The sequence below is a fragment of the Pleurodeles waltl genome, chromosome 7 (assembly GCF_031143425.1).
Source record: "Pleurodeles waltl isolate 20211129_DDA chromosome 7, aPleWal1.hap1.20221129, whole genome shotgun sequence".
Classification (NCBI taxonomy): domain Eukaryota; kingdom Metazoa; phylum Chordata; class Amphibia; order Caudata; family Salamandridae; genus Pleurodeles; species Pleurodeles waltl.
The window spans coordinates 26,140,376-26,212,464 of record NC_090446.1 but is presented as its reverse complement, the minus strand read 5'-3'; the positions used below and the strand labels follow the sequence as shown (position 1 = coordinate 26,212,464).

The following is a 72,089-nucleotide window of genomic DNA, read 5'->3' as shown; positions in this document are numbered from 1 at the left end:
AGGCTGTGTCCAGCTCTGTGGGTGAGTACATTGACAAGTTGTTTGAGGCCGAGTGTTGCAAGGTTGTCCAAGAGGTTTCTGGTGTTGAGGTCATCGTGGATATCAATGGGGAAGTTGAAGTTGGCTAGTAGGATGTAGTCAGAGGAGGCGAATGCTTGGGGGGCAACCAGGTTGGCGATGTCTCCGCAGAATTGAGGTCGGGTCCAGCTTCCCTGTAGATGAGTGTGCCATGGAGGGAGGAGTTGGCGTTTGTCTGAATCTGGAAGTGCAGATGTTCATGGGTTGGCTGAAACTGTGATTCATTGGTGGTTGTCAAGCAGAGGTTGTTCTTGTAGAATATGGAGATGCTTTCTCCTGGAGGGTTGGCTCTGACCTCGTGGTTGATTCTGTAGTTTTCTGGGATTGCTGTGATGATGTCCAGGGCCGAGTTGGTGGTGATCTACATCTCTATGAGGAAAGCAAGACTTCTACTTCATGCTTGACGAGGGAGCGTGTGTTAAGGAGAATGCACATGGTACGGCATTGTGTGGTGGTTGTTGGAGGGTGTGGGAGCATGCACTGCACAAAAAAGGTCCATGAGTGTTCCTCAGGTTGGTTAGGTGGCAGGCTGAGAATCTTTCCAGGTTGAGGACGCATAGTATGTTGAAGTTGAACCAGCAGATTGAGCGAGGACAAGGATCCATGGTGCGGGACACGGCCCAGGCAAGGGCAGGTGCAGATGAGCACCAATGGGCTTACCTGTGGCGTGCCTTTGGCAGGCCAGCAGCACAGCCGCACCACAGTGACATTAAAGAAGGGTAGGGAGGTGGGAGGGTCTGGACATCTGGGAGGCGGGAGGAAGGAAAAGTGCTTTGTGGGTGGGGTGGGGCCACATCGGCAGCAATGGCGGGGGGAGCATGGGAAGGGGGAGAGGCACAAATGTGAAAAAGCGGTAGAAAGCTGCAAGGAAAGGGTGAAAAACAGCGATAGCTGAAAGCAAAAAGTAGAAAATAAAAAGGGAGAAAAACAAAGAAAGGCAGAAGCAGATAGCCATTAGGCCTCCAGGGATGAGGTGCAAGTGGGTGCCTGCAGGTGGAGGCAATCCCCTATCTCAGAGCCAGCAGGCACTTGAGGAGATCGGTTGTGTTGTCAGCAGCAGGTGGAGCCACGCAGGAGGGAGCAACAAACGCTGCCCAGTGGAGTCACTCCTCACTGTTCAGCGTCCACCCTTAAACCGGGAAAGGAGTTGGGAGGGTCTGGACAGCTGGAAGGGTGGGAAAAACAACTTTGAGGGCAGAGGCAGGGCTGCAGGGGCAGCAGCAGTGGGGAGGGTGGCACGGAAAGGGGAGAGGAGCAAAAGTGAAAAAGTGGTAGAAAAACACAAGGAAAGGGTGAAAAACAGAGAAAGTTGAAAGCAAAAAGTAGAAAAAGAAAAGGGAGAAAAACAGAGAAAGACAGAAAGCAGACATAAGCAGATGGCCACTAAGCCATCAGGGATGAGGCACAGATGGGCGCCAGCTGATGGAGGTGGGCCTTCTTCTCAGAGTAGGCAGGCTCTAGAGGAGATCAGTTGCAGTGGCAGCAGCAGGTGGAGCCACGCAGGAGGGATTGACAAACGCTGACTAGAAAGGTCAGTGGAGTGGCACCTCAGTGCTCAGTGGTCACCCTTAAGATGTGAAGGGAGTTCGGAGGGTCTGGACAGCTGGGAGGCAGGAGGGTGGGAAAAGCTATTCATAGGCCGGGGCTGCAGGGGCAGCAGCGGCAGGGAGTGGAGCGCGGGAAAGGGCAGAAGTGCAACAGTAAAAAAGCAGTTGAAAAATGCAAGGAATGGGTGAAAAGCAGAGAAAGCTGAAACAAAAAGCAGAAAAAGAAAAGGGAGAAAAAGAGAGAAAGACAGAAAGCAGACAGAAGCACATGGCCACTAAGCCATCAGAGATGAGGCGCAGGCAGGTGCCAGCGGATGGAGGCAGGCGATCTCAGGGCTGGCAGGCTCTTGAGGAGATCGGTTGGGGTGGTAGCAGCAAGTGGAGCCACGCAAGAGGGAGTGACAAATGCTGCCCAGAAAGGTCAGTGGAGTCGGCCCTCACTGTGCAGCGGCCACCCTTAAGAAGAGGAGGGAGGTGGGAGGGTCTAGATAGCAGGAAGGTGGGAAAAGCACTTCCCGGGGAAAGAGGGTCTGCAGGGGCAGCAACAGTGGCGAGGGGAGCACGAGAAAGGGGAGAGACGCAAAAACGAAAAAGTGGTAGAAAAATGCAAGGAAAGGGTGGGAAGCAGAGAGAGCTGAAAGCAAAAAGTAGAAAAGGAAAAGGGAGAAAAACAGAAAGCAAACAGAAGCAGATGGCCACAAGAAATGAGTTGCAAGCGGGTGCCAGCAGGTAGAGGCAGGCCTCAATCTCAGGGTCAGCAGGCTCTTGAGGAGATGGGTTGCGGTGGCAGCAGCAGGTGAAGCCACGCAGTAGGGAGCGACAAACGCTGATCAGAAAGGCTAGTGTAGTTGCCCCTCAATGCGCAGCAACCCCCCTTAAAAAGGGAATGGAGGTTGGAGGGTCTGAACTGCTGGGAGGTGGGAGGGCAGAAAAGTGCTTCACAGGTGCAAGTGGGCCGCAGGGGCAGCAACGGAGGGGAGCATGTGAAAGGGGAGACACGCAAAAGCGAAAAAGCAGTAGAAAAATGCAAGGAAAGGGTGAAAACCAGAGAAAGCTAAAAAGTGAAAAAGAAAATGGAGAAAACAGAAAGCAGACAGAAGCCACACAGGAGTGAGCAACAAGCGCTGACCAGAAAGTCATAATATATGGTCTATATTGAAAACAATAGCTCTGCCTAGAGTCTGCTAATGCTGTCTGCAGCCTAGACCTAAACACTTACTGGATTGGTGATACATTGCCTGTACTTAATGTAGTTGTGGCAGTAATCAGAAGCCTGGTTATGAGTGTGGCAGTCGTCAGACTGCCACACTGGTGGTGGCCGTCTGTCCGCCACATTATGAGGTTGGTGGGTAGCCCCGCCAACCTACTACTGTATATACCGAGATCTTCAATTCCGAAAGGCTGACGGTGGTGGAGGTCAGAATCAGCTAAGGCAGCGCTGAAGTCACTGCCACCATGCTGATTATGACCATGTTCTCCATCATGAAAAGGCTGGCAAAGAACAGTTGCAGGGAGGCACGGGGGCCCGTGAACTCACTCTCTGCTCAATTACGAGCCCGTGACAATGCTGCCTCCACTTACCCGCTGGGTTGATGGGCAAAAATCTTGGTTTCCACCCGTCAGCCCAGTGGGAAAGTCATAATGGGCCCGGTGGGGAGTTAGCCAGTATGGCATCAGCCTCCCTGTTGGACGTTCGGTGGATTTGTCATCCCTCCCCCTGATTTCAAAATCAGGCAGGCCCAAAATCTCTATTCTCACACATTTATATATTTATTGCATTTATATAGTTCTATTGGAAGGATACTGATGGCTTCTGAAACTTGTCAGCACAAATGTGTGGCAGCCAAAGGTTGAAATTAGTATCTAGCACAGCACTACAAACACTAACAACCTACTGAGTAGGACCATCTGAGAGAAATAGCTCTCACACACAGACAAATAAGCCTACACACATACATATAGATATATCTTCCTTATCTTCTTATCTCTTCTTCTTTACCTTCCTAACTCTCTCTCTCTCTACATATATATATATATATATATATGTATATATATATATATATATATATATACATATACATTTATATATCTATATATACATATACACACACACACACACATATATGTGTATATATATATATATATATATATATATATATGGACATAGATGCACATTTATATATATATATTATATATGTATGGGAGATGTATTGCATGAATATACATGTGCATGTAAGTGGAGTTCAGAAACCTATATTTACATACATATACTTGCTTTGTCGATATTTCAGTTGTCTACATTTTTGCTGTAATATTTCTGTTGCACAATATAACACAAAAACGTAATATTCCTTAATATACCTTACCATTGTTTTGTCTATTGTAGTACAGAGCCCAATGTACAAAGAGTGGGTCACAAAACAGTCATTGTTTTTGCACATAAGTGGGCATATTTAGGAGCCCATAGGGCCTCCTTGTGCCACACCAGCATCATTTTTTAATGTTAATGTGGCCCAATGAGGCCAAAATCGTTGCACTAAATTTACAAAGTGACACAATGCATGCATTACGACACTTTGTAACCCCTTGTGCCAGATTATGCCTGGACCAGGTTACTGTATGCAAGGAGGAGTTCCCACATTAGGGGGGGCCAATAAATAAATCTAAAATGTTTCTTTGCATCATTTTTCTCTGCATTTTTTACACCTGCTCAGAGCAGGTGTTGAAAGAGGACATGCCATTTTTTTAAATGGCCCCATATGTACTGTTCAAAATTTTGTCGCTAACCCTGAACAGTATACCAAGAGCCTCTGAAATTCTGATGCTATTGTCCGCCACCTTGTGCCATGGTGTGGCGTGTTTTAAATACGACGCACACATGGTGGAGGTGGGGGGGCACTAAGGAGTGCAAGGAACGTGGCGCGGCACTGGGTACAGCTCCACTTTTCTTAAATCTGCCCCTAGTTGTTTGCAATCTGCCCTTCATTTTGCAATGCTACTGATGTACTAATTATGACCACAGTAAAATGCAAACTTGCAAGAGGTCACAAAGATCATTCATCTGCATGCAATCCTCTATTAATACCTGTGAATTCGCTGATGGAGGACTGCAATAGTTAGCACAACTTCTTATACACCTTTTCAATCTCTGCCAACAGTTTGGTAAAGCTGTACATGTCTCTTACAAAAATGTTGACAGTCAAGAGAAGATAACGTAGTAGTCTCCATTGTGATCTTTCCCCAAAGAGGGCCTATTATGATTCACCAGTTGGACTTTGACACAAGAGGACAACTTCCCTTTTGAGAACGAGTATCCATTTCATGTCACTATTGGTCTTGCATCCCATTGGTACGTTTCATTGAAAATCACAGAGGGGTTGGGTTACCCTTTCTTGTCCCTCAGATCTGCATCTTGAAAAGAGCCACCAAATTATCTTTGCAAAATAGAAAGATTTATGTGAATCACAAAGCACCTGTAGTACATTGTGAGCTGTGCTTTTGTGGAAGCCAAGCCCTGCGCTCCTCTTAATTAATGTTATGCCCACACACTCCTGACCCTATTCATAAACTGACCTCTCTTTGTAGCTCCTTCCACCTGCACTGTCTTGTCATCTCTCTTTGTAGGCAGCTTGTCTCCATTCCAGCACAGCTGATGTGGGAAAGGGATGTTTTCCTCTTTTATGCCTTGAGCCACAATTTCTCAGTTCTCCGTCCTCTTTCCTTCATTCTCTACATATAACCTTCTACCATGCTCTGTTTCCTTGACTTGCTTGACTTAGGTATTAAGGATACATATACCATAAGGCACACCAAAATCACAAGACTTTTCAAGCAGGATGTCCATATTCATTAGATGGTACTTTCTGGTCTTGTGTCCAAAGACAGAGGGGAGGTGGATGGGCAGAAAAAGACCTACTACCCGGAGAGCCTGAAAACCTTGTCTTGGGTTCAGTGCAACATAAAGATGGATTAATTAGAATACCGTTTTCTTGAATGAAAATACAGTGCAGACCATTTATGAAGCATATCTAAGGATATGTCCATGAAATACAAGAAAACTGTTAAATATGGGGGAAATGTTAAATAACATTACTTGTTTTCACCGTCTGTTTGCCCAGAAGTGAAGAACTGCAACCAATGTAGTTGATTGATCAATAACATTGACTACATCTTCCCACTGATATCAGGTCTGCTCTGATGAGAGCTGTCATGATTTTATTATTTCATATAAAATATACTCTCTGCTAGAATCCATTGATAATCTACTAAAGTTTCAAAAAGATACAGACAAGCCATGAAGAAGTTCAGTCAACAGCCAGCCATGATACTGGGTAGAGTACTTTGCTTTTACATGAAAAGAAAAGATGCATTTTCTGCATTGTCTTCAAGCTGGAATTGGACCTGCTTGATGGACTTACCCCAAATCATTTCAGTTGTCGGTAACAATTAAAGATGCTGACAGTAGCAGAGTGACTATATTGATGTTATTGGCTTCTCCATTCTATTTCAGATAATGGACACCAATCATATAGTCCAGTGGTTCCCAACCTGTGGTCCGGGGACCCCTGGGGGTCCGCGAAGCCTTCTCAGGGGGTCCGCGAGAGCCTAGAAAATTAACAAATATGAACAAATATTGACAAATTAGGTCCCCAGCTTCCAGTAATGACACAGGCGGGGGTCCCTGGATTCCGATGATGATTCAGAGGGGGTCCCTGGGTTCCATCAATGTTAAAGTGGGGGTCCACAGAAGTCAAAAGGTTGGGAACCACTGATATAGTCAATTTTCTTTTGCAGATTGGGTTCTGTTACATAAAATGACAATTCATTGTCTAGTTATGAATAACATGGCCTATGAGATGCAGTAGGTGTTTCTAGGAATATCTTATTTACTAAAATATTAAATGTTTGATGAGTCACACAATTGCCAGTTCAACCTTGTCATGCCATAACACGTAGTTAAATGTATATGGCTTCTATATCTGGAAATATTCTAAAAACGGCTACGTTTTTTAAATCAGTCAGTCTGTTGGTTTACTTTTTGTGGCACAGGCTCTATGTCGGTCTGGATATTTGCTTTATATAAGATTCTGTCCTTGGATTTCTTAAAAGGATGATTTTATGTTAGTCCGCTTGCAGATATTACTTTAACTTGATTGAATCAGCTGAATCCTAGTAAACTAACAAACTACTTTTGCTTTCTGTAATGATGATAATCTTCAATAAACCCATGAAATTTAAACTGTAATCACAGATTTTGTATTCAGCCTTGAACTATGGTCCTCACGGTGGTAGTCAGGACCACTGCTGCTATGGCGGTCCGACTGCTGTTGCAGTCGATTATGAGCTGGAGACAATGCTGTAGCCTGTTTCCCTTCTAGGCCAAAGGGTGGAAATCGAGGTTTCTACCCGATGAGCTAGCGGGAAACTCCTAATATGTCTAGCGGGTGGTCGCCACAAAGGAGGCGACAACCTTGTCGGGAAGTTTGGCAGATGGGCTTTCCCATCTGTCAAACTCATAATGAGGCCCTAAGTCTTACAGAGACTCACAAGGTCTTTCTAGGACTGGACAGTCCTGAACCTGTGCATCCCCCCTCTTAACCCCTTCGCTGCCAGGCCTTTTCCCTGCCTGTGCAGAGCCTTTTTTTGGCTATTTGGGGCAGTTTGCGCTTAGGCCCTCATAACTTTTTGTTTACATAAGCTACCCACGCCAAATTTGCGTCATGTTTTTCCAACATCATAGGGATTTTAGAGGTACCCAGACTTTGTGGGTTCCCCTGAGGGAGACCAAGAAATTAGCCAAAATAGAGTGAACATTTTTTTTTTTTTTTAAATGGGAAAAAAGGGCTGCAGAAGGCGGCTCGTGTTTTTTTCCCCTGAAAATGGCATCAACAAGGGGTTTGCAGTGGCAAGGTCACCATCGTCCCAGCTTTCAGGAACAGGCAGACTTGAATTAGAAAACCCAATTTTTCAATACAATTTTGACATTTTACTTGGACATACCCCATTTTTAAAAATTTTTGTGCTTTCAGCCTCCTTCCAGTTAGTGACCGAAATGGGTGAGAAACCAATGCTGGATCCTAGAAAGCTAAACATTTCTGAAAAGTAGACAAAAATCTGAATTCATCAAGAGGTCATTTGTGTAGATCCTACAAGTGTTTCCTACAGAAAATAACAGCTGAAATAAAATAAATTTTGAAATTGAGGTGCAAAAAACAGCCATTTTTCTCCACGTTTTACTCTGTAACTTTTTCCTGCGATGTCAGATTTTTTAAAGCAATATACCGTTACGTCAGCTGGACTCTTCTGGTTGCAGGGATATATAGGGCTTGTAGGTTCATCAAGAACCCTAGGTACTCAGAGCCAATAAATGAGCTGCACCTTGCAATGGGTTTTTATTCTATACCGGGTATACAGCAATTCATTTGCTGAAATATAAAAAGTGAAAAATAGGTATCAAGAAAACCTTGGTATTTCCAAAATGGCCTCAAGATAAGGTGTTGAGAAGCAGTGGTTATTTGCACATCTCTGAATTCTGGGGTGCCCATACTAGCATGTGAATTACAGGGCATTTCTCAAATAGATGTCTTTTTTACACTCTGTCTTAAATTTGGAAGGAAAAAATGTAGAGAAAGACAAGGGGCAATAACACTTGTTTTTCTATTCTGTGTTCCCCCATACCTCCCGATAAAAATGGTACCTCACTTGCGTGGATAGGCCTAGCACCCGCAACAGGAAATGCCCAAAACACTACGTGGACACATCACATTTTCACAAAGAAAACATAGCTGTTTTTAGCAAAGTGCCTAGGTGTGGATTTTGGCCTCTAGCTCAGCTGGCACCTAGGGAAACCTAGCAAACCTGCACAATTTGGAAAATTACACACCTAGGGGAATCCAAAATGGGGTGACTTGTGGGGCTCTGACCAGGTTCTGTTACCCAGAATCCTTTGCAAACCTCAAAATTTGACCCAAAAACACTTTTTCCTCTCATTTCGGTGACAGAAAGTTCTGGAATCTGAAAGAAGCCATAAATTTCCTTCCACCCAGTGTTCCTCCAAGTCTCCCGATAAAAATGGTACCTCACATGTGTGGGTAGGCCTAGCGCCCGCGAAAGGAAATGGCCCAAAATACAACGTGGACACATCACATTTTTTTATAGAAAACAGAGGTGTTTTTTACAAAGTGCCTACCTGTGGATTTTGGCCTCTAGGTCAGCCGGCACCTGGGGAAACCTACCAAACCAGCACATTTTTGAAAACTAGACACCTAGGGGAATATAAAATCGGGTGACTTGTGGGGCTCTGACCAGGTTCTGTTACCCAGAATCCTTTGCAAACCTCAAAATGTGGCCAAAAAACACTTTTTCCTCTCATTTCGGTGACAGAAAGTTCTGGAATCTGAGAGGAGCCACAAATTTCCTTAAACCCAGCGTTCCCCCAAGTCTCCCAATAAAAATGGTACCTCTCTTGTGTGGGTAGGCATAGCACCCACGAAAGGAAATGGCCCAAAACACAACATGGACACATCACATTTTTTCACAGGAAACAGAGGTGTTTTTTACAAAGTGCCTACCTGTGGGTTTTGGCCTCTAGCTCAGCCGGCACCTGGGGAAACTTAGCAAACCGGCGCATTTTTTAAAACTAGACACCTAGGGAAATCTAAGATGGAGTGACTTGTCGGGCTCTGACCAGGTTCTGTTACCCAGAGTCCTTTGCAAACCTCAAAATTTTGCAAAAAAAAACTTTTTCCTCTCATTTCGGTGACAGAAAGTTCTGGAATCAGAGAGGAGCCACAAATTTCCTTCCACCCAGCGATCCCCCAAATCTCCTGATAAAAATGGTACCTCACTTTTGGGGGTGGGCCTACTCCCTGTGAAAGGAAATGCTCCAAAACACTATCTGGACACATCAAAATGATCAAATACAAAACAACCTGTTTTTGCCGGGGGGCACCTGCGTTTTTGGTCCTGGGCTCAGCAGCCTTCTAGGGAAACCTACCAAACCCAGACATTTCTGAAAACTAGACACCCGAGGGAGTCCAGTGAGGTGTGACTTGCGTGGATCACCCAATGTTTTCTTACCCAGAATCCACAGCAAACCACGAATTTAGCTAAAAAAATCACATTTTTCCCACATTTCTGTGTGGGATCACCACACTGGGACACATTTCATACCACCCAATGTTCCCCTCAGTCTCCCGGTAAAAATGATACCTCATTTGTGCAGGTGGACCAAGTGCTTGGGAAAGGGAAGAGCCAAAAACTTGTCGATACTGAGGGGAAACAAGGGGGTCCGAAAGGGCAGTTTGCAAAAAAACATTTTTAGGCTGACAAGTGCAGCAGAATTTTTATCGGTATAGATGAGACAATGTTGGGTGGTAGGAATTTTGTGGATTCCTGTAGATTCCGGAAGGTTCCATCACAAAAACGTGGGAAAAATGTGTGATTTCCAGCAAAGTTGGAGGTTTGCAGTGGATTGTGGGTACAAAAATGGTGCAGGGTGCATGTGAAACACACCACCCTGGAATCACGCAGATGTTTAGTTTTCAGATGTGTCTAGGTCTTGTGGATTTTTCTACATGGCAGCGTCCCAAAGTCCATAAAGTGCAGCCCTCAACATTCCAAGTGGGACGATTTTGAGAGTAAGCCAAGCTCTCATGGCCCAAATGTAAAACTAAAACCCAAAATAAACTAATGACTTCTTGCTTGATGTGGGATAAGATGTTTTAAAGTGCGGGGGAGAACTGTTACCCCCTTCAGTTGAGGTGGGGGCATAACCAGGCCCATACTGGTTGGTAGCCACCACCCCAATATATATATATATTTTTTTAATTCCCTGGCATCTAATAGACTGTCTGCCCCCCCCTGGGGTGTGGATCAGAGGTAATTGCCCCATTTGCCCACTGGTGGGCAGAACAACTTTGGCCCCATTTATTTGAGGTGGGGGTATGGCCACCCTGTTATTTTTGAAAACAAAACTTCCCTGGCCTATGGTGGGCTTTCTGCCCCCCCTTGGGGGCAGATGGGCCTTCCAAAAAAAAGGCCCATTTTCCCCCAATGGGGGGGCAGATATGGCTAACAGTAATGTGCCCCCATGGGGTGCGACCCTTACCCAAGGGGCTACCCCCTTAATGAAACACACGCATACACACACACCAATCCCTGGTGCCTAAGTGGTTTCTGCCCCCATGGGGGCAGATTGGCCTAACAGAAATCGACCGATCTGCCCCCAAGGGGGGCAAAAATGGTCTAAATACAATTTGCCCCCCAGGGGAGAAACCCTTGACTAATAAGTCGCTCCCCACCTCTAAAAAAAAAACAAAAAAAGAAAAAAAACTTTTTTTTTTATCCATGGCGCCTAGAGGTTTCTGCCACAACTGGGGGCAGATCAGCCTAATAACAATAGGCCGATCTGCCCCCGGGGGGGGGCAGAAAAGGCCTAAAATAAATTTGCCCCTCTCCACCTGGGAGCGACCCTTGCCTAAGGGGTCCCTCCCCACTTCAAAAAAACAAAACAAAAACACATTTTTTTTCTCAATAGGCCTATTTGCCCTCAGGGGGCAGAGATGGCCTAAAATATATGTGCCACCCTGCCCCCAATCCCCCAGGGAGCGACCCTTGCCTAAAGGGTCGCTCTCCTTGCATGACATTGGCGCAAAAAAAAAGATCCCCGGTGCCTAGTGGTTTCTGCCCCCCTTGGGGGAAGATTGACCTAACAAAAATCGGCTGATCTGCCCCCAAGGGGGGCAGAAATGGTCGAACTACAATTTCCCCCCCAGGGGAGCGACCCTTGTATAAAGGGTTGCTCCCCATCTCTAAAAAAACAAAAAACAAAAAAAAAAAAAAAAAAAAATTGCCCTGGCTTCTAGAGGTTTCTGCCCCCCCGGGGGCAGATCGGCCCAATAACAATAGGTCGATCTGCCTCCAGGGGGGGCAGAAATGGGCTAAAATAAATTTGCCCCCTGACCACCCGCCCCCACTCGGGGAGTGACCCTTGCCTATGGGGTCGCTCCCCTTGTGTGACATTGGCGCAAAAAAAAGATCCCCGGTGCCTAGTGGTTTCTGCCCCCCTTGGGGGCAGATTGACCTAAAATCAGACGATCTGCCCCCAAGGGGGACAGAAATGGTCTAATTACAAGTTGCCCCCCAGGGGAGCGACCCTTGCCTAATGGGTCGCTCCCCATGTCTAAAAAAACAAACAAACAAAAAAATAACCACGAAACAAAATTAGCCCTGGCGTCTAGAGGTTTTTGCCCCCACCTGGGGGCAGATTGGCCTAATAACAATGGGCCGATCTGCCCACAGGGGGGGCAGAAATGGCCTAAAATAAATTTGCCCCCCCTCACCTCCCTGGGGAGCAACCCTTGCCTACAGGGTCGCTCCCCTTGCTTGACATTGGCGCAAAAAAAAATCCCCAGTGCCTAGTGGTTTCTGCCACCATTGGGGGCAGATTGACCTAAAATCGGCCGATCTGCCCCCCAGGGGGGCAGAAATGGCCTAAATACAATTTGCCCCTCTGGGGAGCGACCCTTGCCTAAGGAAGCCCTTTTACATTTTTGGGGGAGGGGGTTGTTTTAGATTATTACATTTTATCACATTTGTACTCCAGTGGGTGATTCCATGCATTTTTGTATGTCCTCTGGTGTCTATACTATGTTCAGAGACCCGTCCCTATTTTCTAACATATGATGTATGTCTTTTGCAAATTTTGCACTGGTGTGTTTCCGCATGGATACTGGAATTCCCCACCTATTACTGCTGTGTTTTAACATGTATGGTGCTACTTTCAAATTGATTCACAATGGTTGTTTACAATTGAATGTTGTCAATGTTATGTCTATCTGTTTGCTTATGACCTTTCGATTGAAATAAAGTTGTTTTGACTGGCTGATTGACTGACTGGCATAAAGTGTGTAAAATGTCACTGCTAAAAGTGGTGTCAGCATAAAACGGGTAAAATGTTAAACTAAACTGAGGTGGAGAACCAAAGTGGGCCAAAGAAGGCCGCATGACATTGATATGCGGAAACTGGAAGCCGAATGTGGAATGGGTATTCTTGGAGAAAGGCACCTTTTACCTTCTCTTGCACTGTGACTGTCCTTTGGAAGCTTCCATCACTGAAAGCCGGCAGGAGCCTCTGCTCCTCTACCCATGCTTGCCAACACATCAGTGTTGTGATACTGACAATCAAGGACTCCAGTGTGGATGGAAATTAATGTTAAAGACCCATACCAGATAATTGCGATTTATTAGTCACAGGGCTTAAACAAAATAACTATACAGAGAACCAAATCCTGATCAATGACTTGCCAAAAAGAATGCTTAATTACTACATTAGTTATCATTCTTAGCTTCATCTTACAGGTAGGTCCATTACAAATTAGTGATTTCTGATTCTTGTCTAGCCCTAAAAGGAGAATATAGAACCCCTACACTTTCAAGATTAAGATGCAATGTAACAGAAGCAAAAATCAAAAAAGAGAAAAACTGCAAAGGAACCTAAAATGCAGCACAGACAGTAGAGATGCACTTAATGTTTCCGAATTAATGCATGCTGCAGCACATCAATGATGTCAATGAAGACTGCACCTTAAGTTCACACATCGCAACCTTGTGGTATGAATGTGTTTATAGGGATTATCCCGTTGGCTTCCCTCTGTATTTCTTTGTTAATCTGCTAATCTTCAATGTCTTGCCACGTAAAGCATCAAAACAAAATTTAACAGTTTTGGGGGGTCATTCTGACCCTGGCGGTAATTACCGCCATGGCGGAGGTCGGCGGTAGCACCGCCAACAGGCTGGCGGTGCACCGCTGGGCATTCTGACCGCGGCGGTTCAGCCGCGGCCAGAAACGGAAAGTCGGCGGTGTACCGCCGACTTCCCGCTGCCCTTGAGAATCCTCCATGGCGGCGGAGCGCGCTCCGCCGCCATGGGGATTCTGACACCCCCTACCGCCATCCGGTTCCTGGCGGTTCTCCCGCCAGGAACAGGATGGCGGTAGGGGGTGCCGCGGGGCCCCTGGGGGCCCCTGCAGTTCCCATGCCAATGGCATGGGTACTGCAGGGGCCCCCGTAAGAGGGCCCCACGAAGAATTTCAGTGTCTGCTTTGCAGGCACTGAAATTCGCGACGGGTGCAACTGCACCCGTCGCACCTTCCCACTCCGCCGGCTCCATTCTGAGCCGGCGTCCTCGTGGGAAGGGTGTTTCCCGCTGGGCTGGCGGGCGGACTTTCGGCGGTCGCCCGCCGGCCCAGTGGGAAAGCCAGAATGACGCTGCGGTCTTTTGACCGCGGAGCGGTCTTTCAGCGGGAACCGCTTGGCGGGCGGCGACCGCCGTCCGCCGCGGTCAGAATCACCCCCTTGGTGTCTTAGCCATTGCCATTTCATGAAGGTATACATTTCAAAAACGTATGAACTGTTCCATCTGTTATGAAAGACTGGTACATTTCATGAAGTATACATCAAGACTCATTAACTGTTCCATCTGTTATGAAAGACTTGTACATGTCATGATGGTATACATAATTTTCAAGAATTTGGAACTGTTCCATCTGTTATGGAAGGCTGGTAAATGTCATGATGGTATACGTAATTTTCAAGAAATCGGAAATGTTCCATCTGTTATGGAAGGCTGGTATATGTCACGAAGTATACATAATTTTAAAGAATTTTCAACTGTTATGAAAGGCTGATATATTTCATGAGGTATACATCAAGACTTATGAACCGTTCCATCTGTTATAGAAGGCTGGTACATGTCATGATGGTATACATCATTTTCAAGAATTCAGAACTGTTCCATCTGTTATGGAAGGCTAGTACATGTCATGAAGTACACATCAAGACTTATGAACTGTTCCTTCTGTTAAGAAAGGCTAATACATTTCATGAAGTATACATCAAGAGTTATGAACCGTTCCATCTGTAAGGAAAGGCTAGCATATTTCATGATGGTATACATCACTTTCAAGACTTCTGAACTGTTCCATCTGTTATGGAAGGCTGGTACATTTCATGAAGTATACATCAAGATTCATGAACTGTTCCTTCTGTTGTGAAAGGCTAGCATATTTCATGATGGTATACATCACTTTCAAGGCTCATGAACTGCTACATGTGTTACGAAAGGCTGGTACATTTCATCAAGGTATACATCATTTTCAAGGCTTTTGAACTGACCATCTGTTATGAAGGATTGTCAATGCATAGGTCAGTCTTTGCTGTAAACATGGTTTGTGCATTACACACATCTTAGAGGCATCACTAAATAACACTTATGGTATTGATCAGTCGGACATCATCAGGCTTACAGCTTAAGCAACAATTATTTCAACAGAATGTCTATGAGATGGGCATTTTTAAGGGTATTTCAAGAGTATATTTGTCTGGGTGTTTAAAGGTAAAATCATAATTAGAGCCAAGCTTGCTAACTGCTCTAATGCCATTTGTCCACACTACTCCTACACTACTGAGGGCACCTAATGACTGATCATAGTTAGGCATATGTCTGGTTTTTACTGCTTGGTCGTAATTTTGTTTAGAAGTCGATGTTTGGGATTTTGGAACCAGAAGTCGTGGCCGTTTATTGTCACTTACTCCAACAGTGTAATTGTTCTGCAGGAGGGAAATAGTTTGGTTTCCACAGGTGTCCCAAGAGAGGTGTTTGGTGCAGAGACACTTGTGGGATGTTCTCAATTTCACATCTTTCTGCAGCATTGACACCCAGTGGACAGACTATGACATTACAATTAACAGAAACTGATGCAGCAGTACATCTGTGTCTCACCATTGCAGCATTGCCAATAAGTGACGTGTCAGTATGGCATTGTCTAAGGACCTGAAGGCAGCAGCAGACAGAACTCTTGCCAATCACAGTACAGGTTTGGCTCAGGATTACAGGTTACCCTCACTCATTGGGGCTCAGTTACAGCTAATGGTTTGTCAGAGAAAGGTACTGGTCTTTGCTAGGAGGGGGAGGTGTGTGCACTAATCAGCCATGCCAGCCAGCCCTTTATAGTTTGTCGCTACTTTACAGAGTCTTCTCAATAGGATTGGGGTTCTTTTAATGTCTTTCAATAGGAGTTGGGTCAGGGTTGGGCTGACTTTTGAAGTAATGTCTGGGAAAATGGCATCATCAAAGGAAAGGGCCATTCACAGTTTTCTCAGTTTTCAGCAAAAGGCAATCACAGTCACCCACAGAATAGCAAATTAAGGTTGACGTGTGGCCACTAAGATGAAAGTGTGAAGCTCCCACTAAGATCAACTTATGCGAAGGGACAAGGTGTGTAACAGAGGCCCCCGCAGCCCTTAAAGCCACGCCAACTGAGAAACAAGGAAATGCTGGGGAAAGTTACTTTGCTTCCCTAAGAAGTCCACCTGCATCAGAGGGGGGCCTCATTGAGCCAAAGAATAATGAATATATACATGCGAGAACTGGCAGATGCCGGCCCTCATCGCATTTTGCAGTGGGCCCCATCATTGTGTGTTACGCCAATGGAATGGGCAGCACATCAATGTCGGTTTCTGTTGCAAACTCACATCGGAATGTTCCAGTTTCAATATAAAGTTTATTGGCCCGAATGATTTTCAGCTCCACAGGCACCGACTTTCTGAGCTCCTTTCTCTTGAAAATGACAGTCATTTTTGTGTGTGGTGGAGCTTTCACCGGCTTGCTCACCTCTGTCCTTATGCTCTTGGTGGATGACGTAGTACAACCTTTCTTCACTATGAAGGTGGTGGACGCCTCAGCGTCAATACTCACCAACCCTTGCAAGGCAAAGGATGTACCCACCTTGATTGATGTCTCATTGCTGAATTCAAAGCTATAGGAGATGTATTTTTCAACCGCTTTTGAAGTGGTGAGGGTGATCTCCTGCTCAAGGCCTGTGTGGTTGTTGTAAACGTACTGATCTATCTGAGTGATCCTTTCACTCTCTACCTGTGCCTTGTCCCAGAGGATTGTGGCTGTCACTGAGCATTTCCCAGCACGCAGAGGATACACATGTGAGACTTTATTATCAAAACCGACATCTCCGTAATTTTTCAAATATTCACCAGCCCTGGCTAAAATGCTACTTTTATCACTATGTTTACGATCGTAGAGAACCCATGCTCCACTTTGGACTCTGTGGGAGCTTATCTTGTTATCCAAGACTCCATACGCTAGCACGGTCTCCTGAGTCAGCACTAAATCCTCACCCCCTTCATTGGGATGCTCATACACTGTGATCTGTGGATGGCTCAGGTCATCATCGATGAGCCTGAGAGAAGATACTTGTAGCCTTGACATGAATCCATTTATCACTGAATACTCTCCCTCCTCTAAGGCTTTGAAACTTCCCTGATAGTTTGCATCCTCGTACAAGATCCAGGGCTGCCCAACAACCTTCACAGAGGAGATGCAGTCATTGAAGCTTTCCTTTATCAGATATGGAACATCTGCAGTAAAAGTCCTCTTGAGTCCTGTGAAGTTGGCCCCTTCATAGACAGTGATTGAGTCCATGGTCGTCGGCTGTGGGGGTTTCAATGTGGTCCCTTGTTTGAAGCTGTAACACAAAACAAAAGCCAGTCAGTGGTGATAAAGCAGGGTTTCATGCACATTTTTAGCAATGTTACTCTCTTCTCAAGAGAAAGCTTTTATCAGTGTGAATGATACATTCTGCTGTATGTTTTGAACAATGTTTTTCAAGAATAAGATCTTCATTTCCCGATCACTGAGAGGCACCATGGATGAAGCAGTTTGTGCTGCATTTCTTTAGGGTTCATTAGGAGTGAAGGTCCGAAGAAGCCCATAAGGACTAGTGTGTGGAAGTTACTGGATGAGCCAAAATCCTTTTCCACTGTAACAACAAAGATGCTGCCGCCTACTCACCACATATTCACAGTATCTGTTGATAGCAGTGTTCTCTGCAATAACTGCAATCTTACAAAGAAAATAAATCAAAATTAGTTCAATCATACAATGTCTCTATTTTCTCCTCTCTCACACAGCACAGAAGTAAATGTGAAGTGTTCCTAGAGCACCATCATATTAATTGTGTGTTACTTAAGAAATCTGTGTGAGATGCAAAGAGAAAAAATATTGGGGCATATTTAAGAAAAGTGGTGCTGTACACAGTGCAGTGCCACGTTTCTTGCGCCCCTTGGTGCTCCCCTAACTCCACCATGTGAAGGGGACAAAAGCATTATTTTATTTTTACATGACTGATGCCCTCTGTAGGAGTAGTGCAACATGTTGCTACTACTCCTGCAGAGTAAATAGGGGCCCACTGTAAACATAGATGTACCCCTTTTACTGCTTCCCCTAAGCAGGCGTTGAAAGTGGCAAAAAAATGATGCAAAGAAATCCCTTAGATTTTCTTGCACTATTTTGTCAGCAACCTAAAAGGACAATGCCCTCTTTGCATACATTATGCCTTGCGCCGACATAATGTAGCGCAAAGGGTTAAAAAGTGACGCAATACATGCATTGCACCACTTTGTAATTATGGTGTGCTGTTTTTGGCCTTCTAACGCCACATTACCATCAAAAAATGACGCTAATGTGGCGTTAGATACGGTAAAATATATATTAAAAGTGCAATAACAGCCTCAGTTTGGCAAAAAGAACACAACAACAATGTAAGTAAAACAATCAGCAGATCAAAGGCACATTTTGAATAGAATCTAGTGAAAGCAAGGACAAAGCCTGATTTAAGGATGTTAGTGAGATGTTACCTGGTGTTCAGTCTGACCAAAATTATTATTTCTAAACTGGAGAGATGCCAAACATCATTGGCACACAAATGTCCCCTAAGATGTGTAGGGTCTGATGTCACTGCAGCAGAGCCGATGTGCCATCCTTCTGACTGCACATATTTTTTTTCTGTTCATAGGACCAGAGACCTGGGGATGCTGCAATGTGCACTTATGTATTATAATATCTTGTTCTTAAGCAGGGTACTCATCTAGAGATGAAGGTTTAATCTAAGTTGTTCAAGGTTCAAGTTTAAGTTTATTATGATACGGACCTCTGATGGAGATCTACATAAAATAATACTTAAATATACAAAAAGAAGAAATTTTAAAGTAGCGAATGGATAAAACCCTGATAAACAAATTGATTAAGATAATACAAAGGTAAAAAACACTTAAAATAGTTAAAAACCTTAGCACAAAACATTTCATTAGGCAGAATAAATAAGGCTTGTAATAGATTAGAAGCAGATCTAAGCAAAAGAGATAGGCAAATAGGGCGCAGCCACTTACGACGATAAGGCATTAAGACCGGGCAAATTACAACAACATGCTTCAAATCTTGGACGCCATTATGGCATAGATTACAAATAGCGGAAGAGCCAAACCATTTTGCTTGTAATGTCTTCATGGGAGCTGCCCCTGTCGCAGCAGGAGCCAGAATCTTCTCAGCCCATGAGGCAAGTTCCAGATGAGGTAGGGCTGTGTGATCCTTTGCCTTACGGAATCAGAGATTGTGTGAAACTCCGTCTATGTGTGCAGGTCCACCTGTCCTCGGGGTAACTCACTGCCCAAGTTGCTTTCCTGAGTATGGATCTAATCTGTGCTGGAGTAAAAATTGCAGAGGGATCTAATTGTAAAAGATCCATGGCATATAAAAAGTTCCTGCAGATGGTATATTTTACTTTATGACCAGCTAATATTTATTTTTTTAGCAGTGACCGCAAATAGTCATCACTGCACATCATCAAATTAATCATCCAATGAATTATCGCAGCCAGGCCTTGAATAAAAGAGCTATGCAGGCCCAACTCAAGACTTAGTGACGGTACAGAAAAGGCAGAGTTTACAGTTAAAATATTTCTTAAAAAACATCCCTCGAGTTTATTGAGAAAGATCCACTTAGAAACCGCTATATGCTGAATACCGTACAGTAAAGATGGAGGTATGTCTACCCGATATACCTCTAAGAGATGTTATAAAAGGTGTTCAAACCATTGGCTTGGGATTGGGCCTTTCTTTGATTATGCTCATTATGCTCTCTATCCTTGAGGTTCCCACAGACAATTTTACCCAAAAATACGAAAGAGATTACTCTTTCAAGGTGTTGAGCTCCCAAGGTCCAGCTAAAATTGCTGTTCTTTAATCTTTTGTTCCCGTAAAAGCACAAGATTTGGCTTTTTGAGCAATTTATCCTTAAAAAGTGTGCTTCAGTGTATTGTTCGAGGGGTTTTAGGGGGTCATTCCAACTCTGACGGGCGGCGGAGGCCGCCCGCCAGAGTTCCCCCCTCCAGAACACCGCTCCGCGGTCAGAAGACCGGCGCGGTGATTCTGTGTTTCCCGCTGGGCTGGCGGGCGACCGCCAGAAGGCCGCCCGCCAGCCCAGCGGGAAACCCCTTCCCACGAGGAAGCCGGCTCCGAATGGAGCCGGCGGAGTGGGGAGGGTGCGACGGGTGCAGTTGCACCCGTCGCGAATTTCAGTGTCTGCTCAGCAGACACTGAAATTCTTTGTGGGGCCCTCTTACGGGGGCCCCTGCAGTGCCCATGCCATTGGCATGGACACTGCAGGGGCCCCCAGGGGCCCCACGACACCCCATACCGCCATCCTGTTCCTGGCGGCCGAACCGCCAGGAACAGGATGGCGGTATGGGGTGTCGGAATCCCCATGACGGCGCAGCAAGCTGCGCCGCCATGGAGGATTCCCCAGGGCGGCGGGAAACTGGCGGGAGACCGCCAGTTTCCCGTTTCTGACCGCGGCCAAACCGCCGCGGTCAGAATGCCCTGCGGAGCACCGCCAGCCTGTTGGCGGTGCTCCCGCCGACCCCTGCCCCGGCGGTCCGAGACCGCCGGGGTCAGAATCACCCCCTTAGTCTGTTAGTAAGACCCATTGGGGTACGATCTAAAATAATTATGACCTCTGCATAATTTGGAGCAAAGCCCTAAGTTAAATGAGCTGGTAAATCTGAAATATAAAGGGAAAGTAACAGTGGAGCCAACATACATCCTTGTTAAAGGCCGTTTTTGGTTGAAATAACATGAGATGGACCTTGTTCACCCACTAGCAAACCTCTGCACCAGGTGGAGGAGTAAAAAGCTACCACAAGGTCAAAGAGGATGCCTGGCATGCCTAGTCTTAGGAGATTCTTCCATGAGAGGACACAGTCTACCTTATCAAAAGCCGTGGAGAAATCTATGAAGGCTGCATAGATCACTTCCCCTTTCAGTGAGACATAATTTTCTTTAATTACTTGTAAAACAAGAAATATTGTCAATTGTGCCATGATTCCTCCTAAAGCCTGACTGCTCTAAGGGAATAATTTTGTACCTTTCTGCCCAATCATTAATCTGTGACAACAGGAATGTAGCAAATATTTTTCCGACCGCATCCATAAATGCAATCTGGCAGTAATTCCTAGGACAATTTTGATCCCCTTTTTTATACAGGGAGACAATGATGCTACCCTTCCAGGATTGTGGGACATCCCTAACTTCATAGCAATACTGGAACACCGGGAATAAAATCTTGCACCAAGAGGATATATATTTTATTAGCAATATTGGGATTTCATCCGGTCCCATTGCGGCAGAACTACGCATTCCTCTTATAGTAGCCTCAATTTCTTTTATGGTTGGATATGAGTATGAGGAATCAAATCTGGTTTGAGGGATTTCCACAGTAGTCCCATTAGAAGCTTAAAGGTCAGATACAAAAGTCGACCAGCTTAATTCACAAATGGATAATTGGAGGGGCCTGGTTCTTGTGCCACACCCCTCTGCGATCAAGGATCAAAACCACCTAGTATGGCAGGAAGAGGCTGCTTCTCTTATTGCAACCCAGGATCTATCTCTGGTGTCCTTTTTTAGACGCACTCTTAATCTCCTTCTCCTTCTTATTAAAATATCTAGCTGGGATTGCCTCATAGATGTATGAAAACTATACTGTTTACGAATAAGAGCATTCATTTCTCTATTCACTAATAAAAGGGAGCAGGGTTTTGCTATATATTTATTCTGATGCTTTTGACTGGGCATTGAAACAACCAGTTGCATGAAACTAATGAAACTCTCCATTACTTTTCCTACCCAGGGTACTTTCCAGACTTCCTTTGAGCCCCTTAAAACTATTGGGGGACCAATATGTTCTACCATTTTTAACATTTAGCTCGGGGTGCTGCCCTGCTAGACTTCATGAATCGGTGCGCCTTCAGATCAAGAGATACTACCAGAACATTGTGACCATTAAGGGTAGTCCGTACTACTATTATGTCATTTAATAGAGAGAATTACTGATAGTTTGTTACCACTTAGTCCAGGATTACAGCACCCGTAGGCGATTTATGGGTTGAATGGGCTGGGGAGTCAGACGGGAGTCTTACATAAGCAATAATACAATCATTCCCCCCCAAGAACTCTAGAAAAATCATCCTGCGCTTATCAAGCTTTGTTTTGTGGGGAAAAGTGCAAGGCGGTACTCTAAATGCTTCTTCCTTTTGTTCATCCCAGAAGGATGCAAGACCCGGGTTAGAAATCTTACAATTTAGATCTCCTACCATGATGATTTGGGTTCCTGGGTCCCTGTCACAAAGTTCCTTAATGTAAAGAAATACCCTGAATAGGAGATTATTAAAAGGGACACCAGGAGGGACATAAGAGTTAATCAAAGTAAGGGAGATTAACTTGTCTCCAACTCCAATGCATTGTAAATTTGCTGCTAAAAACAGATTACTGGGATCCCTAAAGCATTTATGCTGCCAATGCAGTTTATTCGACAGCAAACATGCAACCCCTCCCTTTGCGTGACCCCTCGTTGAGGGGGAGGCCTTACAGCAGAAGGAATAATAATTTTTAAACTGCAACTCCCCAAGAGACCAGGTTTCTTGGAGACAAATTATATCAGGATTGAGGGAATTCAGAAAATCAATTTTTTTCCCTTTGGACTTTATCCCTGCCACATTCTAAGATATGAGGGTAAGCTCATTGCTACATTGATGGTGCGGTTGCTCTAGAGGTTTTGGTAGAACCATTTAATAATGCTGGTAATCATTTCCAAGAGTGGGGATTGATGCTTAAATCTTTAGATGGACAAACAGGAGGGTCCCTAAATAATACTTCTCGGCCACAGGCCCCCAGGGACATTTTTTAATCCTGATAAGTGTCAGAGTTAGTGTCATGTTTAACCAAAGGGATGCCTGAGGAAAAAGGTTTCCACACCGCATCAGAAGATTGGAGATCCCACTCGGTTAACCTTAAACTTGTCTCAGTCAAGACAGGGACTACATCAATACCTTTACATTGTTAAGACTCTAAATTGCTTAAGATTTTGTTAACAGTCAATTTAGAGAAAACTGATACACGAGACGACGGACCAGAGTCAGCAACCTTCAAGGAGACCAAATGTATATCCTTACTTTCAATCATTCTAAGAGGTTCAATATCAGAAAAACATTTAAACAATTGAGATCTGTTAAAAAATAGATCATTGTCAAATAAAAGAATGAAATCTAAAGTTAAGGTATCCTCAGGGTAGCGGCCCTGTCCTTTTCTAATAGGTTGCAGCCAGGTCTGAGCGGGTATAAGTCCTGTGTTGGCTTCAAAGGTTTGAGCGGAGAGATTTAAGGATGACCTAATTGACTGAGAAGTAGTTGGCTCACAAGTTGAAATTGGGTTGACCATTTCAGGATTGCTGATGGGTGGATGGAGTTCAAATATTGATGAAGAGGCGGTAGGTGCAAGGCAAGACTGTAAGGCTGGAGCCTCCGGATTTAAGGAATCTTGCAGGCCAGATTGGTCTATGGAGAATGTATCTTTCTATGACGTTTTTTGGGATGTCTCTGGATTGATTTTTTTGGACCTTTTGATTTTTTTCCTTTTATGTATTGGAGGCTGCACAGGAGTACCCAAGGTGCTAGTTAAGATATTTGCCTTTGAACAAGCTTTGAAAATTGGAAACATAACCATCTCAGAGTTTTGGCAGACTGGTTCCAAGTCTGTCTCTGTTGTAAAGTCTCTTAATACGAATCTAATGGAATTGACTTGGCTGTAAAATGGCGTAGGATTTGTAGGGGATAGTCCCACCTGCGGTGCTCCAGCCTAGGAGCAAAAGTCAATACCAACGGGTGTCTCGCTGTTTATAATACTGTGATTCCGTACTAAGAGATCATTGTGATACTGCGTGTGAAATCCAGGATATACTCCATTGCCAGTTGTAAATTCGTTACAGAGTCAAGAATACAATCAGACCCACCAACCAATTTTCCTAAAAGATTCAGAATGGAAGCATAGGAGATGCTCTAAGATTGAGATCGAAGAGGACACCAAAACATTTTGATCAGGATAATTATTTAAAGGATTCATATTAAGGCTCAGGTTGGGTGTTGTTGAAAGAAGAGAGCAAAGAGAGGAGTGGTTGGCGGGCATGCTGCTGAAGAGCTGTAGTCCCTTGCATATAGGTAGAAGCGGTGGCGGGGGAGATTTTGCTTCCTGGTATGATCCATATCTTTTGATAAGTTCTAAGTCAAGATCAGGGAGAGTGAAGTTCCCAGGAAGGTTCTCCAGGTCGGTGCATGGAAAAGGAGCATCAGTGCCAGGTTCATGAGATGAGGCTTCCTTTACAGAGGCCAGACTGGTCATGTCATGATTTGATGGAGGAATTATAGCCGAGGCAGGCGAAGAAGCTTTACAAAAAGACGAAGGCTCAAGAATAAAGGAAGATGTGTGAAACAAGGCTGGACTCTTGTTTAGATCTGCTAAGGCAGGCAGAGGGGGTTCTTCTGTCAAAGGAAAACCCTTACGGTCTGAAGAACCTGGCTTTGAAGAAACAGAGGGAGCCTTCTCTTTATCCCATAGGGAAAAAATTTGATTTCTGGACTTTATGCCTAAAGTATTTGTGATTTTATTGCACAGTGGATTAGATTTTGTTTTAGAACAGGCTCTCCCCAAAACCAGACGGCCGGATCTCAATTTTTTGCAGTCATTGTGCCTTATGATACAATGCTTGATGTTTCACTTGTTTTAAGATGGGAAATGTACCATTTGGCGCCCACAGCGTCCCTGCAATCTCTCTGTGTGCCCTAAAAGATGAGGCCCTCCACGGATAATTAAGGCAGAAGTGAAATTTAAAAAGACCAACAGTACCTCATTGCTCCATCCTATGGGGGGACCACCTGTGTAGTGGCCTGTTGATATCACCAGTTCTTCTTTACAGCCACCAGTGGGTGGGTCCTGCTGCAGTAGGGAGTGGTTAGCCCCTGCATGTTGCACCCTAGTCCTTTCAGTGTTGTGCCATCAACGCCTCTCTCGTGGCCTCCACGGCTCTTAAAACTGGAGGTCTGAAGGTCTCCAATTCACCGCGCCGTGTCATCGGAATATCGCCCACAGCCTCTGTGAATTCCTGACAGTTTTCTTTAACTGTGGTAGGGCGAGGCGATGGTAGTAAATGCGGCAGTTCGCTGCACTCGTGGTCACTAGCTGTAATCCTCGCTCCTCACTCCGCGAAGCGCAATGTGTTGTGGCGAAGCTCCAAAATGCCAAAACGCCGCTCTAATCCTCCGATCTGCGGTAGGGCAGCCAGGTAGTATGATGTCTGTACGCCATCTGCGTTTCCCCTGCAACCTCCGCAGTCTCCACAGCCCCCTCCACGGGTTCCTGATGGGCTCCTTGCCCACAGTGGGACATCAATGTGGCAAGGCCGCAGGGCAGAAAGACGGCCCCTGGCAGGGAGCAGTAACTTGCCACACTTGCAGCCTCCGTAGCCCTCTTCGCAAGTTCTTAATGGGCTCCTAGCCTGCAGCAGAACAACAGGTGGCAAGGTGGAAGGGAAGGGAGACGGCCCCCAACAGGGAGCTGTAATACGTTGCCCCCGCAGCCCCCCTCCTCATCCCCCTCTGCAGGATCCTTATGGGTGCCTTGCCTGCAGTGGAAAGACGAGGTGGCAAGGTGGAAAGGTGGCAAGGCGGTCAAGGTGGCGGGGTGGAGAAACGGCCCTAGCAGAAAACAGTAACTTGCTGCACTCACTGCCTCCGCACCCCCTCTGCGGGTTCCTGTTTAGACCTGTTCCTGATGGGCTCCTTGCAATAGCATCGGCACAACAAGGCGTCAGAACTACAAGGCAGTGAGGTAGAAGGGCAGAAAGATGGCCCTCAACAGGGAGCGGCCCCTGGCAGGGAGCAGTTGCTTGCGGTAACTTGCAGTAGCTTGCTGCGCTGGCAGACTGGACCAGGCCGCAGATCTGCTCCCCTGCAATGCTGTGGCGTGATCCTGCAACATCAGGCATCCAACGTTCAGCGCTCAGTGCTTCCAATTAGTGTGAACAAGTTCACGACATCTGCAACAAAGTCACAAAACAGCATCCGATGCTGGCTGCTTTGGTTTACGTGCACAATGTCCAGTAAGTTATTTTTTTCTGCAATTTTTTCCTCTGCGATCCTGTGGCGCAATTCCTGTGGGCAGGGAGACAGCCCCCAAACAGGGAGCGGCACCCGAAAGGGAGAGGTGGCCTGCGGCAGCTTGCGGTAGCTTGCCACGCTGATGAACTGGACTTTGCCGGTAATCTGATCCCCCACTCCCGGGCGATCCCGTGGCACGATCCTGCTGGCAGAAGATGGTCCCCGACAGGTAGCAGCCCCTGGCAGGGAGTGGTGGCTTGCAGCAGCTTGCCGTGCCGGCGGACCGGACCGGACCGGGCCGCCGATCTGCTCCCGTGCGATGCTGTGCCACGGTCCATTGACATCAGGCGTACAACGTCAGGCATACAACTCCACTCCAAAAACATGCAAGTTGCATTTTGTATGATATGAATCAACAAATGCTAAGTGAGAAACTCATTGTTTGCCCCATTTGTTCCACTAAGGTGCTGCAGATCAGCCTGCTTCATCGAAGAAGCAATAACAGGACCATTGGAGATTTTCAGAACACAGCCACTTTCTCTTGTCTGGGAAAAAAATGTGGTATGCGTTCATACCCCACCTCTGCAATAAAATCTCGGGTAAGGTCAGCATGATCAGAAACTATGATCTCCCCACGTGTATTTGTTTCTGTTCACTTGCATTCATGATAACAGAACAGTACTTAATACATGTGCATTGTGTTAGACCTGTCAGTCTTAGGGTGATCTTCTCCCAAATGTTTTGCTTCCCTACGTCCATTTTCGGTGCTGAACTTTGTTTTTGTTAGGTTTAGACATTGTGCACTTTACCACTGCTAACCAGTGCTAAGGTGCTTGTGCCCACCCCCCGGAACATGGTTTGGTTGACTTACAACTGATAGGCATATTTAATTTACTTGTAAAACCCTTGTAAAGTGGTATACCATATACCTAGGCCTGTAGATTAAATGCTGCCAGTGGACCTGCAGCACTTAGTGTGCCACTCACTTAAACAGCACTTTAAAATATAACCCTGGTTTGCCACTGCAGCCTGAATGCACTTTTAAAATGTCTATTTGACTTGGCAATATAATCCTTTTGCCAAGCCTTATACTCCCCTTTTATTGCATTTAAATCACCCATTAGTTGAGACATAGGTGGCCAATAGGGCAGAGTGCATTGTAATTAAAAGGTTGTGCATGTATTTTTAGGATTTACATGTACTGGTAGTGAAAAACTAAATGCATTTTTCGCTACTGTGAGCCCAACCCTAACACTAGGGAGTCCTTATTACATTTAATACGTTATGATTTCCAATTGGGAGCAGGTAGCTTGGTCATGTTTGGAGTCTTTGGAATTGTACTGAAAAATCCTATTTGAAGGTAAGGACAGGTTTTTTATTACAATTTTCAAAATTCCACTCTTAGAAAGTTTAAATTTTTCTGCCTTTAGGATTTTGTGCCTGTTGTCTGCCTTCGGTTGCATGACTAGGTGTAAATGACAGTTAGACTTTGTGGATTCCTCATAGATAGTCATACAATAGAGGGATTAGGTGTGCCCAAATAGTCCATCAGATGGCAGGATAGAGGGGAGGAGCTGAGCACAGCCCCACTTGCAACTGAAGAGAATGTGCTCTGCCTTCTCATGAAGGACTTCTCACCTCAACATGCTCACTACAGCCAGGTTTGAACCAGGATAGGGCAGTCAAGAAACTCCATGCACTTTAAAGAACCCTTCTAGAGGGTTGTCCCACATTTCAGAGAAAGGCTCCGGCGTACAAAAATAGGACATTCAGTCCCACTCTTCAGTACACTTCTGAACCAGTGTATATTCTTCCTGGAAGTAGGACTCCTGTGCTGTGGAAAGGACTGCCACTCTGCTGGACTGCTGACCTGCTGTTGTCTTGCTGAATTGCAGCCTTTCTGCTCTGCTGCCCTCATCCCATGGGGAAGAAGGACTGAACTTGCAACTTGAACTCAGGACTACCAGAGGGTCTCCAAAGGGATAGCTTGCTCACCTCATGATCTGAGGCTCAGGGACACAAAAGGATACCTTCACCTTGGACCCACACCTGAACCCAGGCCTGAGTGAGTTCTGATCTTCCAAGAGGTGCCTAACCAGTCCTGGACCCTGAGAATTGGTACTGAAGGTATTGAAGGTGATCAGAAAGTCCAAATGCATAAATGGAGAGTAAGAACATTTTTGGCAAAAAAATGCTGTAAGAACGAGGAGGAGACCAGGACCAACCAACTTGCATATCCACTTGTGGTTCTTCGCCAGATGGATTGACTTTGCGTCTTCTCCAGCTATGTTCTTTCTCTGCAGCAGCAAATCCTGGTCAGTGGTCCTTTGTCAAAGAAATATCCTGCCCTGTGTAACTGACTTTGGCTGCAGATCTCTGTCTTGACGTTGGAGATTTCTGACTTTCATTTTGGAGACTGATAGCCTGATTTAAATATTGGGTTACTCTGTCACAACGGTGTCAGATATCCGGTCAGCCAAAATCTAAATCCCATAGGGCATAATAGTATTGAGATTTCGGCTGATGGGATATTCTTCACCATTGTGATGGAGTAACCTATTCATCAATATCTAAATTAGGCCCTGAGTCTCAATGTAGAAATTTTCATTGCGGCTTCGATGATCTCTCCTCAACAACTCCAGCAACCTTATCCCACTGACATTTGCTTTCTCAGAACACTTTTTCTTAAAATGACTTATAAGTCCGAAGGTACACGCTGACTGTGCCCAATCAATTTCTTGTATCCAAGCTGTGCTCCATTGTGGTCAGTCATATTATTTGACCTTAACCCGGTCATGTGTAATTGAATGTCCGTGGTTGGGGCTTTGATCTTTTAGGTGCTAGTTTTTACTAAAACGTTTAAAATTCCTAACTCCGGCTCTACTGAATGGATTTTTGCTGTTTCTTGCCAAATAGTTTTTTTTAAATTTGCTCTATGTAGGAAAGTGCCATCTTGCCTGGCATGTTACCCCCATTTTTACATGTATGACAGTTTGTTTTTGCCTGTCTCACTAGGATCCTGCTAGCCAGGACCCCAGTGCTCATAGTTTGTAGCCAGAATGTGTAACCCTTTGTAGTAACTAACTGTGTCACTGAGGCTCTGCTATCCAGAACCTCAGTGCGTATGCTCTTCCTGCCTTTAAAATGGTCACTGTAAGCTAATGACCACTGTACCAATTTCAATTGGCACACTGGAACACACTTATAATTCCCTAGTATATGGTACCCAGGTAGCCATGGAATTGGGGTTCCAGGAGATCCCTATGGGTGCAGCATTTCTTTTGCCACCCATAGGGAGCTCAGACAAATCTTTACACAGGCTGCCACTGCAGCCTGAGTGAAATAACGCACACATTATTTCACAGCCATTTTACACTGCACTTAAGTAACTTATAAGTCACCTATATGTCTAGCCTTCACTTAGTGAAGGTTAGGTGCAAAGTTACTTAGTGTGGGCGCACCCTGGCACTAGCCAAGGTGCCCTCACATAGTTCATGGCAATTTCCCTTGACTTTGTGAGTGCGGGGACACAATTACACGTGTGCACTACATATAGGTCAATACCTATATGTAGCTTCACAATGGTAACTCCAAATATTGCCATGTAACATGTCTAAGATCATGGAATTGTCCCCCCATGCCAAATCTGGTATTGGGGTGCCGATCCCATGCATCCCCGGGCTCCACCATGGACCCCGGGTACTGCCAAACCAGCTCTCTGGGGTTTTCTCTGCAGCTACTGCTGCTGCCAACCCACAGACAGGCATCTGCCCTCCTGGGGTCTGGGCAGCCCAGTCCCAGGAAGGCAGAACAAAGAATTTCCTCTGAGAGAGGGTGTTACACTCTCTCCCTTTGGAAATAGGTGTTAAGGGGTGGGGAGGAGTAGCCTCCCCCAGCCTCTGGAACTGCAAGTAGCAGCGTCCATCAGCAAAACACTGCCAGGCCGCATCATGGCTCATGATATGGTCGATGGCATTCTGCTGGCATGTCGCTGCTGCTGGAAGCAGCACCACCTTACCGATGACCGTTGCCATGACCGTAGCAGGAATTTCACCAGCCTTCTGGTGGAATTCCGGCTACGATCATAATCTGGTGGATGGTCGGTAGCCACGGCAACAGTATGTTGGCAGCCGTCTCCATGGCGGTAGGAGGCATTTGCCACCAATCTTATAAGAAGGGCCTAAGTGTACTACTTTTCATTACAGTTCATTATTCTTCTAACACCTTTTAGAACATTTTCCTTTTTATTATATTTTATTACACTTCATATCTGAACATTTCAAATCCATTGACCAACCTAATATTGGTTCCAGAATTAATATAATATTGACTGCTAAAATGTACTCTATGTAAAACTATAACTAACATCTGGGTCTTTGTGAAAAAGGTATTATAAGAGTGGTCTGAGTGACAACGTCTTGATGTTTTCAGGCCATAGCATGTCTAACATGTCCTTCTTGTGTTATAGAAAAATCATGTGAATATAACCTGTACATCTGTCTGGCAAATTTAATTCCCATAATACTGCCTTTTAGAATTTCTGGGTTTTCTCTTCTCTTGAATTTGAAACGAAGCGGAAGGCCTGAAAAATACACAGAACAACAAAACTCCAATTATAAGAATCAGAGACATTCAATTTTAAAGAGTGTTATCTGGATAGCTGGTCATCTGGGAATGGGACAAAGTTGTTAGTTCAGTCCAGCCACTATAAAATTTGAGCCTGTTACAGGGACCCAGTTAGGCCTACTGAAGAGAGTACCTTAAATCCTGGTTGTGGAGCATTTCCAGGCTCAGTGTCAAAGATGCATCATGTAGACAAAGGGATGAGTCAGTTTAGAGATGTGGTGAGGTTGCAATGCAAGGTACTGTGCTGTCTTTGAGGATCTCATCAACAGAGGCATGCGGTGCAAAGTTTGGCATTGAACATGCAACCCGCAGTTTGGAAGATGCGTCTGTTCCAAGGAAGTAAGAAACTGCACTGCATGTTCTCATGTGTTGTCATTGAGGCAATCGTCACAGAGAGCTTCAAAGGCCCGTATCAAGGATGCATCGCTCATTAGAGCAAAGCATTGATTCTGAAGAACTACAAGGCTGTCAAGCACCTTGAGTCTACTTCTAAGGGTCCAAGACTGTGGTGGTAATACTTGGCAGGGTAGACTCACAGATAGCAGAGTGACAAATTTGTTGGAAGCTTGTTGTGTCCCTGAGACCTCAGATCAAGAGGTCAGCCAACTAGCCATTGGAGTCACTCTTGGTTCAGGGTTTAAGAGATGCTGCTCCAGTCCTTCTCACCCAGGAAATAAAGCAACAGTCAGCTGGTGAGCAGAGCAGGGCAGCAGTTCCTTCGGAGCAGCAGTCCAGCAGAGTGGCAGCCCTTTAAGCAACAAAGCAGTCCTTCTTCCAGTCAAAGTATCCACAGGTCCAGAAGTGTGCTGAAGTGTTGGTGTCTGAGATCCAATATTTATATCAATGTGCCTTTGAAGTGGTGGAGAAGCTTCTAGAGGTTTGAATTTAAAGTACCCAAGCATCCTGCCTCTCCTTGCTCCAGACTAACTACAGGGTAAATGCAGCCCTTTCTTTGGAGGCAGAGCACGGCTATTCATCCTGTCAGTGATGGCCCACCCAGGCACACTATGCTCTCTATAATCCGTGACTGACTAGGAGGAATACACACAGATAAATTGTCAGCTACACTCAGCCATGTGACCCAGGTTCAGGCTGCAGGGATGAAATGGCTAGGACAGGAAAATGCCAACTTTCTAAAAGTGCCAAATTTCTGTGATGAAAAATCTGACTTCACCATGAATTAGGATTTTTACCTCAATTCCAAAGACAAATAAACTGATGTGAAAACCTGTTCCCATTTGGAACTTACACTTATGAACTGTAATAAGGCAACTCCAAAGGTATCCTATGGGAAAGGTAGGCTCTGCAGTAGTAAAAAACAGATTTAAGTGTTCTTCACTAGCAGGATATGTAAAGCTGAAAGAATATGTCCAACTTTAAATACTGTGCGACATGCACTCTGGGTGATACAGTGCGTGATCTAGGGTTACATATGTATTAAAAGGAAGGTCTGGGCCTGGCAAAAAGGTTTATTTGGCCAAGACAAAATGGTAGTTTAAAATGTCACTCAAAGGGTCTGCAATGGCAGGCCTGAAACGTTTATAGTGTTACAAAAGTGGGTTGCACAGCCAGTGCTGCGTGTCCACTAGTACAATTTAATTTACAGACTCTGGGTATATGTTGTACCACTTTACTAGGGATTTATAAGTAAATTAAATATGTCAATTATGTACAAGCCAATGTAACTATTTTTTAAGGAGAGAGCACACGAATCTTAGCACTGAAGTGATATTTTGCAAGCCAAGAACAAAACAAAAAGTTGACCTATATTTGCCACATTGTTGTAGTTGTTTGGGATAAATTATCTATTATTTGTACATTTATTTTTGCCTCCCTCAAAATAATAGAAGACTAAGGCCTTGAAGGATATTTGTCAAACAACTACAGAGAGCAGAATGGTCTAGAGACTTAAATCCAGCAGATACATAGTCTGAACACCAACTGACACTGCTGGTTCTTAAATATTTTTGCTTATTCTGCATTTAATTTTAGTACAATGATTATCATGGCCAATATCTTTGTCTTTTTTTCATAGACTGAATGAATCTGATGTTCTCCTTTATGTATATATGTTAAACTTTCATTTTCATCTAACATTCATATTGCTTCCTTTTTTGTTTTTTGCTAACACAAACATTACGATGTGCAAGAAGTAATGTTCAGCAGAGTTGGTCAGGCTACAAACCAAATATGCAAAGATTCACTGGAAAAGGGAATTCCAGCCTTGTTCCATAAGCTGTGATTCTACTGTCCTATCACCACGCTTCACATCGATCCAGTTTTCAAACTATTTTAATTAAACATTCAGAATCTGGGACACGGTTAATATGTCCTTGCCTGCTAGTATTGTGTCAGACCTATGGTGTCTGACATGCACTATGAGGTATGTTGGAAATGGCCTTTCTGCAGGGTCATCCCCAGAATTTTTGCCTTCCTCCTTCTTTTTTTCTGACCTCATTTTTGCTGGCTTAAGGACTCTGCACACGTTCCCACTGCTAATCACTGCTAAAGTGCAATCACTCTCTCCTTTAAACATGGTAACATTGGATCATACCCAATTGGACTATTTAATTTACTAATAAATCCCTAGTAGAGTGCACTATATGTGGTGTCCCTAGAGTGGGGTGGGGAGGTGACCCAGAGGCAGGTCATAGTTAGTCCCCAGCTGACCATTCACTGCATTCTGGGAAATGAGATACCCCTAGTGTCAGGAGAACTGAGAGGGTTGAACCCTAAGGGTGCCCTAACAGTTCAGCTGCCTGGCAGTACCACTCCCCAGAGGAGGGTACGTGAGCCCAGATGTGGAGGCAAGGTGAGGAAGTACTCACCCTTGTCCTCTGTTCAGCCTCAGGGTACACACCCTGGGCTGAGCGACCGGTATCAGGGACCTACACCTAAAATGGAAAGAATAGAGGAGGGGTACAAGACCCCCGGGGCTACTGCCCCCATTCTGAGATGGTTCAGGAGCCCCTTGGGAGCTCCCTACCAGCGCCCCAGCTGGAGGAGAAGATCATCCAAAGACCCCACTCAGGGTCTCCACTTAGCAGTGGATGGTCTGGGGCCTGGCTCTTGACACTGACAGCTGTCAGTAGCGTCTGTTGGCTTCTGTCCTTGTGGACAGAGTTGTTCCTGGGTTGGGGACAGAAGTCAGACCCAAGGAATGGAATGGCCCACCTCACTTTGTTGGTCATGGTAGTACTGTCTGCATACTGGGATGCATCCGTGAGCAAATTAAAGTTAGGAGCTCCACAGAAGGGTTCCCCATGGGTTAGTTCAGTGTCCCCAGAGAGTATAGACAAAGAAGCCTCAATGAGTTCAAAAAGGCATAGAACTGGCAAGTGCCCCTGCAGTAGTGGGCCATTTTCCATGTTCTATTTCCCTAAGCAGGGGATGTCCATTAGAGTGCTGATTAGTGTACCCTGGCTTTAGGCTGGAAGGGGGATATGTTGGAAATGGCCTTTCTGCAGGGTCATCCTCAGACTTTTTGCCTTCCTCCTTCTCTTTTTCTGACCTCATTTTTGCTGTCTTTAGGACTCTGCACACTTTCCCACTGCTAATCAGTGCTAAAGTGCATATGCTCTCTCCTTTAAACATGTTAACATTGGATCATACCCAATTGGACTATTTAATTTACTTATGCGTCTCTAGTAGAGTGCACTATATGTGCCCAGGGCCAGTAGATTAAATGCTACTAGTGGGGCTGCAGCACTGATTGTGCCACCGCAAAAAAAGAAGGTCCAACATATATTCACATATCGTGTAATCAAACTCGTATAATGTAGTGTGATTTTAGTAAAGAAAATAATGTACGAGGGAAATTGTGCCCTCGGGGTAGTTCGCCATCATTGTAAACAAGCTTTATTAATCATGAAGAATTGAAAATTGTAGTAATCCGTCATAATTGCAAATGTATGCCATGATTTCCTATTTGAAACTGTTTTGCTTAGCTTAAATTTAGTGGAGGCTTTGGCCTAGTTGCCTGGTCTCAAATTCTAACTGCGTGGCTTTTCCTTGAACTAATGAAATATATTCTTGCTTGAAGTTGTATTTTTCCAGTAGAGACGACTAATGCACTTATCTCCAAGGTTTCGTGCTAGGCCGGTTTCATCCCCTTTGATACAAGGTCAGTCTCTGCAGGCGCGGACAATGAAGGTACAGATAGTAAAATAATTGGCAACCCATGTTGCAACTTGTGTTCCAAGGCTTCAAGGACAATGTATGCATAAATAAACATAGTAAACAGACAATTTTCATTGGACAATTTGAAGCCAACCTATGAACCCTCCAATGGAAGACCCTGCAGAATTTGGAATGTTTCTTACTTAAACCTACTGGACAAAGAGAAGTCAGCCATTTTCCTTGATGCCAATTTGAAGCCAGATGCCAGATGCCAGACTCCATTTTGGACAACACCCTGATGCCCTTTTCTCTATTCCAGAGAAAAAGACTTTAAGAATTCTCACCCTAGAGACTTTAACTTTGATTTGCCCCGTCTTGCCCATGCAGTAACCTTACCCCATTTTCCTTGCTATTGCAAGGAAGCTTGCCGTTAAGGTTGCCCCTTTGAAATCTGCCCCATGCTGCGCAAACCGGTACCTGAGGGACGAAGACTTTTCTTGAATGCTGATTGTATTTGGTAAATATGAAAGCATAATTGTATTATGCATTGTGTTTTTCCTTTTAGGTACCAACTGCTATTTTGATAGGGTCCAAGCTAGAAGTTTTCCAAATTTGTGTTGACTAAATTCGTTTTGCATGAAGCCCCAAATGCCAATGCTAATTAGAGGTTAGTCGAGGTATTCATTCGATGCACCATGCTAATTTGAAATCTTGTTATGCTGACCAATGTATGAAATTAGTCAAATACAGTTAGTTATATTAGTGATTTGCATTGCCATAACTGAGTGTATTATTATCCAGATTTTGCGTAGATTGCGTTTCTTCCGCCGCTATGGACAGCGAGTAATGTTCATATACATATATCATTTGGTTTTGAGACTTATATACATCGTGCTAGCTTTGTTAACATAGGGAAATAAATTCGCTAACTTTTAATAAACTGGTGTGGTTATTCATGACTGAAAGGTCATGGTGCACCAAAATATCAACTGTTATTGATTTCTGACGTATTATTTTATTTATTAATTGAGTATCGACCATCGATTACAATAGTTATTGATTATTGATCTGAGTAACCCGACTATTCAAGGATGAGGAGAGCCCGACTCGGCTAAAAGGTTCACCGACCTCCAACGTGTCCAGGTACAGGTAATTTATAAGGGCTGGGCGCGTTATCAGTAGATGGTAGCAGAGATTGATGGTTTAGCCCTTTGGGACCCCATCCGAACAATAGACGGAGTCAAGTTAGAATTTTCTTTGGTAAAACGAGTTGGAGGGATGATGATGCCCTAAGTCCCCAATGACTTTCCCGGAATCTCGGAGCTTGCGAATGGAGGACATGGAGATGTGAGAATGTTTTCACATTTCTAGTGACGGTATGAGAGAAGTTAGGGTTTTGCGCTTGCACAGCTTATTGCCGCAGATTAATTGAGAAGTTTGTGAGGATTTTAGGGGGTTAAAAAGATATAAGAGGAGTGTTACTCCAAAGTGTGAGAGTAGGGTAGATGTCGAACTTCACGCGTGTGTAGCGCTTCGTGCAGAAAAAAATTGGCCTCGTGGTTGTTGATGTTGAGACGGGCCCTGCGAGGTCAAGAGACTCCGGAGTATGTTGAAAAGTGTATGAGGCAATTGTTTGATGTTGTGATCTGGTCGGTTTAATAGGTTGATCAGGCGTGGTCAACAAGTCGGTATGAATTTTGAGGAATGAAAGAACATTTTTTTTCGACTTTGAGATTTGACGAATTCTAAAGTGCACTAGAATAGTTAATTGATCAGTTGAGGGTAAAGTTTGCTGGTCAAATTTTGCTTGCGAAAGTGGGAAACCGAGAAAGATGGAATAACTGCAGAGGCTAGTGAAAAATCCCTAAGGTTTCTGAAGCGATTGTATTACCCTTCCTGTAGTAAACCGACAGATTTGTTTTATTCTTTTGGTTAGTGCTCGCGTTATATTGCGGAAATTAGTTTATGAGTGAAGCCGAATGAAAAGAGGACGAGCCGCAGGACTTTGGCAGCCGCAGTGTGTGAGTGTGACATCACTAGGAGCCGCGCTGGGATAGGTCGGTTGGTGAGAAGGGTCGCGCACGGATTGGACACAGTCCGTGAAGCGCAATTGGTAGGGGAAAGGCAAGCGAAGAGTATTACGGGAATTAAAGTCACTTATTGATTACATATTTTAGAAAAATAAAAGACGGAAAGATAACATTTTTCAAAGCATTTAAGAGTGCCATGAGGGGAGATGTTTATATTAAAGCAAATGTAGGAGAAGAAACACCGCCTGAGGGTACACCAGCTTACATCGCTATCGAAGAAAAGGGTGTGGCACCATGTCTTTGGCTAAAGCAATGGTGCAAATTAACAGAGAAGCATGGAAGTGTAGGGTTCCCTATCCACGGGTCGTTTAATCTAAGGGTTTTGGAAAATCTAAGATTTGCGCTATATGACATGAAAGTACCTCTAAGACCAGCACAGTTTGAGGCATTAGCAATTTGGGAGCTAATAGCTAGAAACCAACAATAAAAGAAATTTGAGACAAGAATAAGAAAAGTAGAAAAGACACTAGCGGATGCTAGATGGGACAGCACACAAAAGGTGTGGAGATCAGATGTATTGCAGGGGATTAAATTGTTTCCAGCAATTACTGATGAAGCGGAGACGGAAGGAAGGAAAGCTACCTATAAGACAAACAGGAGACAGTCCAGAGATAGAGAGAACAACAGAAACTCGAAAAGGTCAGACGAGTCAGGCGATGAGGAGTTCATTATACAATTGCTGAATGATCGTCCGCCACCATATATGGAAAGCGAAAAAGGCTCAAGCATTAGTACTGCCCCTCCAGAACCAATACAGGATAATGTAACACCGAATTTGAGAATATCTCAGAGGCAGAGCAGTTCCGATATGCCTTTCTCACCACAAATACCACAGATTCAGAGAATATACCCAGTCGTGCCTAAATTGAAACCTGCTGATAATTATCAGCCACAGGTTCAAAGGCACTGCTGTGATGAGCATAACATGGGAATGACTTCTGATTCAATGGCGCAGGGAGGACAAAACTATCAAAGACCGACATTGATTCAAGCTGAATCAACACAGTTTTTGATGCCTCAAAAGCAGGCACAAGAAGTGCCGAGGTATATTCGAGTAACAGAGAGCCAGTTAGGTATGCCAGCAATGATGAACCATAATGTGGGGATTAACATGCCACAGAATTCGGGGAACAGACAGAATCCAGACGCAATATCTCTGCCTATCACTGTAGGTCCACCAGTACCACTGTATATACAGACAAACCCAAACGCATGCGACCAAGGGGTAGTAATACAAAGTGGGACAGGGAGAAGATGCATAGAAAACACTCCAGAAACAACTCCGATAGCGGCACTGCCAAATGGATCTGGGTCCTTGTCGGAATTTAGTCCAATTCCAATTTGTGCTCCGTCAACCGTGGTAAGGTCACATCCACCACTAATAGTACCGTTAACTTCAAAGACTGAAACATTACAACAGCCATCAGTAGCAGTTGATGTGAGTGCTACATTGATGGGGCTGAACGCTCAACAGCTAACACAATGGTTCAACAGCCTGAACTCCCCGCAGAGTACATCCAGCGGGAAGGGAGAAGAATACCTGAATAAAATAAGATTGGGCATGGAAGCAGATGAACTGGTAGAGGGAACGATGGGTCTGAACAGACTAGAATCATACACAGAAGAAGAGCTGAGATACATGTGCCCTAGAATTACAAGAGAAGTAAGCAGCATACATAAGAAGTTACAAGAAATTGCAGACAGGAACGAGATCGATATAGGTAAGACCAAACACTTGAGCAGAAGTTACAGGCTAGACTTTGAGACAAAAGACTTTGAACACATGAGGTCTGCAGGGATGAAAACACACCTTAAGGAGATACTGCAGAGCGCACAGGTCTGGAGATGTTTAGACAAGTGGGAAAGCAGGTGGGTTAAGGAAAAGGACAAAAAGAAAGAAAATACCCCAGAGCGGAATGAGAAAGCACAACAGAATGACGACCTGATAACCATGTTACCAATGAGAGAGACGGCAGGGGGAAAACTTGTACATGTACCATGGCACAGGTGCGATATTCAATCCTTCCCGGATGATTTCCCCAAATTAAGAGAGAAACCGATCGAGTGGTATCAGCAGACAGATAGGTTTGTGAAACTTGCAAAATGTCTCTGGGAAGACCTGAATACCCTATTTGAAATAGTGGTTCCGGCAGATTTGTGGGAAGATTGTAAAAGGGCTGTAGGTTGGCCGACGAGCGAACCATAGAGAGATAGGGACACAGGTGCACCAACACCTATGGTAATGAGCTTATACCATAAGGTGATCGAGCATTTGAAAACAAAAGGTGCGTCGAAAAATGTGGATTGGCAGAGGATTGACAGGACCGCCCAAGAGATTAAAGAGTCAATACATGCGTACTATGAGAGATTGTTGAAGGCGTTTAAAAACTACAGTGGCACGGAAACGATTGAGGCAAAGGACATGCTCCATTTTGTGTTCAGATTTGTGGAAGGGTTGAGACCCGAGATTAGCCAGATGATTAAAGCGCATTTGATTTGTTGGCAGTCAAAATCAATCGATGAAGTGTTGAATTATGCAAAATACTGCAGTGATGAGATTGAGACAAAGCAGAAAAGGTTGAAAGAAAAGGTGATGGTGATGCAGCTTAGAGCAGCTCAGACAGGTTTGCAAGGTTTGCAAGGTTTTCAACAACAGATGCAGCAGCAGCAGGGAAATGCTGTGTTTCAGCCGCAGATGAGAGGCAGAGGCCGAGGAGGTCTTGTAATAATGGTCCTGATTTAAATACTGTTATGATCCCAAATGGCATACAGGCAATGAAGAAGGTGATGCCATGTCACACGTGCGGAATTGTCGGGCATTGGAAACGGGAGTGCCCAATGATGGCTCAGGACGGTGTAGGTCAGCAAAACAATGATGTCAATGCATTTCAGACTATGAGAGGACCGAAATTGAGAGGTCCGAATCCAAATTTTCAAAACAATATAAATCACATGCAGGGTTTACAACCCATACAATTGCAGCAGGTGCAAATGCCCCGTGTGCAAATGGCACAGTTGCAGCCAATGCAACAGCAGTTTCCTATGGTACCTAATCAGCAAATGCAAATACCCTTAGCACCAATGAATCAGCAACAAGCAATGCTTCCTCAACAGGTCACGGTTCAAGGAATGAATCAAAGTTACACAGTACACCAATTCCCGTTACACAGTGAGAATGGAATAAACGATGCATGGGAGAGTGAAAGTTCAGATGAGGAGGGAAATTGTATGCTTGCAGCATCTTTGGAAGTTGATCAAAAGGGTCCGTATGTGGAGGGAAGAGTTATGGGTCACGCGTTTCATTCTTGGTTGACACAGGAGCTACACGTTCCACTGTTAGGAGCATTGAAGTACCAAATTTGCCACTTTCAGGGAGAACAATTCAAGTAGTGGGAGTAGCAAATAGGTACCTGACGAACCCAATCACAGATCCAGTTCAAGTCAGAATTGGTAACTATCAAGGGTCACATAAATTTGTGGTGTGTGACTCAAGCCCGATATCACTATTAGGGAGAGACCTATTGTGCAAATTGGGATGTTCAATTATGTGTTCAAATGATGGAATTAAAATTCAGACAAACAGTGATGGGGAAGAAGAAGACAGTGTGGGAGGGGACGAAGTGGAAACTGTCGACGAAGAGTATCCCCTGATTACACTTTATCCAATGCTCGCTGAAGCAGATATTCCTGCTGAGTTACAGGAAACAGTCGGAAAGGAAGTGTGGGATATGACAGGGAAAGAGGTAGGATTGGTCAAAGGAGTAGAACCAGTGAAAGTGACTGTAAAACCCAATGTAATTTTTCCCCAGACCCCACAGTATCATATGGCACAAGACACCCTCATAAAAGTCGCCCAACTCATTGATGAGTTTGTAAAACAGGGAGTACTGAAAGAAGTGTTAAGCTGCCCATGTAATTCACCAATCATGGGACTAATAAAACCGAGTGGAAAGGTCCGGATTGTTCAGGATTTGAGGAAAATAAATGACATAATAATCAAATGTTGTCCCGTGGTACCAAATCCAGCTGTGATAATGTTTCAAGTTCCCTGTGATGCTGAGTGGTTCTCAGTCATCGACTTATCACAAGCATTCTTTTCTGTGCCTCTTCATGAGGGCAGCCAGTTTCTCTTTTGTTTCAAATTCCTAGACAGAGTCTACAGTTGGTGTCGAATCCCTCAAGGGTTTTCAGAGTCACCATCAATTTTCAATCAGATTCTAAAGAAAGATTTGGAATCATTGGAGTTACCATTCGAGTCAACCCTAGTACAATACATTTATGATTTGTTGATTGCATCCAAGACCGAAAGTGACTGCACAGCCGACACCATTGCCCTATTGAACCATTAGGAAAGGAACGGACACAAGGTGTTCCCTTTAAAATTACAGTTCTGCCAGAAGAAAGTGAAATATTTGGGTCATCAAATAGAGAAAGGGTCACGAAGAATTATGAAGGAAAGAATAACAAGTGTACTTCAAATGAGTCCCCCAAAGACGAGAAGGGAGGTGAGAAAGTTTTTGGGAATGGTGAGCTACTGTCGCCAATGGATTCCCAATTTCTCAACTCTAGCAAAACCTTTACTGAAACTGACCCAGAAAGATGCGCTGGATGAAATAGAGCTGAAAGGAGATGAAATGGATGCTTTAATTGAATTAAAAGAATGCATGTGCAGGGCTCCAGCTTTAGGTATGCCTGATTACACAAAGCCTTTCACATTGTTTTGTCATGAACGTGATGCATGTTCCTTGTCTGTCTTGACTCAAGCCCATGATGGCGTAAACAGACCAGTAGCATATTTTTCAGCTACTTTGGATCCGGTCGCAGCAGCACTGCCAGGGTGCTTGCGTGCCGTAGCTGCAGTTGGTATCAGCCTAACTCAAAGTGAAGGAATAGTGATGGGACACCCTTTAACAGTCATGGTCCCTCACTCAGTTCAGATACTTTTGACACGTTCCCGAACACAGCACATGACTGGTGCTAGGCTCACAAGGTATGAAACAATAATTCTGGGATCACCTAATGTGCAGCTGAAACGGTGTACTACGTTGAATCCAGCAACCTTGTTTCCCAGTGAAAATGCCGAAATTGAGAACGCTGAAGACATCGAGCACGACTGTCTTCAGGTGACTGAATTTTGCACCAAACCAAGACCTGATATCAAAGATACCCGATTGGAAGAAAATGACCAAGTTATTTTTGTTGATGGTTCATGTTTAAGAGATGCACTGGGAATATTGAAAGCAGGATATGCTGTATGCACAGTAACAGGTGTTCTGGAAGCGTCTTGGCTTCAAGGAGTTTACTCTGCACAAGTAGCGGAATTGGTAGCCCTTACTAGAGCTTGCCAACTCTCTGCATTAATGAAAGTTACCATTTACACTGACAGCCAGTACGGATTCGGAATAGTGCATGACTTTGGACAATTGTGCTCACAGAGAGGCTTCATGACCTCTTCAGGATCCCCAGTGAAAAATGGTGAAAGAATAAGGGAACTGTTACATGCCATTCAGTTACCAGGAGAAGTGGCAGTGGTAAAATGCAGAGCACACTCGAAGGCACAAGACTATGTTTCTCTGGGAAATGGATATGTGGATCAAGTCGCAAGGTTTTGCGCATTGAACTGTATATTGCTCCGGGATGAATGGAACTTGATAAATGAGCCAGAATTTGAACCAAGCAAAATCTTTGCTCTGAAGGTTGTAGATACAATGGATGAATTGAAGTCCTTACAGAATGATGTCAGTGAGGATGAGAAACTCTCATGGACCAAATCACAATGTGTAAAGAGACTAGATGAATTATGGGTTTCAAGTGAAGGGAAATGTGTTCTGCCAAACAGTCTTTTGACACAGTTAGCCAGATTCTACCATGGACAAGACAATCTTGGAAGGGATGCCATGATTAGACTATTTAAAACTGATTGGTTTAACCCCAAATTCCATCAAGTTGCTGAAGCAGTTTGCCATTGTTGCGTCATTTGCCAACAGATGAACGCAGGGAAGGGAACCGTAGTAAATTTGAGTCACATTGGAAGAGCAGGGGGTCCCTTCAGCAGGATGCAAATGGACTTTATTGAGATGCCTGTGCATGGAGGCTTGAAGTATGTGTTGGGGGTTGTGTGCATTTTTAATCACTGGATTGAGGCATACCCTACACGCAGAAATGACAGTCTCACAGTTGCAAAACTATTCTTGAGAGAGCTAATACCACGTTTCGGATTCCCGATCTCCTTAGAATCAGATAGGGGAAGTCACTTCAATAACGAAGTAATAAAGTTACTCTGTGCAGCGCTGAACATTGAGCAAAAGTTGCATTCTAGCTACCGCCCTGAAGCATCAGGACTAGTGGAGCAAATGAATGGCACATTGAAATCGAGAATGGGAAAAAATATGCGCATCAATGAACTTAAAATGGCCTGACGCATTGCCCTTGGTGTTAATGTCAATGAGAAACACCCCTGATAGAAAGACTGGACTGTCCCCGCACGAGATCCTCATGGGCAGAGCCATGAGACTCCCAGCAGTTCCTGCAAATGCTCTTTTGAATATTACAGATGATATGGTGTTAGACTACTGCAGAGGTCTAGCTGATGTGGTCCGCTCTTTCTCTCACCAGTTGGAGGCAACCACCTTGCCACCGATCCAAGGTCCAGGACAAGCCCTGAAAGCAGGTGACTGGGTCGTGATAAAGAAGCACGTGAGGAAGTCGTGCTTGGAACCCCGTTGGAAAGGACCTTTCCAAGTGATTCTGACAACTACCACCGCTGTGAAGTGTGCGGGAGTTCCCAACTGGATTCACGCCAGCCACACCAAAAGGGTGACGTGCCCCACAGACGAGGAAGTTGAAGCACTGAAATTACCAGTGTCTGACAACAAAGTACCAAGCGCCGAGACAGAGCGAAGAGGACCTAGAAACGAACAGGTAGAAATAGAGGAAGGAGAAATATTTTCTGAGGACGAAGCAACTGATTCATTTGGGGAGGACCAAGGGGGAGTCTCAGAAAGTGACGAAGGTCCTGAAGGTGACAAAGAGCCTGAAGCAGGTGACGGTAACAAAAGGCTTGAGACAGGTGAAGGAGCAGGAGAGCCTGATCAAAGGAGGGCTTTCCCAGAAGCAGATGATACAGGAAAGGAAAAGGAAAACCTGATTGACTTCCCAGAGGGAGAAGACAAGGCAGGACAGAGCGAAATTGTTCAAACTCCTTCAGAAGAGGTTGCAGGTCCATCAAGTGGACACAGTGCAAAAAGAAGACAAAGCATATCGCCAGTAAAATTAAGGATCAGAGAAACATTAAACGAAAGTGAAGGGCCAAAGGTGAAAGAGAAAAGAAAGGAAGTGTCTGTCGCAATAGCAGCACCAAGTGAAGAGAAAGACTTGGCCAAGGAAGAAAGTACCAGCGAGAGAGAGTCAAAGAGAGATGCAAAATTGAAAAGAAAAAGAATACCGAGTAAAAGATATTCTGGTCCGGAGTGGGCATACATAGCCACTAACGATTGGTCAGACGAATTCGTATCCCTCGGTCTCGAGAACGAAGAGGCAGAACTTCACTTTGGCACTTGAGGAGTAAAACTCCATGAATTTTATCGGATAAGACATTGACAACCTGATTGACTTTCAAACCGGCTAAGACATTGCTAACCTGATTGACTTTGAAACAGATTTTGAGACAACGTTGCTAAACCGATAAAAGACGAAGCTGCTAAAGAAGACTGTGTGAACATTGAACTCGTTCGGCTTTGTATATATCTGCAAATCCGATTTGATACAGTGTCTTCAACTTTCTGATTCTATACAGATCATGACAGGCTACACTACACATGGACATAAAATGAAGTGTTGTAAATACATGTGTATAGGTCTAATAACCGCATGCGTACTAATAATTGTTGCAATAGTTCTTGGAATGCATGGTAAGAATGAGAGTGAGACGAATGATGCTTCTACTTCTAAACCTACTATTATTACTGAACTAACAGCTCTGAAGAGACTTGAACAAGACGAAAGGCATTTGCATGATAAGAAGGAACTTTCGTCTAATGTTTTCTATCATTTGCTGAGTGAGTATGTTGAGACAATGGATGCAAAAGATTGTTATGTGTGCACACAAATACCTACCTCAGTGGTGGAAGGGTGACGTATCATAGCATGCCTCTTACGTACGCAATTACATGTAGTATAATAATGTCCAGATTTTATGGTCAACAGTATATTCATTATTTTTACTCTAATTATGATGTTACATTTGCATATGTCCCCATAATCGAGTACCTGAGCAAAGTGGCCAGAGATTATTATATAAAATTGATGAGAGACTTCTTGGAGCCGTTGTCACCTTTTCACACAGCTCACGCACATAGAGAGAACCTCACATGCTTGCTTTCACCTGTAGAGATAAACTTCTTAGACCGCACTGACAATAGGAGAAAAGAAATGAAGGAGGAGTTGGAAAGGGAATTACACATAAGGACATCTGTAGATAACTATGCTTTTGCCGCAATAAAAACACAAGGGAAAATAGCTTTAGATACATTGCACGTAGGGAGATTCTGTATACATAGACATAAAGCATATTATAACACAGTTTTTGTGGGAACGAGTGGATGAAAACATACGTGTTTGTTTCAACCTAAGTGGACGTTTATGCTGAATGGACAAGACCCAGTTATTCCTGGGATATATTATATTTGTGGACTTAATGCCTATTATCGTCTTCCAAAAGGATGGTATGGGAGATGTTATTTGGGAATAGTGTTCCCAAAGATTTACCAACTAGACGATTTAAAGAAATTTCCAAAGCTATCTGAATCACATCATGTCCAGAAAAGGGAGACAGCTTCTGGTGTGGTAGGAGATATATTTGGAGCACTGATTCCTTCAGTGGGAGTCATATTGAATTCAATTAAAATACGAAAGTTGTCTACTATTGTGGATAACATGCTGACAAAATTCTCAGGAGCTATAATCCTGATGGATGCTGAACTCGCTGCAGAAAGAGCTATGACTCTTCAAAATCGGCTTGCCTTAGACATTCTTTTAGCAAAGGATGGCGGCGTTTGCCAAATGCTTGGTACACGTCACTGTTGTACATATATACCAGACAGCAGTGGAAAAATTAGAACGATGCTTACAAATTTAACTAATGAAAGTACATATTTGAAGGAATTGAAAGAACCAGGAGTCTGGGAGAAAGTTGGAAAAGGATTTGCTTCTGTGGGAAATTGGCTCAGCAACGTATGGAACGGATTGTTATTAAAAATAGTGAAGGGAATATTAATAATATTAATTTGTTTATTAGGCTCTTGGGGAATATGGAAAGCTACCAAAATATTGAAAACAAGGCGCAAAACAAAAAGAGAAGAAAAAAGAACAAGCCAAAATGGTAGAAATATATAGAGAAAAATCAAAAGGGATTAAACGAAAAAGGGAATTGACTGAAGTGCCAAATTAATATACAGAATTTTAATGGAATAAAATTTGTGGGTAGATTTGATGTGATGACATAATTAGTCATCAGAGGAGGGATTAATGACGCAGAAAAAGAAGGTCCAACATATATTCACATATCGTGTAATCAAACTCGTATAATGTAGTGTGATTTTAGTAAAGAAAATAATGTACGAGGGAAATTGTGCCCTCGGGGTAGTTCGCCATCATTGTAAACGAGCTTTATTAATCATGAAGAATTGAAAATTGTAGTAATCCGTCATAATTGCAAATGTATGCCATGATTTCCTATTTGAAACTGTTTTGCTTAGCTTAAATTTAGTGGAGGCTTTGGCCTAGTTGCTTGGTCTCGAATTCTAACTGCGTGGCTTTTCCTTGAACTAATGAAATATATTCTTGCTTGAAGTTGTATTTTTCCAGTAGAGACGACTAATGCACTTATCTCCAAGGTTTCGTGCTAGGCCGGTTTCATCCCCTTTGATACAAGGTCAGTCTCTGCAGGTGCGGACAATGAAGGTACAGATAGTAAAATAATTGGCAACCCATGTTGCAACTTGTGTTCCAAGGCTCCAAGGACAATGTATGCATAAATGAGCGCTAGTAAAAAGACAATTTTCATTGGACAATTTGAAGCCAACCTATGAACCCTCCAATTGAAGACCCTGCAGAATTTGGAATGTTTCTTACTTAAACCTACTGGACAAAGAGAAGTCAGTCATTTTCCTTGATGCCAATTTGAAGTCAGATGCCAGACTCCATTTTGGACAACACCCTGATGCTCTTTTCTCTATTCCAGAGAAAGAGACTTTAAGAATTCTCACCCTAGAGACTTTAACTTTGATTTGCCCCGTCTTGCCCATGCAGTAACCTTACCCTATTCTCCTTGCTATTGCAAGGAAGCTTGCCCTTAACTTTGCCCCTTTGAAATCTGCCCCATGCTGCGCAAACCGGTACCTGAGGGACGAAGACTTTTCTTGAATGCTGATTGTATTTGGTAAATATGAAAGGATAATTGTATTATGCATTGTGTTTTTCCTTTTAGGTACCAACTGCTATTTTGATAGGGTCCAAGCTAGAAGTTTTCCAAATTTGTGTTGACTAAATTCGTTTTGCATGAAGCCCCACATGCCAATGCTAATTAGAGGTTAGTCGAGGTATTCATTCGATGCACCATGCTAATTTGAAATCTTGTTATGCTGACCAATGTATGAAATTAGTCAAATACAGTTAGTTATATTAGTGATTTGCATTGCCATAACTGAGTGTATCATTATCCAGATTTTGCGTAGATTGCGTTTCTTCCGCCGCTATGGACAGCTAGTAATGTTCGTATACATATATCATTTGGTTTTGAGACTTATATACATCGTGCTAGCTTTGTTAATATAGGGAAATAAATTCACTAACTTTTAATAAACTGGTGTGGTTATTCATGACTGAAAGGTCATGGTGCGCCGAAATATCAACTGTTATTGATTTCTGACGTATTATTTTGATTTATTAATTGAGTATCGACCACCGATTACAATAGTTATTGATTATTGATCTGAGTAACCAGACTATTCAAGGATGAGGAGAGCCGACTCGGCTAAAAGGTTCACCGACCTCCAACGTGTCCAGGTACAGGTAATTTATAAGGGCTGGACGCGTTATCACCACCAACTTAAGTAGCCCCTTAACCTTGTCTCAGGCCTGCCATTGCAAGGCTTGTGTGGGCAGTTTCACCGCCAATTCGACTTGGCATTTAAAAGTACTTGCCAAGCCTAAAAATATCCTTTTTCTACATATAAGACACCCCTAAGGTATGTCCTAGGTAACCCATAGGGCAGGGTGCTGTGTAGGCAAAAGGCAGGACATGTACCTGTGTAGTTTACATCTCCCAGCAGTGTAAAGCTCCTAAATTCGTTTTTAAACTGCTGTGAGGCCTGCTCCCTTCCTAGGCTAGCATTGGGTCTGCCCTCATACAGTGTTTGAGTAGTAGCTGCTGATCTGAAAGGAGTAGGAAGGTCATATTTAGTATGGCCAGAATGGTGATACAAAATCTTGCTGACTGGGGAAGTTGGATTTAATATTACTATTTTAGAAATGCCACTTTTAGAAAGTGAGAATTTCTCTGCACTTAAATCCTAATGTGCCTTACAATCCATGTCTGGCTGGGTTTAGTTGGCAGCTCCTTTGTGTCCCTTGTGCATTCACTCAGACACACCCCAAACACAGGATACTCAGCCTCACTTGCATACATCTGCATTTTGAATGGGTCATCCTGTGCTGGGGGAGTGGGGGGCCTGACACTTGCATGGCAAATGACAGTAGCCTGCCCTCACACAAAGGACTTCAACGCCCACTGGATCGGCACAGCTCCTGTGATTTTGCTCTGCCAGCACAGGAAATCCACACACCATCCCCGGGGCGTCTGAAAATCCCGCAACCCAAAGAGGATCCACGACCGAGCGCCGGAAATCGACGCACAGCCATCCCTGCTTGAAAATTAAACAACGCATCGCCGTGTGCGGCCCGAGAAATTGACACACACCCCTTTGTTTCCACACTATTCCTCCTCTGCAGTTCTTTACGGAGATTTTTCACGTGAACCACGTACTTTGTGCTTGAAAGAGACTTTGGGGGTCATTCTGACCCTGGCGGTAAAAGGCACTTACCGCCGGTCAGAAGACCGCCATAATACCGCCGCGGGCGCGGTAAACCGCCACAGTCATTCTGACCCATAACTGCCAAACCTCCAAAAATTCGACCTCCACTGCAGTCCGCCACATCAGCGGCCAGCGATAAACTGGAGATGACCAAACCTCCACCGTCACGCCAACAGAAATACGCCCATGCCATTACGACCCACGAATCCACGTGGCGGTCATTCAAACGCGGTATTCTATTGGCGGTACACACCGCCGCGGTCAGAATACACACCCAGCACCAAAACACAGCCACATTGGACAATTTGAAATACACACACCTGAAACACATACATCCACCACTCCCACACAATCAATACGATATAAAACACACACCCATATCACCCACAAACCCCCACAAACAGAAATTACGAGCCAAGGCGCAATACACTGAGAGAGAGCACAGGGAACGCAAACCACAACACACACAGGAACACAACATCATCACCCACACCACATCTACGCACAAAGCACCACACACCACCACACTCATCACCACAAACACTACCCCACACCTCATCCACACCACCCCATGGCACCCCAAAGGCACCCCCGGTTTTCGGACCAAGAACTCAGGGTCATGGTGGAGGAAATAATATGGGTAGAGCCCCAGCTCTTCGGCACACAGGTGCAGCACACCACAATAGCCAGGAAGGCGGAGCTCTGGCAAAGGATCGTAGACAGGTTCAACGCTGTGGGACAGCATCCCAGAAATCGGGAGGACATCCGCAAACGCTGGAACGACCTACGGGGGAAGGTGCGCTCGATGGTGTCAAGGCACAATATCGCTGTGCAGAAGACTGGCGGCGGACCCCCACCCACCCCACCCGAATTCACAGCATGGGAGCAAGAGATCTTGAACATCCTGCATCCTGAGGGCCTCGCTGGAGTAGGCGGAGGAATGGACTCTGGTAAGTCGAATCTCAACTACTTCATCCCCCCCAACCACCAGCATGCCAACCCACACCCCACCCCTAACCCCCAACCCCCATCACACATCCTCCCTGCTAATGTCTCACCAGTACAACCCACCCAACCCAACACCAACCCCTGAATGCCAACACAAACCATGGACACCCATCACCTAAGCATGCCCACTGCACATACCCACCCCCCCCCCACAAACCACCCTCACAACTCCTCCCACAAGGGAATGCCAGCACTGGGGGACAAGGGCACCCACAAATCGCACGCCATTGCACACACAGAAGCAATAACCATACTCTTTTACCCCTGCAGGACCCGAACGCCAACACACCGGTCAGGAGGGTCCAGAAATGTCCATCCCACCCCCAGAACAGGCCCCCAGTGATGACAGCAGCTCTGTCGACCTGGAACCTGATGACCAGCCCGGACCATCGGGGACCTCTGGACAGTCGGTTCCCCTCAGGCAGCCACAGGCCACAGCAGACCTACCCCCCTCAGGAAACACCAGCACAGCACCCACTCAGCGGGCCCATGCCTCTGTCTCCAGGACAGGTCAAGCAGCGGTGTGTCTACCACTACAGGGCACCCAGGGTAACCCACCACCCCAACAACAACAGGGACCTGGGGGCAGTGGTAGTGGGTACACCGTCCAGGGGACAGAGGCCCAGGAACAAAGGGGAACTGGGAGGGCTGCTGTGCGACAGAGGGAGGACAGGCCTAGGGAACCCTCTGTCCAAGAGGCCCCCACCACCATCATGGGAGGCTACCACCACTCCCAAGAGACGATGGCGACGGTCCTGGCCAGGTTCCAGGAGATCCAGGCACTGCAGGAGGAACGGTACATGGGGTTCCGGGACGAACTGCGCACCATCAGTTCCGCAATGGGTACAATCGTGGTGGCACTCAACCAGATTGTTACCACATTGCGGGACCTTGTGGCCTCCCAAAGGGCCCCTGCCACTAGCATGGACGAAGAACAGCCCACCACCTCCGCCGGCGCTAGTGGTCAGGAGGCCCCCACACAACAGCAACGGGCCACCCGGACCCCACCCCCTGCAGAACAGGAACCACCCCGCAAGAAAGGCCTGAGATCCAGGAAGAAGACAGAGTAGGATGTCAAGACCCCCGCCAGGAAAGTATCCCCCCAGATGTCATCCCACTGTCCCACTTGTTCACCCTGTCCAACCTAGAACTGCCCCTGCTCCACCTTCCACAGGCATATGGACAATGCACCTGTGCAAACGAGAGTCTGGACTCTGCCAAGGACATGCCTCCACCATCACCCTTCTTGAACTATTCACCCATTTCATCACTTAAATAAACACAATTATTGCACCAAAACCATCTGGAGTCTGTAATTTATTTTCTTTAAACCAAATGTATTAGACATAACCAACCAAAAATGTCCAGTTACATTGTGATGACAACATACCAGTGTCACACAGCGGTAGTCCATGGGGAAAGAAACCAGAGGGCACTCCGTGGGGACCAGATCCCTGAAATAGGAAGGGAAATCCACAACTAAGATACCATACATTGGGGGGAAAGGTTAGACAGTAGAGAGCGTGTACTGTTACAGATAGTTTTAAATGCTGGAGTAAATTCTTACCTGTGTGTCACTGGAAATACTGCTGTATCACTCTGTCCCTGTTGTCTGTGTCGTCCTCTTCGTCTTCCTCCTCTTCACTCTCCGCAGGCTCCACAGCTGCCCCAACACCACCATCTGGACCATCCTCCTGCAGGAAAGGCACCTGGCGTTGCAAAGCCAGGTTGTGAAGCATGCAGCAGGCCACGATGATATGACACACCTTCCTTGGTGAGTACATCAGGGATCCCCCTGTCATATGCAGGCACCTAAACCTGGCCTTCAGGAGGCCGAAGGTCCGGTCGATCACCCTCCTAGGACACCCATGGGCCTCATTGTACCGTTCCTCTGCCCTGGTCCTGGGATTCCTCACTGGGGTCAATAGCCAAGGCAGGTTGGGGTAACCAGAGTCACCAATTAGCCACACACGCTGTCTCTGAAGTAGTTCCCTCACGTAAGGGATGCTGCTATTTCGCATGACGTACGTGTCATGCACTGACCCTGGGAATTTGGCATTTACATGGGAGATGTACTGGTCAGCCAAACAGACCACCTGGACATTCATCGAATGATAATTCTTTCGGTTCCTGTACACCTGTTCATCGTCTTTTGGGGGGACCAAAGCCACATGGGTACCATCAATGGCACCAATGATATTGGGAATGTGTCCAAGGGCATAGAAATCACCCTTCACTGTAGGCAAGTCACCCACCTCAGGGAAAATTATGTAGCTCCGCATGTATTTCATCAGGGCAGACAACACTCTGGACAATACCTTTGAAAACATAGGTTGATACATCCCAGAAGATATGGTCACTGTAGTTTGAAATGATCCACTTGCCAAAAAATGGAGTACTGACAGAACCTGCACTAGAGGGGGGATCCCTGTGGGTTGGCGGATGGGTGACATCAGCTCTGGCTCCAGCTGGGCACACAGTTCCTGTATAGTGGCACGCTTGAGTCTGTAGGTCAGGATGACATGTCGTTCTTCCATTGTCGACAGGTCCAACAGCGGTCTGTACACAGGAACATTCCTCCGTCTCCTCGCAAGTCCCAGCGGACGGTGCCTAGGAAGGACAACAGCGAGCACAGAGTCAATCAACCCACAGGTAAGTTCCCACAGCTTGCATAGTACAGGTTTCTCCCTGAAATGAATGGCTTGTATGAGTGTCAATGCAAGGCCTAGGCATGTGTGACGCAGTTGGAATTAAGCCATGTGGGCCCTTGAAATGGCGGCTGCCTGACCTGTGAAGTGTGACAATGTGAAGTGAGGTCATTGCGCTGGCGTGGCACACCGTGGCGGTAGGCGGTAGGCGGTCGAAGACCCATTGGATAACATTGAGCCCTATGGGTTTCAGGAGCCAATGGCGATGTGCGCCGGCGGTCGCAGTACGCACCGCCGCGGTACGCACCGCCGCGGCCGTAACCGCCATTTTATATCTGCTTAATCACTCGAGACCTGATCATCCACAGGAGAGGACCTATACTGCAAGTGCTGCTGTGACCTCGGTCTGGAAGTGACAATGGCTGCTGCGACTGGGGAAAGGGCCCCCGCCTTCAGTTCGGAAGAGTTGGAGAAGCTCGTGGACGGGGTCCTCCCCCAGTATGCGCTACTCTACGGTCCTCCAGACCAACAGGTGAGTACACTGGGACCATGCTTAGTGGGCTATGTCTGGGATGAGTGTGGTGGATGTACGATGGAGGGGAGGGGAGCGAATGACGAATGCATGGCACGACAGATGAGAGCATGTGCCACATGGCAAGGTTGGGGAGGGGGGGCCACTCACACCCACCATGCAGAAAAGTGATGATGTTTTTTTCCTCCCCCTGTACATGTCACATAGGTCAGCGCCCATCAGAAAATTGAGATTTGGCGTGCCATTGCCAAGGACGTCCGGGCCCTGGGGGTCCACAACAGACGGGGCACCCACTGCCGCAAGAGGTGGGAGGACATCCGCCGCGGGAGCAGGAAGACCGGCGAGGCTCTGCTGGGGATGGCCTCCCAACCTAGGAGGGGTGCCAGTCGTACCTTGACCCCCCTGATGTCCCGGATCCTGGCAGTGGCCTACCTCGATTTGGATGGGCGCTTGAGGGCATCACAGCAGACACAAGGGGGTGAGTACACTCTCATTCTGCTGACTTGGCGCTCAGTGGAGGTGTCTGGGTGGGGGAGGAGGGCTGTGGGTATCCCTAGGCCAGGGCGATTTCTGTAGGTTAGGCCCCTCCGTGAGGCATGGCCCTGGGCCCCCGCCCCCCACCTCTGTAGGGTGCCTAGTAACACTATTCATGGACCTGTGTATTCTGTGTGGGCAGTTGTCGGCCATAGGCTTGTAGGGCATGTCCCAGTGAATGAGTAGTGTACCCCAAGTGCGCAGCGTAGTGCAGGGGGCTTCTGTGTCTGTCCTCTCCGCCAACGGTGTCCCCAATGCATGCACTCAACTTGTCTTTATTTCTCCACCCCCCCCCCCCATTTTCTTTGTTTTTCTGGGAATGTGTGCATTAGAATCATCAGGCGGAGGAGAAGTGGCATCGGCGCAAGAGGGAGCTGCATCTCACATGGCCCCGGAGGCCCATGCAACGGACTCCGACGTGACCAGTGAGACGGAGGGCGATGGGGGCTCCACAACGGGGACCCGTGCTGACGTCAGTGACAGCGACACGTCCTCGGATGGGAGCTCCCTTGCGGTGGCGGCAACATCCGTGCCCACCGAAAGTACAGGTACAGCCGCCACCCAGCGCACCAGCTCCGCCCTCCCAGCAGCCCCTCGGCGTTCAGCCCGTGCCCGCACGGCCAGGAAGCCGGCCATCTCCTTCGCCCCAGGCACCTCAGGCCCTGCCCCAGTCACCCCTGCTGCCCTCAGTGAGGAGGTCATTGACCTCCGGAGGACCATCATTGTTGGGCAGTCTACCCTTTTGAATGCCATCCAGGGTGTGGAGAGGGAGGTGCATCAAAGCAATGCATACCTGGAGGGCCTTCATTCGGGTCAGGCTGCCCAGCAGCGATCGTTCAACGCTCTGGCCTCAGCACTGACGGCAGCCATTGTCCCTGTCTCCAGCCTCCCTCTTCTAACTGCCTCCACCCAGTCCCACTCCCCTGTTCCTCTGCCTATCCCATCCACACCTACAGACCAGCCTGCACACACCTCAACACCCAAGGGAAGCTCATCCAAACATAAGCACCACAAAACACACAAGCATTCACACAAGCAACATCCAGATGCAGACATGCCAACAGCCACTACCTCCTCTGTGTCCCCCACCTCCTCGTCTCCCTCCTCCCTCCCTGTGACGTCTCCACTCACACCTGCATGCACACCACCATCAGCCAGTACACCCATCACCAGCACACCCTCCAGACCAGTCCGCACACGTGCAGTCACCACCCCCACTGCCATGTACACTTCCCCTGTGTCCTCTCCCAGTGTGTCTGTCACCCCCTCTTCCAAACCACACAAACGCAGGCAGGCACCCACCCAACAGCCATCCACCTCACGACAGCCTCCAGCCCAAGCACCTGCACCCAATGACACCAGACATGACTCATCTACAACCACATCCTCTTCCTCCACTCCCATACCCACTCCAGCTACCCTTCCCATGCCTCCTATAAAATTCTTCCTCTCGAAAGTGAACCTCTTTCCCTCACCTGACCCACCCCCTCCATCTCGTAAGAGTTCAAAAAACACCTCAGCCACCACCAGCCCAGCAACTCCCAAAAAGGTCGTGCCTGGCTTCTGGAGTCCGCCCTTTCCTTGGGCAGGGACATCGTCCAGCAGCATTAACACAGCCAGCCCCCCCCCTGGGAAAAGGACCAAGAAACTCAAGGGCAGGCGCGACAGGCCTGATACGCCTGCCCCCAAGGAGAGTAGCCTTGCACCGTCACCTGCCACATCGGGGAAGGGAGCCAAGGGCCACAGTGAGTCAGCCAAGGAGGGCAAGGGCAGCAAGGCGCAAAAGGCAGGGAGCAGCAGACCTGGCCAGGAGGGCCCCACCAGCCCCATTCCGGGGGTATCGGAGGAGACCCAGGGCCCCAGGACTCCATCACAGGAGGGCCCCGCAACGGAAAGACCCGAGGCAGACTGAGCGGAAGGGATTGGCCAGGTGTGGTTCACTCCAAAGCCAAGACAAGCACCGCTGAAGAGGGGCCGCTGTGAGGAGCACCGCTGAACAGGGACTGCCGTGGCAAGCACCGCTGAACAGGGCCCCGCCAAGACAAGCACCGCTGAACAGGGCCCTTCAAGGCAAGCACCGCTGAACAGGGCCCTTCAAGGCAAGCACCGCTGAACAGGGACCGCCGTGGCAAGCACCGCTGAACAGGGCCCCGCCAAGACAAGCACAGCTGAACAGGGCCCTTCAAGGCAAGCACCGCTGAACAGGGACCGCCGTGGCAAGCACCGCTGAACAGGGCCCCGCCAAGACAAGCACCGCTGAACAGGGCCCTTCAAGGCAAGCACTGCTGAACAGGGACCGCCGTGGCAAGCACCGTTGAACAGAGCCCCGCCAAGACAAGCACCGCTGAACAGTGCCCTTCAAGGCAAGCACCGCTGAACAGGGACCGCCGTGGCAAGCACCGCTGAACAGGGCCCCGCCAAGACAAGCACCGCTGAACAGGGCCCTTCAAGGCAAGCACCGATGAACAGGGACCGCCGTGGCAAGCACCGCTGAACAGGGCCCCGCCAAGACAAGCACCGCTGAACAGGGCCCTTCCTGTCAAGCACCACTCCGCTGGCCCTTCCTGTCAAGCACCGCTCCGCTGGGCCCTCATCTCAAGCACCGCTCCGCTGGGCCCTCATCTCAAGCTCCGCTCCGCTGGCCCTTCCTGTCAAGCACCGCTCCGCTGGCCCTTCCTGTCAAGCACTGCTCCGCTGGCCCTTCCTGTCAAGCACCGCTCCGCTGGCCCTTCCTGTCAAGCACCGCTCCGCTGGCCCTTCCTGTCAAGCACCGCTCCGCTGGCCCTTCCTGTCAAGCACCGCTCCGCTGGGCCCTCATCTCAAGCACCGCTCTGCTGGGCCCTCATCTCAAGCACCGCTCCGCTGGCCCTTCCTGTCAAGCACCGCTCCGCTGGCCCTTCCTGTCAAGCACCGCTCCGCTGGCCCTTCCTGTCAAGCACCGCTCCGCTGGGCCCTCATCTCAAGCACCGCTGGCCCATTGGCAGCACCGGATCTGTGTCGTGCAGGCCTTCACGAGGCACTCTGGCCACCATGCCTCCTCCATGACCAGTGGAGTCTGTAATCCACCTGATGAACTGTGGCTTTGCACTCCCCAGGATGGCACAGTGGGCAGCCCACCCACTGTAGAGACTTGAGAGACTGTGGCTTTGCACTCCCCACGATGGCACAGTGGGCAGCCCACCCACTGTAGAGACTTGAGAGACTGTGGCTTTGCACTCCCCAGGATGGCACAGTGGGCAAGCCACCCACTGTAGAGACTTGAGAGACTGTGGCTTGGCACTCCCCAGGATGGCACAGTGGGCAGCCCACCCACTGTAGAGACTTGAGAGACTGTGGCTTTGCACTCCCCAGGATGGCACAGTGGGCAGCCCACCCACTGTAGAGACTTGAGAGACTGTGGCTTTGCACTCCCCAGGATGTAACAGTGGGCAGCCCACCCACTGTAGAGACTTGAGAGACTGTGGCTTTGCACTCCCCAGGATGGCATAGTGGGCAGCCCACCCACTGTAGAGACTTGAGAGACTGTGGCTTTGCACTCCCCAGGATGGCATAGTGGGCAGCCCACCCACTGTAGAGACTTGAGAGACTGTGGCTTTGCACTCCCCAGGATGGCACAGTGGGCATGGAGGAGCTTCGTGGATCTGGCGTCGTGGACTCATGTGGCTGAGGTGCCCCCCCTTCCCTTCCCCCTGAGGTGCCTGTTTTAATTTTGTGATGCCCCAGCAGTGTTCTCTCCAATGGAGTCTGTCTCGTGTGTGGGCTTTGCCCATGTGTTAATGCATATTGGCCCACGGACATTTGCAGTTGGATAACTGTGCCGGACTTTGGCTCAGTGTATATATTTAGTTACAGATGTGTACATATTTATTTTTATATTGCTGAGTTCGCTATACTTAATTACTGATATAATATAGTTCTATTTTGACAATCATGGCCTTTTGTCTTTGCATTTTTGTTTTAGGGATTTGGGGGTGTCACTCTGACTTTTTAATCTGCATTGGTGTGTAGGTATTTGGGTGGGGGTAAGGGTGGGGGTGGGTGTGTCGCGTATGTGTGTGCCCGTAACCTTTCCTCCTCCCCCCTCCCCTGTGTCGTAGGTGCAGTACTCACCGTTGTCGTCTGCGGCGACGTTCATGATCCTGGAAGAAGAGCAGGAAGGCAATGACTGGGAGGATGTGGAGTTCGGGTTCCATGCTGTCCGGATTCCGCATGGAGTGTCTCAAGGTGAGCGTTTTCCATTGAAAATGTCTGTTTCCGCCGTGTTTTTATCGGCGGTGCTCCCGCCCCGGAAAAGCTGGCGGATTGGTGGGTCGTGATAGGGTGGGCGGTACATTGTCTGCCGCCTGGCTGTTGCCGGTGACCGCCGCGCTGTTTGTTTGTGCCGACGTGGCGGTCGGAGTGTTAAAGCGGCGGCCTGTGTTGGCGGTTCCCGCCAGGGTCAGAATTCCATTTTTTGGACCACCAGCCTGTTGGCGGGTTGGCCGCCGCTTTAACACCTACCGCCAGGGTCAGAATGACCCCCTTTGTTTGCTTATAAAAGACTTCAGACACTTTATATCACTTTTAACTGATATCTCAACTTTTACTTATTGCATTTTAATTGTTTTGACCTGCATTTATCCAGATAAATATTATATATTTTTCTAAACACTGGTGTATTTTTTGTGGTTCTATATGGTGGTATTATATGATTTATTGCACAAATCCTTTACACATTGCCTTCTAAGTTAAGCCTGACTGCTCAGTGCCAAGCTACCAGAGGGTGGGCACAGGATAATTTGGATTGTGTGTGACTTACTCTGACTAGAGTGAAGGTCCTTGCTTGGACAGGGGTAACCTTACTGACAACCAAAGTCTGCATTTCTAACAAGGTACATTTCATGTAAGATTTTAGGAACATTCTGATCTACCTAATACATAGGAAAATATATGGTTGGGAGGAAAGATCCTTGAAACTGGCAGTGCAGATTCATAGCCTTCAGCTTAAACAGCACTTCCATAATTTACCACCCGATATAACAGACCTAGTGACAGAGCCTAGAAAATGGGGTAAAGCCATCCCATGCCATCTGGGTACAGTAGGGCTAGGCACCTAGCCTAGCATGCATAGATTTGATTGGCATAAACACAAAATCCAGTTTCCAATGTTTTGTTCAGCAACACTGTGATGTAATGATGGGTGCTTGGTAGGCTGCCCATAAATTCAAAAACAAGTCCGCAAACCATCACACTGGAACATAAAAAACATTAAGTATTCTGTGTCAATGCATTAAAAAAAGAATGGAGTCACTGCAATACATCAACATCTTCCCGTGTGGAGATCTAGCAGATTCCACAATACTTTCAAGCCTCACAAGAGTATGTTCTCTTGTGAAACTTGCACAGTCAGCATGGACACCAGGGCCCTTTTAGTCCTTACAACTCCTTGTTTATTTGCTTTCTAGTAAGATACCTATCACACAAGGATCCTAAGCTATCACACTTACCTCTTCACAAATTGTTTTACCAAAGACATAGGTAGCTTCCGGCGGACTCCTGCTGGATCATAACTATTCTCACAGCATCCAGCAATTATGGATGGATCTACAAAGAGGTGACAAACAATGGACAACTTAAAAGGTCAGTTAATAGAAGCTGATTTAGTGAAATCACCAGCATCACAGCAGAAGCCACCAGATCCAGCTAGCATGTTAAATATTCAGGAGAAACCAGTAAAATATTTACTTCATTGAGACCAGTGTGTCTATGTCACACTAACGTGATGCAACATTTCCAACAAATTAGACATTGCTAATTTGTTTTGTTCTTCAGAAAGTTTTCATATCTTATGTCAAGATCCGAGACAGCCTTTGAGTAATGCAAACAACCCCCGTGGCATGCCTGCTTGGGCCAAGAAGGGACAGAGCGCACTGGAGTAGCAGCTTAAAGCCATTAACTGAGTGAACTGGTCATATGTAATAGGACCAGTGTGACAAGCTGGCAACAACTGGCCTAGTGTGCTATGTCTGGGCATCAGAGAAAAACCCTGATGATGAGAGATGAAAAGAGAAGCCAGCAAACAAGAAGCACCTAAATTGCCACAAATGGGAAATGAAGAGGCAGTGATTGACATAAAGATAATGAGCATCATGCTGCATGCCACCAAGCACCCTTTAGCCTATTCAGTAAACTAGCCTCACCCACCACTGCTGCCTCCTGCACGAAGGTGTGAATAATTGCCATATGGCCACCTATGAAATATATTGAGCGGTAGAGACCCCTACTGCTGTGTTACACCACTGAAATTATTTACACACTCATTCAAAACTTACCTCAAGCATGAAAAAGCAACATACATTCACTTCAACTTTATCAACACACTCCAAGTGGTACAGCATAAAGAGAGTTGATGATAGTTTTCTAAAAAGCATGCTGCAGTTCAGTGCTTAGGTTGAGCAGGTTTTGTCCAGGATTCAAACCTGGAACCCTTTTAAGAGTTTTAGGGCTTACTTGAGGCACATGCGTTCATGATCTAACTAATTGTGTTGTGGTCAGTTGTAAACTTCAAATGGATGAATGGCTGCTGCTGAGCAGCTTTACTAGTTGTGATAGGTGCCCACACATTTTATTTCAAGATTGGCACTGCTACCATGGCAGCACAAGATCTCTCACGGAGCCTTTCATATGTCTAAAAATCCCAAGACATTTTTTTCCTAAAACTGGCTCAAAGGCCAGACTGAAAAACAGGCCCTTGATGATATGGCCCAACGTGTTTTTAATGCAGGTTATAGTGAGGCGCTCATAAGGAGGGAGGACTACTTCTGAAATTGAAAGATTGTTGTAAATTCCTTGCCTGTCACTGCCTGGCACTTTCTGATGTGAAAGCACACAGTAGGAACACCAGGAAAAACAATCATAGTCAGTGCTTAGTTTGTAAAACAAAATAGGTGACAGGGCCCAAAACATTTCTCAGAAACTGCTGAAAGCTGTAGGCGCTGAATACCAAGGCTGTGAAATCTTGATTCCTCCTCACATCTCCTTCATCCACCATCAAACACTACTACAATTGTTTTGCAGGCACACACTGTATGAAAAACAACTTGGCAAACATATAAAAAATTATAAGGATTACGAAGGAGTCAAGGTCCTGCGGCTCACAAACACCAGCCCTGGCGCCTCTTTTCAGGCTGCTCTGAACATGATCAGGAAAATGCCTTAATTCGCAGTGCAAGTAAGTCAACTAATAAAGTCAGTGGAGCCACTGAAAGAAAATGTGAACTGCACTTGAACAGACATAAAACATCTCCTGAAAGCTGGTGGATGCCCATTTAGGAAAAAAGACCACCATGGTTATGCCAGCAGCATATACCCTGTTGGGGCTCAAAGATATTCCCTGTTGATGCCAAATACATAGACATAGAGAAAGGAAATTGTACAGCTGCTGGGTCTGATAAGGGACACCGTACAAAAGCAGTGGCAGTTGCCACAAATCTCAAGTGGGGGGCAGGGGATTAGGAAAAGTATTTAAAAAGAAGGTACCTGTTCTGCCACCAAACACTGCTGGTCCCCCCAGTTCTCTTCCCTCCTTCTCCTGATGGTGTCATCAGTGCCTTTTAAGGGCTCTCCAGTGACTCCACTCCTCTTCCCCCTCCATGGCCCAGCACCTCTCTCCCCTGCACAGGCTGGCTCAGCCAACAGCTGAAAAATAAAACAATAATAAAATACTGTTTTCTTTTTCAGCTGCTGGCTCTGAGCCAGTGGAGTGATGATCCTTTGCCATTGTGGAGGTGCCACCACAGAACACAAGTGAATTCACTGAACGTGAGGGCACTTGTAGAAATTGATGGCAATTTGCTTTGTCATTGGAAATGTTGCTGATCGTAGAAAATTACAAGAGTCTTACAACAGTGGCAAGACAGCATTCAAAAACACAAGCCTTGAATCTGCTTCACCCAGTCAGTGACGTATTTACAAGCATTACTTTACACACAGTATTTCACAAATCCTCTTCAAATTGATGAATGACCTGATGCATGCAGGCAACAGTATCAACATTATTGATGTCATAAAAATTATATTTTTAACCAATTCCAATCCTATGTAATATCATTGGTGCTCTAGACTGTCTACACATCCTCCATATTCCACCCAAGGTGAGAATGCATCTATTCTGCAAGAAGAGTAACATATGTTCTTAGATGTGCAGAGGACCAGTGATACTAATCATTGCTCTGTATGCTGTCCTCAGTCCGTCCATGACCGCATGATCCTCTGAAACAGCTCCATTCCCAACATCATGAAGCATTGTCTTCCCCGAGGATCTCACATAGGTATGGTTGAGATTAACATACATGTACTCATAAAACTGAACGTTTGCACAGAATCCCAAGATGTATTTGAAAGATAACACCAAGCAACACCCAGGTGACACCTCAATTGTTACCTACAGGCAAAACATCTGTAAAAACAGCTGGCTGACTGAGTGGAATTAAAGCACGTGCACACATACTCATTCAAGCACACATACTATACAACACACTTTCCCACAGCTAATGTCCCACAATTAAATGAGCATTCAATAATAGATGCTGATAAATATGAATGAATGGTGGAGAGTAGCTGCAAAGTGGTCTTGGACCTTTACTGTGACCTTCTTACTGATGACTTTGGATGCTTGTTACCTGGATCCCCACCTCAGTGACTCATTGCAGTCCCATATTAATAAGACTTTCATAACACAAATGTGTTTTACTGCACATCAACCAGCAATTTTCTGCATCAGTCACCTGTGTCATCTGCATTTGTTGAGTCCTCTTCTATGCCTTGCTGTCTCACTTTAGGCAACATTTTATAGAGGTGGTGGATATATTCCACACATGGGTCCAGTCTCTAGTCTGGATGTTTACATATGTGATTGTGTGTTTGTGACTGTGTGTGTGTGTGTGTCTGTGTGTGTGTGCGCATGTGGGTGTGTGTGTTTAAGTGTATGTATGTGTATGAAAAAATGCCCTTTAGCTCTAAAACCATCATTATCTCCCTTACTTCTACCTGCACCGAAATTTACTTACACCCATTAACTTCCCTGTGGAGTAAGGACTGTGGGATGAAGGGAATGCATGGTAAAGAGACTGAAAATACTTCTTAAACTCTTGATAGAGGGGCTTTTCTCATTTTGCAAACTAAAGGCATTTAACTGAAAAGTGCTAATTTCAATATTGAATAAAACATCATAAATGCAAAATATTGTAGTAGGTAAACATGGATAGGCATTTTAAGCACACACATGAAATAATATTTTATTTACTTAAGTTAGCCTAACTGCTGATGCCATTTTAAATCTCGACTTTACATGCTAGTGTTAAGAGACCTGTTTTATGGTCCAAACTACTGTTTTGCACAAATCTTTTTTCTTTTCACTGTTGATGCTCTCATTTTTCAGAAGCCTTCTGTTAGATAGTATATAGGCATTTGTTATGTAATGGACAACTGATAGTGAGGTTCCCACCTGGAGAATAAGAGATGGCAGAAAACACAACTCATAGGGAGAACTGTCTAAGCCAAAATATTTGTTCAGAGAAACAAACCAAAGACATGTTTCCATAGCTCATTGTGAGGACAGGAGAAGCTAGGAATTGTATCTATCCCCAGAGTTTGCCAGAGAATGATTGGTTCGGGGACGGGGGTGTAAGATGTGTAGCTATTGATGTTTGATTAAGTTACATTAGTGGGTGTTCCTTAAATTGTACAGAGTCCTTCACAGCCCTTCCCAGAGGGAAACCCTGCTTTTCAATAGTCCTTTTCTACAGATACCTTAGACTAGGTAGGGAGAACTTGCAGCAGAACTTAGGAGGCATGTCTTTGAGATGCCTGCTCACTGTGGACTGAGATTAACTTTTCAGTCTGATAATTTCCACTGCTTGGGTGCTAGAGCTTCCTTCTTAAGCATTTTCTTCGCTCATCATGACCCTTCATTTGGGTTTTCTGAACTGACACCTCACCTTGTTTGCTGAAATTAAATGCCCTTTTGTGTCTACCTTTTGACAATTGTATTAGGGATTTTCTTCGTAGAACACACTTGCTGCATTTTCCCTATATTATTTGAAACTCTTACTATTGTGGTATTTTATCTTGTCTGGAAAAAACAGACTTATGCATTATGTGAATCAGTAACGGTGATGACTACATTTTAATACTTATTAAATGAATTTAATTTGATTTGAATTATTTATTACAAAAACCCTTGAAACTCATACCAAATCACTCTGTTGATTCATGTGAAGCCTCAATTTTACTTCACTGTTCATGTTAATTTATGTAATTGTTTGCTCTTTATTATCACTCTGTGTCAACTAATAAAGGTCCTGTAGAAGGCTGGCCCTCTATGTAGTGCACAAAACGTTGTGCACCATGCAGATGTTCCAGACGACTACACGTTGGTTTACAGAGGTAAAAACTAGACCACCTAATGCTTTAATTTTTTTGGTAGCTTGGTAGCTTGGTCAAGCAGTTATGCAAATCATTTATTGTACTCACAGTATCAATAAAGCAAGACACACACTCAAAAGAATAACTCGAGACAAATTTACAAAAATGTGTCTGCTTTTTATAAAATTCTTAAGACCAAGATCATCATAATCGGGTAAGTACTTTTTAAGTTATGAACTTTCAAATTAAAAAAAAAATCTCAGTTCTGTACGCAATTAAATACCATTGGGATCAATTGAGAAATGCTTTAAAAATGCACATAAAACCTGGCAATGTGTTTACCAATTTCTCCTCTTGGTTGTAGGTCAAGATCATGGGTGGGCCCTATGGACCAGCTGGAGAAGTTCATGCTACTCCGGGTTTCGCGAGAGCAGCTGCAGAACGTCTTTGGAGCTGGCACAGGACCACTGCACAGGTGGACTTCAAGGTGAGTCCTTATTCCCTTGGAGTGTCCCAGTTGCAATGTGTAGGCGACCCTTAGAACACAGCTGGATCTTCGGTGCATGGTACAGGGTGGCCTGGTGCAGAGCGAATCGGTGAGCAAATAACTGTGTGCAAAGATGTCCCTCGAAGCAGGAGGCAGGTCACTTTGAGGGTCGCTTGCAGGTCAGCAGGGTCACTCTGGTGGGAGGCAGTGATGTTTTCTGAAGTCCCTTGAGTAGAACTTCCTCCTAGTCCTTATGGAGTCCAGAGTGGACTGTCCTTCTGGATGTCTGACATTGGAGGTCCAGCACCACTTGCTGTTGAATGATTCATTCACTGGAGATTGCAGTGCCACCAAGCTTGGCACACTTGCAGGGTTTGTCCTCCAGAACTCTTAGGTGAAATTTGGCCCAGCTTTGGTGCCCGGTTCCTTGGTCAGCAGTCGGTAAGTCAACTGGACTTTACTGGCTTTTGGGCCTATGATGTGAAAGAGTGATGCCTTTACTCTCAAGGGAGACCTTCAGTGATTTTCAGAAGAGTGGAGGTACTTTGGGGGCATGTAGGGTCCGTACAATGTCCAAACAACCCCTCATTGGTGATTGTCGAGACCTGGGTGCAGCAGGCAGGGTTTGGTGCCTTTTCCTTGGTGCAGCAGGACATTAGTTCTTGAGCCTTGGGTCTTCTCTGTCCTTATTGAGTCCTTGGAATCTTAATCTCTGGTCTAGGAGTGGCCACTAAATACCGTATTTACTGAGCATTTAGGGGAGCACCTAGTAGTAACCAAGTGGTGATCTACCTTGGGTGGCTACACTCACTAAGCAATCAATTCCTGTCAGCAGCTGTCCCTTTCCTGTCCCTGATTGGCCATTTTCCTACCATGCAAAATGGAGGAAAATGAAATGAAGGGGTCACCTCGCATGCAACATCTTAGGGGTGGTGCAAGCTGGGGCTGACCACTCCTCTTGTCCCTTGTGTGTTTTCCTGCTGTGGCTCCCACCAAAACTAAAGGCTTGCAACGGGGTAGCCATCAGCTGCTAGTCAGGTTTCTAAGGAGATAAGCCCTCTGAAGCTCATTAGCAGGGCAAAGCACATTCCTCAGGAGGGAGGTGTTACACCTCCACCCAGGAAAGGCTTTGTTCTGGGACCCAGAGAGCAGGAGCTCTCACCCCAGGGTTTCAGAATCTCATCTGGTGGTGGCAGGCTTGCTGTGACTGGACAGCAACCATGCCAGTGTTAGTTAGCTTTAGAGGGGTCTAAAGGTACATTATGCAATAAATCCAATACTGTTACTAATTTGGACGTATCAGTCTAAGTTGTTTGGTACCAAACAACCCAGGGTTCAGAGTAGCCATCATGTAGCTGTGAACCTCCTACTGACCAGTGTCTAGCACATGCATGTAAAATGGCTGCTCTATTCACTTACTTTGTCCCAGGATTGGAAAGGACACAGTAGGGGCATATTGCTCATGCATCTAATCCCACACATACAATATACTGCACCCTGCCTTAGGACTGGAAGGCCTGCCAGAGGGGTGACTTACCTATATGGCATGCAGTGTATAGTGGACAGGGCACACATGCAGTGCTCGGTGCATCTAGATGCATGATCCTTTATGGTGGGACAATCTGTGCTGTTGCCCTCAGGGGCCTACCCTTAGTGTCCCATGTCCCGGTTACCTAAATATCATTTACTAGGGACGTATTGGGTCAGCTATAGGTGTTGCCAATTGTGGCAATGCACTACAATAGTTTTGGGAAAGAGATCTGACCCAGGGAGCCTGGTTAGTAGGGGCCCTGGGCACTAATAACTTTGAGACCACATCAAATGCAAGGAAAAAAGTGGGGGCTAACCATGACAAAAGAGGCCTTTTCTCACAGGTCCATATGACGAACTGTAGGTGTTATTCAATTATTGTACTCGACGATTGAGATACAAGAATCCCTGCCTAAGAACTCTCATAGGCCACTTTTAAAGTAAAATAAGAAAACAGCACCATAATGTATATAATTCATATATATATATATATATTTTTTTTTTAACTTCTATCGGAATAGAGGTATATACTTTGTGGTCAAAATAAGTATAGTACATGGTGACCTGTTAAAAAGCAAAGTTGACCAAAATTCCAAAAATTGCAGCTACTCCAACAATGGGTCTGTTTCTTAAAATGGCCTTTTTGGGAGTCTCTTTGGCATTCTGTAACAATATTAAGTGGGGCTGATATGGTTGAATACGTTGCTCAAAATGATAAAGTGGGACCCTAGCTGATATGAGAACAATTTATATGATTTTGCCATAGATAAGAACTGCCAATCCTGCCAGCCTACCTGGTCCAGCATTTCACTGTCTACTTTCACATTAAGGACCATGATTTCCAGTTTGACAATAAAAGTATCATCTCTGCTGCTCTGTTGGACCTGTCAGCTTCTTTTGCTCTGTTGTGCCCATCCATGTCTTTCTGAATTGTCTGTATTTTCCAGTATTCCTGAATTACTCATACCTAGATCCAATTGCAGCAAGGATTTCGAATCAACATGAAAGCAGAACTATATACCAGAGATGTACAGCTAGAGAGTACTCCAGCAGAATCTTTAAATATGCCATTTAAAAAGTAAATTTCAAAAACAGAAATCACTTGTTATTGAAAGAGCAAGGGCCAGATGTATGAAGCACTTTTACCGGTTTCAAATGGCCCATCCGGCTGTTTGCAACCGGTAAAATGCTTTTTGCCATGTGCCAAGTATATTTTGCAAGTCAGTAAATTATTACAGACTAACAAACTAGGATTTGTGACTCGCTATTAGGAAGGGGTGTGCCAAGGGCATCCCTTCCTAATACCGAGTGGCACTGGTATGTAGTATGTATGAATGTTTTTCAACCTGGAATGCGGTGGCAAAATACTCACAGTTACCAGCAACTTCAAAGGACCACTTCCCCTTTGCAAATGGGGTTGCAAACATTCTTTAAGAGCAGGCAGTGGTCCAATGGACTACTTCCTACTCTTAAAAAATTTAAATAAAACTTTTCAATTTTCTTTTTTTACTGCATATCATTTGCCTTTAAGGAAAATGGGCTGCATAAAAAAAAAAAAAGATTGCTTTATTAAAAAGTAATCACAGACATTGTTGTCTGCTGACCCCAGAAGGCTATCATCCCTGTGACTGTGGCCATTCCCAAATGGGTCGCAAATGGCAACCTGCCTCTTGAATATTAATGAGGCAGGTTTCTTGTGACCCATTTGGGAATCACAGACAGTGTTAGATACTCTGTTGTACATAGCTGTTTGTGGTTTCCTAATAGAGAATTGCAACATTTATTTCGCTATTAGGAGTTTGCAAACCTCAAGCTACTTACATCATACCCCAAAGAAGAAGGAAAGTAAACTAATTATCACCAGATTCATACCACTTTCAATCAAGGTTCTGGCAACACCGGAGAAATGGTTACGAAACATTGGCCAGATGTGAAGGTAAATAACACTATAATGAGGTAAATTACCCCACATTCAGCAATCACCTAACATACAGACAAGGCCTTCAGAACATAATAATGCATAGCCTTCTCAATGCAGGAGACGCTAGCTCCAGACTTCAACCATCAGCAAGCTTTTTTGAGTGAGCAGAGGCTACCCAGAGCAAAGAAGATAACATACAAACTACTCTTCTGATCTTTATGTTGTCCATTGCCCAGCTGATTTGTTTTTATTTGGATGGCATGTGCTGGAACACATGCGCAACATAGGAAATCGGACCCAACTTATCCAGTTACTAAAAATTCAACTGTGAACTTGTACATTTCTTTAGCACTGAGGGGGACTTGTGGAATCAGAGACATTATCTTTGCAGCACAATTTGTTATGTATTCTGTGGGTACAATAAGACCTTGCATTGTAACATCATGGGGTATACTTTGTCATGCCATAAACTAATGCTCTATGGAGCACCTAGATAGCTGATGCATCATAACCTGATTCAATGAGTGAGTTGGTCAAAGCAATAGGTCAACACGCAAGTCCTCCTCCCTTTCACTGCCCTCTGTTCATCTACATATAGATTCCCTAATCCTACTGGGGCAACATTTGGGTTATTTAGTAGCACTAGCAATGGGCTAAAAAAGCATACAGAAGATGTGATAAATAACTAAAATAAACCTTCTTTAAACGTACCAAAGGTCTAGTAAATACTAGTGCACGACTCTGTAGTGCAGATGAAGATGAGTCTCTACTTCCATGAATTCCTAGCACCAGCTGGTGGCCTTTTATCCCTCTTGTCCTGGCAAACATTCAGGAACAGATTCTCCAGCTCACTGAAAACAAAATATCGACCATTCCTCTCCAGGCCTGCTGCCAAACTGCTTCTGGGAACTCCTGGCTCCTGATTGCCCAACTGCTCAGATCACAGGTAATGATAATGAACCACGTAATAGTAATACCTACTAATGCACTCCCATTGCTGAAAGTGAACATATATTCCCTATTTTTTCTCACATATTCTCTTTTTTTGTTTTATCTCTTTTGAAATAATCACTATTACTTCTTTTTTGATGCGAGAGCATGATTGTGCTGTTTCAGTGAGCGCTCTGTTGCCATTAGTGAGACTTGTCTCCATGTAGCTGAATGTTTCAGTGGGATTGTGGAGAATTATTGCTACTACTATTGTTGCAGTAGCAGAAAGAGGGTGTTTCCATTGTCCTATGAAAACACACCCTCCTCAAGTGGAAGGACACATGTCCTATGAAAACACACCCTCCTCAAGTTGAAGGACACATATCCTATGAAAATATGAAATTTGTTTAAGAAAATTATTAATGATTTATGTGTTATTATTAGTGAGAAAATGCGTGGAGAAAATATTTGTAGAAAAATAATGTGCAAGTTCAAACATGTGCCCACGGGGTACGACAGCCATCTCTTTAGAGCGTGTACTAATGTACTGAAATTTCGTGTTATTAATTATAAAAGTACCTAAAGTTGTAGTAACATGTCAAAACAAGATACATAACCTTTGTTTTCTATTCTTAAGTTGACTAAACCAAAAGGCCTAGTTTTGCAGGGCCTCGCACACTCTAAACATGGAGAAACTGAACGCTGTTCATAGACTGGTAACTGGGGACTGCAGCCTTGAACCATGCAAAGTTCATGCTAACACAGCTACAATTTTCTGCAATGCACCGACAAACAGGAGATGATGAAAACAGATTGATACAATTTTATGCAGCGCAAGCTGAATGTACTTTCCCAGGTCTTAAACAATGGAAGCTCTGACTGAAGAAGACATAAGCCACAATTTTGATATTCAGAGAACCGGATGATGAGAAAAAAACTGTAAACTTCGCACTTGTATAGCGCACTACCCACCCGTGAGGGTCTCTAGGTGCTGTACGCATACCGCTGTGGAACCCCCCCTGGCTTTTCCCTGTGAGGAGCCTACTCCTGGACAGCCCCAGGGTGAAGCCAGGCATCCAATCGCTGTTGTGGAGATTAAGCAAGCTATTGCCCAGAGTTACAGAGTGGGACCCATCAATTAGATTAGGCACTGAGGCGAGAAATATCTGGTCCAAGAGAATTGAGCTCAAGACCCACTGAGGTGGGAATTGAACTCTGGTCCCAGGCCGGATTTCTGTATCAGGGTCTGCTGCTCTAACCGTTGTGCCACATTTCTCCATGAACATTGCAAGGGAACCAATCCACTTGATGAGAACTGAACTATGCATAAATTAAGAGATAGGGTAAACAAAAACTATAGGGTAAAGTCATATCTGCCGATTAATGGACCAATCAGTAATTAGTAGGATGGACCAAGAAAAACTTATAAAAAGTCATGATGAGGGACTAAAAGTTAGATTGAGCACAGAATGGAGAGAATTGCTGAGAGAATTACTGATGTCAGGAGACACTGTCCGAAGTGCTGATATTGAGTTCGCACTCTGTGAGCCTGATCCTTAGATGACTGGTGAATGACCTGGAGACAAAGTCTGACTCGTTGCTGCTCCACCTTGGATAGGTAGCTATGAAAATGTGACTGACATTTGTTCTTGCCTTTTCCTTCTAGGTACCAACTGCTCTGTTCTAGAGATTTTCACTTAGGTAGACTTTTCCAAATTAATGTTTTCTCGAAATCGTTTTTTGCATGAAGTCCCACATGCTAGTATTAATCTTGGTTAGGTAGGCTGTTAAAGGTGACACTGACGGTGACAAATGTCTGACAAATCACATTGCTGAATTACATTAAGTATGGTTTTTGCATTGTTGTATATGATGGCTTATGAGTTTGTTGATAATCTATTAATAAAATATAATAAAGAGTTGATCTGCAATAAAGTTTTGAACTAACAGATGCTTTAGTATTGTAATCTATAGGGGAATAAAATTGATAACCTTTTCTTGTGTACTGGTTTTTCTTGATTAAAATGTTATGGTTAAGTTGTTTGTATAAATGATTGCTTAGTTATTCATCATAACTTCCGCCTGATGGCTACTGCATGACTCGGATACACCATGCGATTAAAAAGGTTCATCGGCCTACACGCGTCCCCTTGTAAGTTTACTTACTAAAAACCGGGAGCGCTTGCAGTTTTTTATAGCAGCTTGATGGTTAGTTTCCTTGGGGAACTAGTTATGTGGTAGTTATCGGTTATGGTGGTAGTTTAAGTTAGGTTTAGTTGTTCACATTTTTTGAGGTTTGAATTTAGTTTTTCTAAAATGGCAATTGTAGCAAAGATTATCTCCCTTTAAGCCCAGAGAGGACTTTCCCATATCATGGATCCTGCTAGTAGAGTTGAGTATGTTTCCGGCGTATTTTGCGATAATGTGAAACTGGTAGATTGCGCTTGCACAGGCTTAAAGCAAATCGCAGGTGAATTGTGATGTATGTGAGGTACAGTATAGAGAGTTTGCATACTCCAGTTGAGATTAGTAGGAGTGGGCGTACTCCGTAGTATGAGAGTAGGGAAGTCGTCGAACTTCACATGTGTGTGGCGCTTTGTGCTAAAAAATAAAAAATTATCCACGTGGTTGTTGATGGTGATGTACAGACCCTGCGTGGTCTAAGACTCCGGAGTATATTGTCAAGTGTAAGAGACATTTAGTTATATGATGTAATCTGTCTGGTTTAGTAGGTTAATCGGGTGTGATCAACAAATTGGTGTATGTGGTAGAAGAATAAAAGAACATTTTCGAGTGAGATTCAGCAAGTTCTATGTACACCAGGACAGACCCTTTGATCAGTTCATAGTGAAATTTGCAGTTAAATTTTGCTTGCGAATGTGGGAGACTGAGAAAGAGTAATAGCTATATGAGCGAAAAGAGCCATTAGTGAAAATCCGTAAGGTCTCTGAAGCGATTGTGTCCCTTCCTGTAGTAAACCAGCAGGTTTGTTTTAGTTATTGATTTTTGATAAAGTGCTCGCAATAACTTGCATTAGTTGTGCAAATTGAGTAGAGAAGGACAAGCGGCAAGACTTTGTCAGCTGCTGTGTGTGTGTGACGTCAGAGAGTGCCGCGCTGGGATAGGTCTGTTGGTCAGAAGAGTCGCGAGGGGATTGGCAGCCGTCTGCAAGAGGCAATTGGTTGAGTGAGCAGGTGAAGAGAATCTCG

General features: G+C 45.4%; 1 protein-coding gene across 1 annotated transcript; it reads right to left on the bottom strand.

Moving 5' to 3' along the window:
* Positions 1-13,875: 13,875 nt before the first annotated feature.
* Positions 13,876-59,186, bottom strand: LOC138247150 (epidermal differentiation-specific protein-like). The gene is made up of 3 exons (XM_069201891.1): positions 59,095-59,186; positions 17,493-17,543; positions 13,876-17,166 (listed from the first exon to the last, which is right to left on the bottom strand). The coding sequence occupies exons 1-3, from the start codon at positions 59,121-59,123 to the stop codon at positions 16,107-16,109; spliced, it is 1,140 nt and encodes a 379-aa protein (XP_069057992.1). The 5' UTR covers positions 59,124-59,186; the 3' UTR covers positions 13,876-16,106.
* Positions 59,187-72,089: the final 12,903 nt, after the last annotated feature.

Bases quoted from the DNA above. Each gene is read 5' to 3' on its own strand.
- LOC138247150 (XM_069201891.1), bottom strand. From the start codon at position 59,123: ATGTCTTTGGTAAAACAATTTGTGAAGAG. The intron at 17,544-59,094 runs GTAAGTGTGATA...TTTCTTTGTAAG, and splicing joins GTAAAACAATTTGTGAAGAG to ATTGCAGTTATTGCAGAGAA. The intron at 17,167-17,492 runs GTGAGTAGGCGG...TTTGTGTTACAG, and splicing joins ACAGATACTGTGAATATGTG to CTTCAAACAAGGGACCACAT.